The sequence below is a fragment of the Nicotiana attenuata genome, chromosome 5 (assembly GCF_001879085.1).
Source record: "Nicotiana attenuata strain UT chromosome 5, NIATTr2, whole genome shotgun sequence".
Taxonomy (NCBI): domain Eukaryota; kingdom Viridiplantae; phylum Streptophyta; class Magnoliopsida; order Solanales; family Solanaceae; genus Nicotiana; species Nicotiana attenuata.
Window position 1 is genome coordinate 20,283,121 of NC_031993.1, and position 72,089 is coordinate 20,355,209.

General features: G+C 41.1%; 1 protein-coding gene across 1 annotated transcript; it reads right to left on the reverse strand.

The window, feature by feature from the left end:
• Positions 33,528 to 39,869, reverse strand: LOC109225456 (probable methyltransferase PMT26). Its single transcript, XM_019390126.1, has 9 exons — positions 39,673 to 39,869; positions 37,570 to 38,609; positions 37,101 to 37,250; positions 35,757 to 36,027; positions 35,413 to 35,523; positions 35,157 to 35,331; positions 34,782 to 35,054; positions 34,160 to 34,354; positions 33,528 to 34,052 (listed from the first exon to the last, which is right to left on the reverse strand). Exons 2-9 carry the CDS (start codon positions 38,560 to 38,562, stop codon positions 33,824 to 33,826), a joined length of 2,397 nt encoding a protein of 798 aa, XP_019245671.1. The 5' UTR covers positions 38,563 to 38,609; positions 39,673 to 39,869; the 3' UTR covers positions 33,528 to 33,823.

Genomic DNA, 72,089 nt, shown 5'->3' on the forward strand with positions numbered 1-72,089 from the left:
GAGCGCTTTAGGTAAAAACTCAAAGATAGTAATCGGGTAGCAGGAGATGATAGTATGTGCCCACTGAATAATATGAGTAACACCCTGGTCTCGGTGAAGTTACAAAGTATTATTTATGTTGCACGGGGTGATCCTATAGGCTAAAAAACTTAGGACCCCCCATCCCTATTAAATATTTCCCTCGCTTTCTTTAGACTAATTCACATAAGTTAAGTTCGGCCGGGACCCACCGTTGTGGACCTCGAGGGGTGCCTAACACCTTACCCTCAAGGTAATTTGAGCCCTTACCCGATCTCTGGTGATGCAAACTGGTATAATCCGAGTTATTTGCTATAGGTTCCCTAACGCACCTTAATCCGTTAGGTGGCGACTCTCTTAACCAATTCTTTTTCCCTTGTCTCAAAAGGAGTTGTCAAATATCGAAACCCGCTTTCGTGAGAAAAAGGGGCGCGACAACATGGCGACTCCACTGGGGATATCCTTAGGCTCTTACCATAGCGAACTTGTTTTGTGAATTAGCCTTTTTCAATAAGCGCGTCTTTATTATTCTACTAATACTTGCACATCCCTTTCCATTTTACCTTATATGAACTTACTTGCCATCCTTCGTTCAATTTGGTCGCAAGATGCATTTCCTCTGCTATTATCTCAGTCATGCTCACTGAATTCTTTTTTTTTATCATGCCTTGGAAACTAACGCTTTTCTTGTTTTTCTTTCTTTCCTATCCTTACAATTATTAAATACCGCATCTTATCGTTTTCATCATGCAAATACTTGACAACGTGTTATTTTCCTTTTGCATAAATACATGCTCAACATCATATTCCACTTGTGCGTAATTAATACCATAGCAACACTTGATGAGTGTCTGCGCTCTTCCTATATTACCCTTTTGAATTTGGAAAGGCTTATTTGCGGTAAAACTAGTCGATTAGCGGTGCAGTCGACGGTTCCTTGCCTTTCCCTCTCAAGTTGTCCGCTTGAGGGTACCAGTCTAGACTTCTATAGAAACCTTACTCTGATGATAATTGTACATGCATCATGATCAAACCTAGCATGGGTTATATGTGTCCGCATAATAACCTTCTAAGAAAAAACCCTGTCCAAAGCCCACCAGGATTTCCATAATCCCGACGGGCGCAATCACGATGTGTGCATTACTTGGAGAAACAAATGCCAATATGCTAATCGTTAATGTGTAAGTAGTCGAATCCGGAGGGGGAAAGGGTCTAACTTTGTTTATTTTTGCAGAAAATGCCTGGAGAAGGTCCCTTTGGGACCAAGTAGATTAGGATTATTTGCTTTTCTAGAGTCGTTTTGGAATTCAAATTTAGTAAGGTAAATTCCATTAGTGACTCACTTATTTATTGTCGTTTTTAGGTTCGTCTTATTTACTACATTAATGAAATGAGGCAGTTATCGGCATTAAATTTCTCCAAATCTACGTGTCGCTAGGCCTACCTCGGGCACAACGAGGCTCCTAAATTAGGACGCGAATTTATGTTTCCGCAATACGTGTCTAAACACTGCAAATACCTTTTCAAAATCCTTACCGACTTGTTTACCTTTTGTTTTTTTTCTTTATTTTGATTATTCCCATCCCCTAAGGTTGGTTCACACATACTGGCATCATCCGCATATCACACCAGATCCATAGGTCCTCCACCTCTTCCTCCTCCAAGTGATCCGAAAAGAAAGGGGAAAGCTAAGATGGATGATAAGAGTGCTGTCAGGAAAGACAACGCTACACATGCAGAGAATGTTGAGACTTCAGACGGTCGGAGTACTCCGACGCAAATGATTTGGTCCTCCGACTAGAGCAGAAAATACTAGAATTGCAAGGGGAACTTGAGCAGATTCACAACTTGGCAAACCTCTCTCTCACCCTAAACGTCCCAGATATTAACCAGCAAAATGCCCAGAACCTAGTACCTCTTCAAAACACACCAAACCAACGCCGACAAAATCCTCCTGCACCCCATCAGTACGCAACACCTCCCCAAAATCCTAATCCTCCACCAGTACCAACTCCTCTTCAACACCAACATCTTCCGACTTAGTACCCACAACCACTACTTACCATACTCCTCAAAATACTCCACAACCTATTCCCGATCCGCAAAATTCAACCAATGATCACCCCTACACTCAAACTTTCAGCATCCACCAAGACGATCCCATATACGTAGAAACCTTACCCCACTCCACTCAACCAACCTCATACACACCAGAATCCGCCGAGAAGGACCTGCTCATCAAGAATATGGCAGAGGAGCTCAAGAAGCTCACAAGTCGAGTCCAGGGTGTTGAAGGAGGCAAAGGAAATGAAGTTTTGAACTATGAGGATCTATTCATTCAGTCAAACGTAGAACTGCCGGAGGGTTACAAACCTCCTAAGTTCGAGATGTTTGACGGAACAGGTGACCCGAAGGTACATTTGAGGACATACTGTGACAAACTCGTGGGAGTTGGGAAGGATGAAAGGATTCACATGAAGTTGTTCATGAGGAGTCTTACTGGAGACGCCCTATCTTGGTACATCAGTCAAAATCCCAAGAAGTGGGTTAATTGGGTAAGCATGGCATCAGACTTCATGGACCGATTTAGGTTCAATATAGAAAATGCACCGGACGTCTTCTACATACAGAACCTCAAGAAGAAACCAACGGAAACTTTCCGCGAGTATGCTACTCGATGTAGGTCAGAAGCTGCAAAGGTTAGGCCAACATTTGAAGAAGAGCAAATGAACAAATTCTTCGTCAGGGCCCAGGATCCAAATACTATGAGAGAAAATGGTCATCGAGAATCACAAATTCTCCGATATCATCAAACTCGGGGAAAGGATTGAAGAATGGATCAAGAGCGGAATGGTAACCAATTTTGAGGCGTTGTAGGCTACGAACAAAGCATTACAATCAGGGGCATATCAAAAAAGAAAGAAATAGGGGCAGTGATGGTAGCCCAAGGTCCAAAATCTCCACTCACATACCAAACGCCTTCACCCGCATACCAACCTTTACCTCCCAGATATCCCTAACCTGCTACTTCCTACCATACATATAACACCCAGCTAGCCTACTATCATTCACCTCCAGCTCGCTAAAACTACCAAAAACATAGACCCAATTTCGATCGTAGATCACCCAGGCAATACACCCCTATTGCTGAACCCATCGACCAACTATATGAAAGACTGAAGGCTGCCGGATATGTTACCCCTATTCCCGCTATTGCGATGGATAACTCCTCCCAGTGGGTCAACCCAAACAAAACATGTGCACACCATTCCGGCATGAAGGGATATACCATTGATGAATGCCGCACTCTGAAAGACAAGATTCAAACACTTATTGATACCAAGGTCATACAAGCAAAGGAAGCCACACCCAATGTTCACAACAACCCTCTCCCGGACCATAGGGGTGAAGGAGTAAATATGATAGAGACTGACGAAGAATGGGATCCTGAAGGGTCAATTGGGCTTATTCGGGAAGGTGACAATCCTAAGAAACCCGCAGTCACACTCACTCCTATTGTGGTACAGATACAGCCACCAGTCAAGGTTGAGGTATCCGCATCAACTCCATTCGAAATCAAAGTGACAGCACCTGCAGCTGCACCTTCTCCTTTTGAAGTAGAAGTAACCGCACCCTTCACCGTGACGGTAGCATCCACACCGCCCTTTAAATCCAATGTCGTACATTGGGATTATGTTGCCGAAGCCAGAAGAAAAGGGAAAGCAAAAATGGAAGAGTCTGGTGTCGCATAAGGGATGACTAGAACTTGAAGAATTTATAAACCTGAGAATTTGGGAGAAACCAGTAAGGAAGCCGCTGCCAAACAACCCATCATTGAAACCGGTCCAGATGATCTCTGGAGAAAGGTACAGGCAAGGGAGTATTCTGTGGTTGACCATCTAAACAAAACTCCCGCCCAGATATCCATCCTGCCACTGCTGCAAAATTCTGAGGCGCGTAGGAATGCTTTGATGAAGGTGCTGAATGAAGTGTACCTGCCCAACAACATCATCAGTGGGGAGATGGACAACATGTTGGGGCAAGTGCTGGAGAGCCACAAGATCACCTTTCACGAAGATGAGTTGCCACCGGAGGGATTGAGCCACAACAGGGCATTGCACATCATAGTGCAATGCGAGGATAAGTTCATTGCCAGGGTTTTGATAGACGGAGGGTCCAACCTCAACATCTGTCCATTGACAACTCTAACAAGGTTGGGCAAGGGTTTGCACGAAATACGAGCAGGGAATATGAATGTGAAGGCGCTCGATGGGTCACAATGAGCCAGAATTGGAGAAACCAATTTATGCTTGCAGACGGGTCCCACCTGGTTCGATGTTGAATTTCAGGTGCTGGACATATCCGCCTCCTACAATCTGTTGTTGGGACGACCTTGGATACATGCCGCCGGGGCCGTGGCATCTACTTTGCACCAGGTTGTGAAATTTGAGTGGAATCATCAGGAAGTAATCATTCACGGAGATGGAAGCGATCCTATTTATACCAACCAAACTGTTCCGGTCGTGGAGAATAGAAAGAAGTTGGGCGGAGAGACTTATCACCGCATCGAGCGTGTCAATGCTGTTGAGAAAGATAAATGGTCGAGCAGCAAAATAGAAAGCATACTAGCATGGTCGGGGTATGAACCCGGTAAAGGGCTCGGGAAGAACCTACAAGGCATTACCAAACCGATACAGCCAAAGCATCACGGTACAACTTTTGGGCTTGGATATCAGTATACCTGGCAAGAATATGATGATTGGTTGCCACCATGGCGTGGTCCCTATTACCCTCTTGAGCAACCAGTATCGCATCTGAGTCTGACCTTTCATCAGGCCGATACAATATGGGAATCCAAGGAAGAGGAAGCTTTGGCTGGGCTAAGGAACCTGTTCTTAGAAGACGAAGATATGGACTGCAATGTGATAGTTGAGGAGGAGGAGGAAGAAGGCCTTATCATTCAGACAGTGGAAAGGGGAGCAGTTCTCATAAATTGGACCGCCACACCGTCCAGGGCCATACGAGTCCCGGGGTAGCATGGATACTAGTGTTATTTGAAAAACAATTCTTTTGAGCATTTTTGTTTTAAAAACATCTTTCTTTTAGTATTTTATTTTGAGAAACATTGTTGGAAGTCATTTAAACGCTACTTTGTTTAAAGTTTCAGCATTTATCAATAATTTGACGTTTTATTATCATTATCTTTCATATTTTTCCTCTACAGCATTATTATTTCTTGCCTCGATGAACCAACGATTGTGACATGTAATGAGACAACGCAACACAAGGATAGTGATTCGGAAGAGATAGAAGAAGAAGATATGATACCTGAGGAAATCGTCAGAGAGGTTGAGAACTTTGAGAACAAACCTAAGTCCAACCTAGACGAGCCTAAGGTAGTCAACTTGGGAGATTCTAAAACTATCAAAGAAACTCGCATAAGCATCCACTTGTCACCGTCAAAAAAGGAAGAATACACTCGCTTCCTGAGAGAATATGAGGACATTTTCGCATGGTCGTATGACGACATGACCGGTTTGAGCACATCCATAGTGGCTCATAAGTTGCCTACCAATCCAATGTGTCTGCCAGTAAAGCAAAAACTCAGAAAGTTCAAGCCATATATGAGCCTAAATATCAAGGAAGAAGTCACTAAGAAAATCAAAGCCAAAGTCCTCAGGGTAGTTGAGTACCCAACCTGGTTAGCCAACATTGCGCCGGATCCAAAGAAAGATGGAAAAGTCAGGGTGTGTGTCGACTATCTGGATTTAAACAGAGCAAGTCCCAAGGACGATTTCCCGCTGCCAAATATACACATACTGATTGACAACAGCGCCAAGAATGAGCTCCAGTCCTTTGTGGATTGCTTCGCGGGTTATCATCAAATCTGGATGGACGAAGAAGACGCAGAAAAGACAGCCTTCATTACACCATGGGGGGTATATTGCTACAAAATGATGCCATTCGGTCTGAAGAATGCTGGGGCCACCTACATGAGGGCCATGACAACCATCTTCCATGATATGATACACAAGGAGATAGAAGTATATATGGATGACGTCATCATCAAATCCAAGAAGGCCACATATCTCGTAGCAGATTTGAAAAAGTTCTTTGACCGACTGCGGAAGTAAAATCTAAAGCTGAACCCCGCAAAATGTGCATTTGGGGTTCCTGCCAGAAAATTGTTGGGATTCATCATCAGCCGCCGGGGAATCGAGTTGGACCCGTCAAAGGTCAAAGCTATACAGGAATTACCACCACCAAACGAACTCAATGCAACAAGTGCACCTTGGCCTTTTGCTGCCTGGGGAATGAATGTCATTGGTCCAATCGAACCCACTGCTTCGAACGGACACCGATTCATTTTAGTGGCCATCAATTACTTCATCAAATGGGTTGAAGTTGCATCCTACAAAGTTGTAACCAAGAAAGTCGTTGCAGATTTTGTCAGGGATCGTATTGTTTGTCGATTCGGGGTACCAGAGTCCATCATCACCGATAATGCTGCCAATCTCAACAGTGATCTGATGAAAGATATGTGTGAAACCTTCAAAATCAAGCACAGGAATTCCACAGCATACAGGCCTCAAATGAATGGAGCCGTGGAGGCCGCCACCAAAAACATCAAGAAGATACTAAGAAAGATGGTAGAGAACCACAAGCAATGGCATGAGAAGTTACCATTTGCCTTGTTGGGATATCGCACCACAGTCCGCACATCAACCGGGGCAACTCCTTATTTGCTGGTCTACGGTACTGAAGCTGTCATCCTGCCGAGGTAGAAATTCCTTCTTTGAGAATTATATAGGAAGCAGAACTCAGTGATGCAGAATGGATAAGGAGTCGCTATGAACAATTGGCTCTTATCGACGGAAAAAGAATGAATGCAGTGTGTCATGTTCAGCTTTATCAGAATAGAATGTCCAGAGCTTTCAACAAAAGGGTCAAACCTAGACAGTTCACACTGGGGCAGCTGGTGTTGAAACGGATCTTTCCACATCAAGATGAAGCCAAGGGGAAATTCTTACCCAACTGGCAAGGTCCCACATGGTTTACAGGTTACTAACAGGAAGAGCACTCATACTCGTAGAAATGGACGAAGAAATCTGGCCAAAGCCTATCAACTCAGACGCAGTCAAAAGATACTATGTGTAAATCTATGATATAATTGAACTACGCTTGACCTGATTCTCGTTTAAGAGGGGATACGTAGGCAGCCCTGTGGGTTCGGTCACAACTCAATAAAATTTTCATTTTCCCCATAATCAGAAACTGGGGCAGAATTTTGAGGAGGACCCTCAAAATTCCGAAGCAAGTGCAGCCAATGACACTGCATGTAGAGCAGCCAGAAGATCATTTAGATAACTGGGGCAGAATTTTGAGGAGGACCCTCAAAATTCTATTTGTGACGACCCAAAGAGTCATCACCTATTTCCTTATCCATTCCGTGCTTTCGAGGCCTTAAAACCTTATTTTTTACTTGCCTCGATTTACGTGCGCAGTCCGGGCGCGTAGCCGGAAAGCTTTTATGTTGAAATATGTGAATTCCGTGAAAAATTTGAAGAATTTTGATATTAATATGATTATAGTTGACTTTGGTCAACATTTTCGGTAAACGGACTCGGACCCGAGATTGGACGGTCCCGGAAGGTCCGTAGAAAAATAAGGGACTCGGGCATGTGCCCGGAATCGAATTCCGAGGTCTAGAGCCCGAGATATGAATTTTTCCGTGAAATTATTTTTCTGAAATTATTAAGGAAAATGGAAATGAAAAATTGATTAAAAGACTATGGTATCGGGCTCGTATTTTGGTTCCGACGCCCGGTACAAGTCTTAAATATGTGTTAAGCGCTTTCTGTAAAGTTTGGTCGAAATCGGACATCGTTTGACGTGTTTCGGACTATGAGTTCAAAGCTTGAAAGGTTATGAAGTTTAGAAGAAGAATCATGTGTTTTGAGGCTTGATTCAATCATTTTGATGTTATTTTGGCGATTTGATCGCACGAGCAAGTCCGTAGGATGTTTTTGAGGTTGTATGCGTGTTTTGTTTGGAGCCCCGATGGCTCGGGTGAGTTTTGGATAGGTGTCGAGTTGCATTTTTGAACTTTGAAAAAAAAACTTGCAGATCAGGTCTGCTATTCTCGCATTTGCGAAAGTATCCTCGCAAATGCGATATCGCAAATGCGACCACTTGATCGCAAATGCGAAAAAAGGGAGACTTTGCTTGGGTCGCAAATTGTTCGCATATGCGAGGGCCGCCCAGTCGCAAATGTGACGTCTTCCTTCGCAAATGCGGTAGCCCCATTTTCCCTCTGTGCTCGCAAATGCGGGAGAAAGGCTCGCAAATGCGAGGTAGGGGTCATCGCAAATGCGATCGAATGTTCGCAAAAGCGAAACCTGGCCACCAGACATGGGTTCGCAAATGCGAACTAAGAATGTCGCAATTCCCAGCCCTGTTTTGTTCGAAATTGCGAACCATGGTTCGCAATTCCCATATCCGAGGCCCAGCAAATTTTATACTTCGTCGAATTTTCATCACTTTTCACCATTCTTTCAAAACCCAAACACCATAGGCGATTTTTCAAGAGCAAACTTCATCCCAAATCATTTGTAAGTTGATTTTTACTTAATTCTTTCAACTTTCAACATCATTAAACATGTTTTCCACTTGAAATCAAGGATTTTCATGGGTGAAATTGGGGTTTTTGGGTGGAACCTAGGTTTTCCATAAATTGGGGAGTTGGACCTCGATTTAAGGTCCGATTTCAAAACAAATTATATATTTGAACTTGTGGGGGAATGGGTAACCGGATTTTGGTTCGAACCTCGAGTTTTGACCACGTGGGCCCGGGGGCGATTTTTGAATTTTTGGGAAAAACTTGGGAAACTCATTTTTTATGCATCCAAATTGATTCATATAATGTTTATTAAAGTAATTGAGCAATTTGTGATTAGATTCGAGCGAATTGGAGGTGGAACCGCGAGGTAAAGCAATAGTTGAGGATTAAGTGGATTTCAAGGCTTTGAGGTAAGTGTTTGGTTTAACTCTAGCTTGAGGGAATAGGAGTTGAGTCTTGTTGCTAATTGCTATGTGATCAAGTACGATGTATAAGCATGGTGACGAGTATCTATACATTGGTGTCTAGCATGACCGTGAGTCCTTATAATGTGATCATCATGAACTGATTGTGGAATTCATGTTTATTGGAGTATTTCTATATGTTGTGAATAACATGTGAATGGTGATATGATAATTAGATTCCTGGGAGCATTGGCTCGAACTGTGATACGAATATTGAAAGTATATGAAATGACTTGATTCATTGAGGAGCGTCGGCTCCAGTTGTAGAACGAATTGCGAAAGTATAAGTGATAATTGAACCTCTGGAGCATCTGCTCGAGTTGTAAAAAGAATTTTGAAGTAAAAGTGAGAAAGAGGAGAGATTATTATGTTGCCCTCTTGGCGGGCTATTTGTTGGGTTGTGATTCCTCTGCATTGTATTCTTAACGGATACTAGGGTCGCTTAGGTTAATGTTTTCCTTGTGTCGTATGATGACTATAGTTATAGATGGGGTGGTTGGGTGTGGTAGTCGGTTAGATATAGCTGAGGTGGTCAAGTGTGGTAATAGGTTGGTTATAGCTGTGGTGGTTAGATGTTGGAACTAATGTGGTGGTTAGAGATGATGTTTTGTTCCCTCACTGGAATGTCGTTATATTGTTGTTCGTGACGGAATATGAGATAAGAATTTCTTGGAGCTTGGGCTCCAGTGATATCGTGGAGTAAGAAAAGAAAGAAAGGGAAAGAGTTACTGGTTATTCCCGTGCCGGACGTTTTGTTGATTCTGTTGTTGGTTTTTTTTCCTCTCCCTTGCCGGGATACTGAGATTATTAAGTTGTTTGTCATGTGTATTCCCTTGTCGGGATTTTCATTATAGTTTATTTACTCTCTTGCCCCATATTTGTGACTGTGGTTTGGATGAGGAAATATGATCTTGGTGGAGCGGGTTGCACGCCGCAACAATAATATGTGAGGGTCGGGTTGCGCGCCGCAACAATGATATTGAGGATCGGGTTGCACGCCGCAACAATAATATGTGAGGGTCGAGTTGCACGCCACAACAATGATATTGAGGATCGGGTTGCACGCCGCAACAATAATATGTGAGGGTCGGGTTGCACGCCGCAACAATGATATTGAGGATCGGGTTGCACGCCGCAACAATAAAATGTGAGGGTCGGGTTGCATGCCGAAACAGTGGTATTTGTGGAGCGGGTTGCACGTCGCAACAATGGTAATTATGGAGCGGGTTGCACGCCGCAACAGTTATTTGATGCCCTGTGTTTATATTGAGTATTGATTCCTTGTTATGGTGGATCTAAGTTGCTTAAGTTTATTACTCTGGGTTACTGTTAATATTGTATCTCCCCATAGCATGTCTCCCCTCCCATGTTGTTAATTACTTGGTATTCGATTCCCGCTGTATAGTTATAACTGCACAGGTTTATGTGATGTCGAGTCTATCCTCGTCACTACTTCGCCGGGGTTAGGCTAGACACTTACCAGCACATGGGGTCGGGTGTGCTGATGCTACACTTTTGTGCATTTTTGCACAGGTCCAGGTTTTGAGGAGCAGCAGCAGCAGTAGTTCGGGAGCAGACTTTCCTATTCACGAGACTGAGGTAGCCTTGCAGGCGTCCGCAGGCCCGGCGTCTCTTCTTTATGTTTTCCTTTTGATTGTTGCCTCATTGTTTTCGAGACAGACAGCTGTTATATTTCTTTCAGACCTTTGTATTTAGTTTATTCTTAGTGGTTCGTGAGTAATGTGACACCAAATCTTGGGTAGAGGCTATTGTTGACTATTCCGCGTTTTGATTCAGACTTATAAATTAGACTTCCGCTATTATTATTATTAAATTGCATGTTCTACATTGATGCTATAAACTGTTAAAAATAATTGCTTAGTGATGGGAAGCTAAATAAGTTGGCTTGCCTAGCTACCACGAGTAGGCGCCATCACGACTCCGATGGTGGAAAAATCCGGGTCGTGACACTATTGCAAGGGGGTTGCAATGTCTCTAATAACGTCACAGTCACCGGTTCATCTAATTGATTTCGTAATTTGCATATTACTATGTTTTTGAAAACCATACACGCATACTTTTGAAAAGAAACTTTATTTTTAGCCAAGTGCTACCCATGGTGACTTGAACAGGACCCTCAGGCAGAGTGGAGCAAAGCAAGCAGACAAAGTCACGAACCAACCTCCCCCGCAAAACTCACAAATTTTTTTTGGCTGCAGGAATAGGTCATCACCATAAGCACCATCACAACAACAGAATCACCATACATAAACATATTTCCAGCTAAGAATACTTCGCTCTTACTCTTACATTTGCATGAGACTAAGCACTGTCTCAATTCTTGCATGAGGCTAAGCCCTGCCTCTCTATTTGCATAAGGCTAAGCACTGCCTTCTCCTTGCATGAGACTAAGCATTGTCTCAATTCTTGCATGAGGCTAAGCCCTGCCTCTCTATTTGCATAAGGCTAAGCACTGCCTTCTCCCTGCATATGACTAAGCACTGTCTCGATCCTTGCATAAGGCTAAACCCAACCTCCCTATTTGCATAAGCCCAAGCATTGCCTTCCCGTTGCATGAGAATAAGCATAGTCTCAATTTTTGCATGAGTCTAAGCCCTGCCTCTCTATTTGCATAAGGCTAAGCACTGCCTTCTCCCTGAACGAGACTAAGCACTGTCTTGATCCTTGCATGAGACTAAGCCCTGCCTCCCAATCTGCATAAGGCTAAGCACTGCCTTCTCCTTGCATGAGACTAAGCACTGTCTCGATCCTTGCATGAGGCTAAGCCCTGCCTCCCTATCTTCATAAGGCTAGGCATCGCCTTCTCCTTACATGGGACTAAGCACTGTCCCCAAACCTTGCATGAGACTAAGCACTGTCTCCTTTGCATAAATATTGCTCTATTATAAGCCTTACATTATTTTCCTCTCTCGGGGCTAAGCTCTGCCCCAAACTCTACGCGAGACTAAGCTCTATCTTGTTATTATCTCTGGCATCATGTCTCTGCATCTCATAGGCCGATATATAGCCAACTTGTCCAAAGGCTTCATAGTCCGAAGGCATCATCCTCATAGCCGGAAGACACCATGCCATGGCCTGAGGACCTCCCGATCTTGCACATCATTATTCAAAGGCATCATGGTTCGGAGGCACCATCTTCATGTCCCGAGAACGTCATTTCATGGCCTTCGAATCCCTTACCGCATAATTCATGGCCCGGGACATCATGGTCTAAGGATGTCATCCTCACCGTCCAAAGACAAACTTCATGGTCCAAAGGGAATTTGCATCATGTTTAAGTTTACGCAATAATCCATATATACTTGCATGCAATCGTATTCTGAGTTTGCAAGTAATCCAATAAGCAACCGGTCTCCTAACGGGAGCAACCTTCGCTCCGGTTTCCATTCAACGTTCATATCCCTCAAATTATTTCAAACGTATCCGATCATCGTCCGTTACCCATTCTCATCCGACATCTATTCAAGTATCCACAACCATTTTCAAATCCCGATCCATCCTGTCCAGAATATTTTGTTCGTTCTGACAATAACTCCATCGGCTTATTCCACCGCTGGATCCAGAACTACACACAGCCTGATTCCTAAAAGACCAGGGATATGTAGGCAGCTCAGAAGCCAGAGTGCGGCCTATATCTTTCAAATTACCCCGTTCGGTCAAAATTGGTCATCATTTATTTAGCTGACAACTCTTTCATCCTTCCCGGGTAAAGAGGGGCAGCTGTTGATGCCCAATTTTTTCCTCATATATTTTAAATATACATATATGCTTTAAAAAGAGTGCATATGCATCATCATTTGATTCATAAACACATACAAGTATCTTTCCAAATTTTTCCATAATATTAAAGATTTTAAATCAATTTATTCTCGTTTTTTATTAAATAAACAATCATTAATTGCATCACAAATAATTTTATGATGATTTTATCATCTAACTTCATCATTTATATCCATATTAAGTTTTAAATATTTTGGTGCATTTATAATAATTACACTTGCATTTTTAAGGCTAAAATTGCACAATTTATAATAATAGCCCATATACACTTGTAACTACTTTTTTTTTATGCAAAACAACTTTTTATATTTTTATAGTGTTGAATAATTGTTGCTAACCATTTTTATGCACAAATAACATTTTTCCAATTTTATTTATCATTTTTACAAATTATATTTATTAACTAAAAATGGGTATTTAATTAATAACCCTAAATTCCTCCTATTTTCGGACCTAGGCTACCCAAACCACCCCAAATTACCCAGCCCAACACCTAAAATGCCTAACCCAATAACCCCAACCCAAAACCAATGACCCAGTTACTCCAATCCGGTCGCGACCCATTTAACCAACCTGCCCTGCTCACTTATTAAACCATGGCCGTTGATATCCTAAGATCAACACCCCCTATTAACCTACCCTTTTAATACTAACCCCCAAACCCTAATTCCCCCCATTCCCTCTCACCCGCCGTCGCCAAATTCTCTCAACTCCCTCCCTTCTAAAGAACCCTAACCCTAGCCATCACACCCCAAATCCCCTCTCCTAATCCCTCTTCTAATGGGATTTCCTTCATATTTGCTTATTATATCTGTATATTTCCGCTACTAATTGATTCTCTATGGTATCACTTAGTACTTGCCTAAACATGGCAAGTACTACTACTCCGATTCTGTCCATTTCTTGAATCTGGACGATATTCCGTCTACACGCGTTTATTCTACACCGTGTGAGTTCGATTGTGTCTATATTTTGATGATTATGACTTACCCTAAAACTAGGGTTCACAGATTTTCTTCAAAACGAACCAAAATTGGTTCGAGTCCTCGATTTTGGGTATTTTCTTGTCAATATTCTTCCTATTATGTGTGATTTTGATTTTCCTTGTTTAGATTCTGCTGATTTCTTTTCACTTGCCTTAAGAGTTAGAATTTTCAGATCTTATTTGCTTAATCGTTTCGACTCACTGATTATGGTGTTATTTGTGTCTCTATTTATCTTTGTGTGTGAATATTCTGTCAATATTTTGTTTTCATAAAATTAGGGTTTGCTTATTTCCTTTTCCCTAAATCCGGTTTTATTTGATTCTGCATGATGATACTTCCTTATTTGTGTTTGATTTACACTTTTCCTTATTTATTTGCTCGATCTTTGTCACTATATAAACCCCTCCCTTTTCCCCTTTAGGACAGACCTAGAATCACTGTAATCTCAAAAAAAAAAACTTGAGAGTTGGCTATGTGCTCTCTTTGCTATCTCGTTCTATCTCTGGTTTTGGCCGGCTGAAAGCCAAGGCCAAATATTCTGGATTCTCGACCATTGTGGTGTTATTCTTGCTTTCTTGTCTAACTGGTGAGTTACTGTACCTTTGTCATTTTATTCTTATGCATCTGTGACCTGTGTCTATGATTCAATGTGTTTAAAGTTTATTTTTTGAGCATGATTCTGTCAATTCCATGCTTGTTCGAGTCCCTTTAGTTCTCTAATTAACACTGTTAGTTCTGAGACTGTTTGTTTGAATAATATGAATCCTCTTAAATGTTTAGCATAATGCCTTCTAATTTGTTTCCTGTATGCAGTCTTGTTAATTTTGCACTTGTCTTGAACTTTTAGTAATCTCTTAGGGTAACACTAGAATATCTATAAGTTCACCTATTCTAAGTTTGTCTTGATATGTTTGATCAGTTTTGAGTCCTTTTCTGTCACTTATGTGCCCTGATAATGTGTTCTCTAGCATGTCTTTAATCCATACTCTTTCAAGTAATTGATTAACTCTAGGGTACTTATCAGATTTATGTTTTCCTGCCATGTTTGAATACTATTTATGAGTAAGCACAACTTGTCCTTAATACCAGCATGTACACTTAGCCTAATTAGACCTTTCAGGCTTTAACTTATTAAGTAACTATGCATGAAGAACTTTGCAAATCTTGCCAACTTATTTTTTTAGATCTTTCAATGTAATTCTGCCTGTGTGTTCAAGTCTTGCTACCCTGTGTTCTGAACTCTGTTATGTTGTCTTTCTAAAATCAAGTAGGTCTTTTAAATCTGCCCCTTAGCCATTGCCTCCTTTTATGTGCTGCTTATGCTGTCCGGAATCCCCATTCTTAGGTCCTTTAGGTTCTGTCCTTGACCTCCCCAATGTGAGCACTGCTCAGGGTCCAGGTGAGACCTATGTGAACTCTGACACACTAGGGTTTGGTTCCTAATCTCCTGAACTGTTTCTGAGCATTTGTTCTCTAGTGTGAGCGTTGCCCTGGATTCTCGAAGCCCTTGGGAACTCTAACACACTAGAGATTTGGGTTCTGTGTGCTATGGGTGAATCATTCACCACTGGTTATTGTGTATCTATGAAAATAACCCTTGGAGATGTTATAGGTTGAAGGCCTGGATTTTCCAGGTGTATTTGGGCCTGTTGTAGTGTAACACCCCGGAAAATTTTGAAGTGCTATTAAGAAAATTGATGTGCGCTAATTATATTATTTTTTCTGCGAACGAGGACTATTAATATGATGGATATCAATTGGATATGATAATAAGTGTACGGGGCATATTATATGTGATTTGGGGTCTAAAGAGAGGCCTAAGTCCAAGCCAAGTTGAAAAGTTTCATTTTTGACGAAAGTTTCGAATGAGCAGCACAAGACCAAACTTTGGACAAGAATATCTGAACAAATATAAAGATTTGTGTGATGAACAACCTATCAAATGAAAGATTTTCGAATCTAGTTTCTACCGCTTCAAACCGTTCTTCATTCGGACACTCCTACAAGAAGTTATGACCAAATTACCAAAAGCAGCACAGAATTTTACACTACCGCGGCGCCCCATGCGTTGCCCCATGCGGCGTGGCAGTACAAAAACGGGTTTTTAAGACCTGAACCCCATTTCATTTAACTCATTTGGGGTTTGTTATTTTGGGGTTTTCTGGAGCTTTTAGAGAGAGGGAAGAGCAATTCTAGAGAGAGGAAGAAGCTCAAGTGCCTTGTTCATCAAAAAATGTTGTCCAATCCTTGAAATCCAACAAGAAATCCCTCAAGTTCTTCATCAAAGAGGTAAGGTTCTATACCCTAATCTTCAATTTCGTTTTTTGGGTGATTGTTGAGTAAAAATTCATGTGAAAACTAGAAATAAGTCACTTGCGGTCATTGTTAGTCAATAATATGGGATTATCATCAAATATCCTGACTAGATTACTTGTTTTTGGGGTGAAATCCGAAGGTTTGGGGCCTAGGGATTTGAAATTTGATTTGGGGATTTGAGGGACCATTTGAGGTCGGATTTGAGAACTTTTGGTATGTATGAACTCGTGAGGAGATAAGGAATCTATTAATGAGAAAATTTCTGAGTTTCGAGAAGTGGGCCCGGGACTCGGGTTTTGTCAATTTCGGGATCTTTAATATTTTTCGATTGTTTTCGATTGGGTATTGTTCCTTTGGCATGTTGTAATGTATTCGCTCTGATTTTGGATAGATTCAACGCGCCTGGAGGCCGGTTTGAGGGGCAAAGGCGTCGCGAGCTAGAGAATTCGCCGGTTCGAGGCGAGTAATGATTGTAAATGACATCCTGAGGGTTTGAAACCTCGGATTTGCACATCGTAGTGCTATATTGAGGTGACTTGCACGCCGGATAGCGAGCGTGGGGTAGAGCACCGTTGGGGATTGTGACTTGGTCCGTCCCGATTGATGAAATTACTGCGTATTTGACTGAAATTACTTGCTATCATCATAATTTGGGCTGATTGCCATATTTGGGCTTCGTGCCAACTATTTGAACCCTTCGGGGATTGTTGTTGATAATTCCTCACTGATTTAATTATATATTAGAACTCAGTCATGTATTTTCCACTGTTTTAAAACTCAACCAAGTTTATTATGCCTTAAACACTCGAAATGATAATTCCAAAAATATTTTGGGCTGAGCATCATGTTTTACTATTGCCCGAGTGGCTTATGTGACCTTGTTGACTGAGTAAGGCCGAGGGCCTGTATTTGTGAGGATACTTTGGATCGGGCTGCACGCTGCAGCAGTAATATACTGATACTGATATGAGGCCGAGTGCCTAGATTTGATGCCACGAGATGGCTTGATATTTCACTTGGGCCGTAAGGGGCCCCTCCCGGAGTGTGCACACCCCAGTGAGCGCCGTCGACGATAAATGGATCGGGCTGCATGCCGCAGCGATATGTGGAGCGGGCTGCACGCCGCAGCGGTACTAGTACTGTTTGATGTGTTTACCTTATTTCTTTTTTCTGCCATTATATATTGTTTGTGCTTCTTCTTGCAATATTTACCTGTTGTTCTGGTATTATCTGATAACCGAGTGTGGTGCCCGAGAGAAGGACTTCTGTGCTTATCTGCACTATTTGTTTTTGGCATTCATTTGCGTTACCGCTGAAAAGATCATTTTCAAAAGAGGTTTTAAACTGAGCTAAGATATTCTAAAGGTTTTACAGCTTCACTGCTTTTCTCAAAGGGTTTTTTCACTGCCCCTATATAGCATGATGTTTTGCTTTACGTGATTTCTTACTGCTCAGTTGTTATTTACCCTTATTACTCACTGAGTTGAAGTACTCACTTTACTCCCTGCACTTCGCGGGCAGATGCAGGTATTGATCACCCTGTAGCGGGTTTTGGCTGATCAGAGGCAGAGCTATAGGAGTAGCGAGGTGACTGCTTGCTTTCGCAGCACCATTTTTTTTCTCTCTTTTGGTTCATTATTCCGGCTTGTATATTTTAGGTCTTGTAGTTGTATGTATACTCTGATAGATGCTCGTGACTTGTGACACCCCGATTAGGGCTGTGGTGGGTTGTATTTCCGCTAATTAATATTATTAAGTCATATTTAATCTTTTTATTCATGTTTAACTATTTTTAAAAAGACGAGTTGGATTAGTTGGCTGGCCTCGTCTTCACGAGAGGCGCCATCACGACCAGTGCGGGGTTTGGGTCGTGACAAGTTGGTATCAGAGCCTAGGTTACATAGGTCTCACGAGTCATGAGCAGGTTTAGTAGAGTCTCGCGGATCGGTACGGAGACGTCTGTATTTATCCTCGAGAGGCTGCGGAACCTTAGGAAAACTTTTACCTTCTTGAATTCTTATCGTGCGTCCTTGATTCAGCTTGAAAAGTAACTCTTTAAATTCCTTCCACGCGTTCGTATGTGCGCATGAGCGCTCAGTATCAGATGTGCCTCGATGGCTTGTGATTCCCCGATCAAGGGGCGAGATGTGATCTCTGTGAGTTTGATGTTGGGCCAGTCTGGAGGACTTGAGGCCGGATCTTTGCCTATGGCTTAAGCACTGAGGTGTTGATCGTGTGAGTAAGTGTTTTGAACTTATGTGTTCGGCAGTGTCCCTATTAGTGGAAGTGACGGTTGAATAGCCATGTGATGAGTATGTTAGTACTGCGGGATGTATTTATGTAACATGGAAGTGACGAGGAAGGCCAACGGGATGATAGATGAACTATTAAGCGTATGATTTCCATTATGATTGGATGTGTAGCCCTGAGTTATGGGCGTGTGAGGAATCTTTTCGTGTCTCCTAGTTGGGGGTGAAGCAAATGTCATGTTGCGGTATGAGTTCAGACCTAGGAAGACTAAGTGGCTGTGTAATGTGTATGACGGTGGAAGGTGTACGGAAATGTTATAGTGAGGCGAAGCAGGTGGGTTATCTCTTGCGGAGTGTTCTTAAGTGGTATGATCCTTATGTGTATGTTAGAAGATCTCATGTGTAATTGAAGGGTACGTGTTGAAATTTTAAATTTCGGGTCGCTTAAGAGAGTGGACGCAACTGATGCGGGGATGAATGCGAGATTTGCAGAAGATTACAGCACTGGATGACCTGTGTTTTCACAAACTTATAAATGATTTGAGTTTAATCTCACTATGGTATTGTGGCATCAATAGAGTAAAAGTGTTATGAGTTGTTGAGTGTGTCTTGATCTATGGCTTCGAGCCAAGTGGGGAAGTCTGCTGTGAGCAGTTGATTGCACGGTTAGGTTCTATGTTGGTTCCAGTTTGGGCATGCGAGTGAATTAGTTATGGCTAGAGTGAAGGAAAATTTTGACAAAGGTTTTATTATGCTTCATAGGGTATGAGAATCATGAGATGTCTAGAGTGTTGTTGGTAAAGAATGCTCGACGCATAGAGCAGAAAGTTGCTTGGGTGTATTGGGATGAGGATTTCATTTTGCGGTATAGGAGTGCCAATGAGACACGGGTGGTTTTGTTCGTTAGGTCAGGTAAGTTGCAGTTTGAATAAAGAGTGAATGACTTTCGAGAATGGTTATAATGTGTTCAAGATTCTACAGGGAACAATCGGGTATCTTAAGGTTGTGTAGGTGGTTAGAAACTGTCATTTTTATTGGAAGGGGTCAAGACTTGTGGTACTTCTATGTGAATTATGGGATTCTATGTATCAGTAAAGGAAGGTAAAGGTAACAGACTTAGATTCGCAGGAAGTTCTTCAGAGTAAAGTATTCTGGAATGTGGTGTTTATGGGAATACTTGAGAGGGTATTCAGCGGCTTATGGGCCTTAGACAGCGTGGAGTTATGTTTGGGTCTCGTGAGGTAAACCTGGATTGAGAGATTGTGGTACTACAGCAAGAGGGAGCATCAAGTTGAAAAAGAATCAGAAGGAAATTTAGATAGATGGAGTAGCTTGATAGTAGACAGAATCGGCATGGTAAGGATATGATCAATTCTTTGTATGTGTTCGAGGTAATGGGTTCTTACAGGTATTTCGCAGCAATGCTCATAGGTTTTGATGGCTTGCTTAGCTTGGCCTAGTTGGAAGGATTTAGTCCTGGCAGTTTAATTCGTGCAAACGAAATTGGGAGAGTTCTTGTTGATTTCTACCGTGGTTGGAGAGGTGCATTTTCTATGAATATGAGAGGCATGGGATGTGTAATGATTTTTCTTCTAGATGGGATCAATGGAAGTTCTTGACTAGTTGGGTGCATAGATGTCTGTGGATCGGAAGGGAGATAAATTTTTCATGTTATCCTCAGATGGTTTGGTATATGAGTTATGTGGTATATCATATAATTGCACCTGAGGTTGCAGGTATGGGTTATTACAGCTGGTTCGGACTTATTCTGAATATAGATGTGAGGTTCTGATCTCGTGTATGATAGTGAAATATGGTTCTATGAATTATGGGCTAGACTGGATTGTGTGATTTTGGTTAAAATGTGTTATCGGACCTATATGAGTTAGGGTGACGTGGGATCACCCCTGGGTATATGCATGGTAAGGTTATTCAGCGATTGGTTGGCTTTTAGAACAACTCTGGGTAAGTTCGAGGACGAACGTGTGTTTAAGTGGGGGAGGATGTAACGACCCAGCCGGTCGTTTTGAGCTTTTGCACTTTGATCGCCAGTTCTCGGGCATGACTTGCTCTGTGTTATGTATCATGACAAATGTAGATCGTTGGTTTTGGTTTTCAGGAAAATTTGGAATGAATTCGAAAGAACAGTTTCAGTTGAAAGCTTTGAATTTGAAAGGCTTGACCAAGAGTTGACTTATTTGTATATGAGCTCGGATCGGAGTTTTTATGATTTGGTTAGCTTCTTTAGGTGAATTGTGACTTAGGAGCGTGATCGGAATAGGTTTTGGAAGTCCGGTGTAGAATTAGGCCTGAATTGGCAAAGTTAGTATTTTGGCGATTTCCGGTTGATAGGTGAGATTTTGATCCGAGGGTCGGAATGGAATTCCGAAAGTTGTTGTGGCTTCGTTATGTGATTTGGGATGTGTGTGTAAAATTTTAAGTCATTCGGAGGTGATTTGGTTGGGTGTTTGATCAAATGCGTGTTTCGAAAATTTTAGAAGAACTTAGGTTTGAATTCGATGTGAATTGATGGTTTTGATGTTGTTTGAGGTGTTTTGATGATTGGAACAAGTTTAATTGATGTTATGTGTTTGGGAGCGGACTCTACTTCTCATTTGAGGACGAATGATCCTAAGTGGAATGTAACGCCCCGGAAAATTTTTGAAGTGCTATTAAAAAAAATTGATGTGCGCTAATTATATTATTTTGTCTGCGAACGAGGACTATTAATATGATGGATATCGATTGGATATGATAATAAGTTTACGGGGCATATTATAAGTGATTTGGGGTCTAAGGAGAGGCCTAAGTCCAAGCCAAGTTGAAAAGTTTCATTTTAGACGAAAGTTTCGAATGAGCAGCACAAGACCAAACTTTGGACAAGAATATCTGAATAAATATAAGGATTTATGTGATGAACAACCTATCAAATGAAAGATTTTCGAATCTAGTTTCTACCTCTTCAAACCGTTCGTCATTCGGACACTCCTACAAGAAGTTATGACCAAATTACCAAAAGTAGCACAGAATTTTACACTACCGCGGCGCCCCATGCGGCGTGGCAGTACAAAGACGGGTTTTTAAGACCCGAACCCCATTTCATTTAACTCGTTTGGGATTTGTTATTTTAGGGTTTTCTAGAGCTTTTAGAGAGAGGGAAGAGCAATTCTAGAGAGAGGAAGAAGCTCAAGTGCCTTGTTCATCAAAAAATGTTGTCCAATCCTTGAAATCCAACAAGAAATCCCTCAAGTTCTTCATCAAAGAGGTAAGGTTCTATACCCTAATCTTCAATTTCGTTTTTGGGTGATTGTTGAGTAAGAATTCATGTGAAAACTAGAGATAAGTCACTTGCGGTCATTGTTAGTCAATAATATGGGATTATCATCAAATATCCTGACTAGATTACTTGTTTTTGGGGTGAAATCCGAAGGTTTGAGGCCTAGGGATTTGAAATTTGATTTGGGGATTTGAGGGACCATTTGAGGTCGTATTTGAGAACTTTTGGTATGTATGAACTCGTGAGGAGATAAGGAATCTATTAATGTGGAAATTTTTAGTTTCGAAAAGTGGGCCCGGGGCTCGGGTTTTGGTAATTTCGGGGTTTGTGCCCGTAATAGATTATTTTCGCTTGGGCTTTGTTCCCTTAGATTTGAGGGGCAAGGCATCGCGATCTAGAGATTTCGCCGGTTCGAGGTGAGTAATGATTGTAAATGACATTCTGAGGGTTTGAAACCCCGGATTTGCACATCGTAGTGCTATATTGAGGTGACTTGCACGCCGGGTAGCGAGCGTGGGGTAGAGCACCGTTGGGGATTGTGACTTGGTCCGTCCCGGTAGATCAATATACTGCGTATTTGACACAAATTCACTTATTACCATTTTAATTGAGTTGATTGCTATATTTGGGCTTCGTGCCAATTGATTGAATCCTTCAGGGATTGTTATTAATGGTTTCTTACCATTTCTACATATCATTGAACTCAGTCCTAGAATTTAATACTGTTTTGCAAACTCAGCCAATTTTCTCAAACTAGAAACTTAATTAATATTTTTAAATGAAGTTTGGGCTAAATGTTTCTATATTAATGTGCCCGAGAGGCTTATGTGATTTTGGACTGAGTAGGGGATCGGGCTGGGCGCCGCAGCGGTATGTTATTGATATTGATATGAGGGTGAGGCCTAGTTGATGCCACGATATGGCTTATTATTGCGCTTGGGCCGTAAGGGGCCCCTCCCGGAGTCTGCACACCCCTAGTTAGCGCCATCGACGATAAATGGATCGGGCTGCACGCCGCAGCGATATGTGGAGCGGGCTGCATGCCGCAGCGGTACTAGTACTATTTGATGTGTTTACCTTATTTCATTTGTCTGCCATTATATGTTGTTGTGCTTTTTCTTGCAATATTTACCTGTTGTTCTGGTATTATCTGATAACCGAGTGTGGTGCCCGAGAGACGGACTTCTGTGTTTATCTGCACTATTTGTTTTTGGCATCCATTTGCGTTATCGCTGAAAAGATCGTTTTCAAAAGAGGTTTTAAACTGAGCTAAGATATTTCTAAAGGTTTTACAGCTTCACTGCTTTTCTCAAAGGGTTTTTCACCGCCCCTATATAGCATGATGGTTTGCTTTACGTGATTTCTTACTGCTCAGTTGTTATTTACCCTTATTACTCACTGAGTTGGAGTACTCACTTTACTCCCTGCACCTCGCGTGCAGATGCAGGTATTGATCACCCGGTAGCGGGTTTTGGTTGATCGGAGGTAGAGCTATAGGAGTAGCGAGGTGACTGCCTGCGTTCGCAGCACCATTTTTTCTCTCTTTTGGTTCATTATTCCGGCTTGTATATTTTAGGTCTTGTAGTTGTATGTATACTCTGATAGATGCTCGTGACTTGTGACACCCCGGTTTGGGCTGTGTTTGGGTTTTATTCTGCACTTATTAAAGAGACCTTTTGATAGACTGTGGTTATTTAAAATATATTAAAGTTGCTTATTAATGTTAACTATTCTAAAATGATAAGTTGGGTTAGTTGGCTGGCCTCGTCTTCACGAGAGGCGCCATCACGACCAGTGCGGGATTTGGGTCGTGACATTATCAATCCTTTTATCTAGCTATTTATCAATTGTGGCTCCAAGAAAAATAAAACTCCCGATCTTCTGCTGAGACAATCAATTCCAACCCATGTGACTTTGCAATTCCCAAAAAAACAATATTGCATTTACAAGTATAGCTACAGAGCTAACTTGCAAATCTGCATCCAATTTATCATAATTGAAACAAATGAAACAACGGCTTAGGATTCAAATGATATTAACTTTCTAGGATTTCAACATACCAAGGGAAAATCATAGAAAAGACATACCAATAACTTATTCCGATGTTTGTTTTAAAGAACTAAAGGTTTACTAAATCCCAAGCATCACAAATTTACAGCAGCAAACAAACTGGAACCAACAGTAATTCAAAACACCAGAATTAATCATATTATTGCTTGTAAGTTCATGTCATTAACTCAAATCATGCTCATACTACTACTTACTATTAAAGACTTCGCAACAACATTCCTATCAGATCAGATCCCTGAAAGCAATCAACTCACGCTCGAATTCAGCTTTTTAAAGAAAACTTGCAGATGCTAAGATACCGATCAAGCTTACTTCATTCACGAATTAAACTTATACTAGCTTATTTCAACTGGAAATCAAATAACATATCTTAACTAGATCTACAGCAGCCCAATCAGTAATCACAGCCTGAAATAGAACTCATGTACCATGATATGAAGCAAGCAGTAGATAGATTTGATAGCAAATAAGAAAAACCACACATATTTGATGCACAAAGTCTAATGAGAGGTATAGCTGGAGCAAATCATATCTTTGAGTCTATATTTAATGAAATCCAAAAAGAAGATAGATTACGTACCTATCAGCAAGGACAAATAGAAGGAAAGATGACCAAATAAAGGCCTAACTTGAGACCAAATAGAGCTTGATTGAGCAAGAACAGCTAAAGAGTAGTCAACAGCCCATTATGTTGAGATTCAGAAACTTCCAAGCCCAGAAAATGCACTAGGAAACAGTAAAATTGGAGCAGCCTTTGAAAAATTTTTATTAGCTTTTCCGTTTTTGTTTCTGCTTTTTTTCTTAGTGAGAGTGCAGATGATCCTCCTAATGAAGGAATATCACTCCCTTTTTATAGAATGTGAGGTGTGTGCCCTTGTGAGGAATAAAAGAGAGTCAGAGAATCTGCCAGCCTCCTTGAATTTAGCGAATTAGCATCTTTTAAAAACAGAAAAAATGGACAGTTGTCCAGTTTTTCAGCATCTTTTGTTAACAACTTCTGGACAGTTGTCCCTTCTAGAAGCTTCTCCCATTTTCCAGATATTTTCTTTTCTAAAAAAACACTTCTAAGACCCTCCTAGAATCCCTTAATTCAATTAACTCCTACAAGTTCCCAATAATTTACAAACTAGGACAAACAAAAACAGGGCAAAAATCAGAACAAAGCAAAGATCAAAAGAAGCAAAACATTGTGCATTTAAACCTAGTGGACGAAGTATTTTAACATTTAAAATCTAAACTAACCCTAACCCTGAATAAATTAAGCATGAATCAGATTTGAAATGAGGCGGAAACAAAGATCGTTAAAGAACCTATCACAATAAACGACTTTCACAAAAGGGAAAACTGCTAAACCTCATTAAATAGATCATTCAGATGATGACCTAACGAATTCAACTAAGCATAACCAAAATACACTGTAATTAACCTAAAACTAAACCATGGCATGTAATGCAACCCATCAAAACTAACAACCATCCTATCAGTAAACCATACAACTAAGCAAAACAAAATAATTATGAAAGAACGGAAGGGAAGATTACCCACTGACTACGAAGCTGCCTCAAAAGAAAAGATGTCCGGCTAACAGCCGGCATCGTTACATGAGCATTAGCCCACACCCGAGGCGTAGCCACTAGTATACGTGACGATGTCTACCATAAGCCAGCACAAGGAAACAGCGAGACCAACTTCTATGGTGGTGGCAGGATTTTGATGGTTTGAAAAGAGCCAAACCAGCGTAAATCGACTTTTCTTGTCAAGCGAAGTAGATTCACGCAAGTTCGAGCCAAATTGACCAAAGGTATTAAAAAAATAAGCAAGGAAACAGAGTATGATTTCTGCGAACTTTTGATCTGAAAATCGGAACAATCTACGAAGATTTGAGAGATGATGTTAGGGGGCTTGGAAAGGGGAGGGGACGGGGATTGTTTGGTGAAGAGTTGGGCTAATTTGGAGGTATTTAGGGTGGCGGTTTAGGGCGGCGGTTTAGGGCGGCACCGTCGGAAGGCGATTTCCGGCGGCTAGGGTTCTTTAGGGATGGGAAAGATGAGAGACTGAGGGAGTTTTGGGGCTTAGGGGGGCGTCTCGTTCGGACAGTTTTAAAGGAGGGGAAAGGTTAGTTTAGGGCCGTCCGATCTGATGGAATCAACGGGCGAGATCGAACGCTACTGAACGACGTCGTTTGGGTGATTAGAGGCGAGCCTGACCGATTCTGGGTTAATTGGGCCTGGCGGATGGGGTAATTTTTGGGCTCAGAAATTGTTTGGCCCAAATTTAGGACCCAACAGAATTTTCCTCTTCTTTCTCTCTTTTTTTTTCTTTTTTCTTGATTTAAAACCCATAGAATTAATTAAAATCCTAAACTAAGTCCTAAATAAAACCTAATATGTAGAATTAAAATAATTTTCTATTTCTAACATTAAAATAATTAATTAACTAAAAACTAATGAAAGAAAAATTACTAATTTGCAATTAAAACTAAAGTGCAAGAACGAACCAATATATATATTTTTTGATTTTTCGTTTATTGATGCAATTAACTCATGCAATTAAGTCCTAAATGCAATTAAAATCTAGAAATGCTATGCAATGAAAAATGTGGAACATTTTTTGGTATTTTCTCACGATTTTAGAATGTTAAACATGCTGCTAAATGCAAACAACCAGAAATTCCTAAAATTCTATAATAATTAAGATAATTAGAAAAATCCTATTTTATGAACTTTGTAGGAATATTTTAGTCGGGCAAAAATCACGTGCTCACAATAATCCGCTGCAGAAGCTCGATACTCAACCATACTAAGACTCGAAATCCTTAGGCACCACACTTTAACCTTTGAATCCACTAGGAACGTTACTGAGAGTCGCCCACTCTGACTTGGTCCCAAATATAGTCAACTCCAAGGCTCTGCTAGCACATGAACACTCTCTCAAGGAAGCACCCGGCTGTATCACCTTCCTTGTGAATCGCCTCTACACGAAGCATAAATCCTTAGTCTTTCCAAAGCCTGAACACGAATCGTTAAGGCCAATTAATGCACACATCTCTCAAATCCTTTGCTCAAATCACCACTGATGTTCTTTTTCCTTAGTTGTAATAACCTATCAATATGTCGATAACCAGAAAACTCACAAGCAGATAATCATACAAACCAATTGTAGGCGGTGGGGCTCTCCCACTTAGCTTGAAGCTACCCTTGCATAACCTGGAACCCACCAAGACTCTTCTTTCATCGTTGACATGATCTTGCACAATCAACCCGCCAAATTCCTCGAAATTCCTTCTGTTAACATTTCGTGAACACTCTGAATCACTAGTCACATTTACATATTTGACCTCTTACCGGGTAGCCAGTAAAATCCTCTGTAGAAGCTTTGTCAACACCGCACGACCACTAACCTGCTCACAGGAAATAACCCACCTGTGAAAATTACATGCCGACATCTTCCAACGACGCTGCACTGGGTATAATTACTACAAAATCAGTAACTCATCCTGAGCCTGTGCTTATTCACCAGCTTTACAAGTCCGGTCACTCCTCATGGACATCAACTAAAGGTGCGACAATACATTCCAATCCAAAGTCTTCCTATCGAGCAACTCCTTTCTGTCGTATCCACTCTCCCCCGTATAATAGCCATATTCAAAATTAAGTCCGTAGACCTAGTCACTGTCCACCATGAAATCCCAAATCACTCTAAAATTTCCTCAATGCGTGCAGCTATCCTACCACATAACCCATATGCTACTCAGCCACTTTCTCACTTTGCTCAAACCCTCTCATTTAAGCAACTACTCGACTCCCGTTTCTCACACTTAGTCTTCTAGACATTTAACCACCACAAGACACCTCCCACATGTCCTTTCTCATCCTTCGCTGCCCAGTTGTTGCCTTAAATTAAAATCTATCTCTGTAGAACTTGAACCAAAAGATCGCTACTAACTTTAAACCTTTCCGAAGATCATCTTTTTCGAGCCATCAACACCAGGAACACCGATTCGATCCTAAACCACCACACACCGCGATCCTGCTATCCGTTTCTCCGGTGCTATTTCACACTACCCTGCCTCAAGGGAGATTTGACGAAGACCATAACACCGACAAACTTAACACATTCAATCAAGGGCGACGACACCACACCACAGATGAACATTCCACCACGCTTGAAAATGCCAGGTCTTGTTACTCCGTCAACCCAAACCTGAACATTCATAGTCCGATTGCCTTTCCTCCGCCGAAAATAAAATACTAAATCTCTGAATCATGCACTGAGTAAACCTCTTTCCAAGTCATTCACTGCTTCGACGCACATACAAGCATCCAACCACAACACCAACACTGTGTGATAGCAACGCACAAATCATCATAACAATTAGTGCCAAGTCTTAAACCTTAGGTAGTGTTGATACTGAGCTGAAACGACAGAACGGCTTTTCGCAAGACGGCGACAATAGCCCAATCAGATATGCAAGGAAAAACACCCTGCACCACATTTGTAGTACTATTACAATTCCTCAATTCCTGATTTATAACAAGCGCTTCACGTCGCATAAGACTGAATAGGAAAGAAACAAAGGCATAAGCCTCAAAGGAATCAAATCGCACGATGAGGAATCAATAAGGGAAGTTCTCCTAACAGCCCTGTAGCCTCTCGAAAATAAGTACAGACATCTCCATACCGGTCCGCAAGACTCTACTAGACTTGCTCATGGCTCGTGAGACCTATGTGAACCTAGTGCTCTGATACCATGTTGTCACGATCCAAAATCCATTAAAGGTCGTGATGGCGCCGGACACCGCTGTCAGGCAAGCCGACAATAAATAATTACTTTGGCTCTCATTTTAATATTTCTGAAATTATAGTTTTCCTCCAATTAAACTAGTAATAGATGAACTTTACAGAATAAATAATAATGTTTTCCAATTTTAATACTGAATATCTCATAATCATCCAAGAACCCGGTGTTACAAGTGCATGAGCATTTATTAAGAAATAAAATAAAATACAGCAACTGTCCGGAATACAAATTTGGACAGGAAAGAAAATTTAAATACTCTAAAGGAGACTCTGCTGGCTGCGGGTCGTAATATGAAATGCTGCCCACCTAAGTTCCTATGTCAACCATGCCGCTACGCCCACTAGGCCACCAGCAATACATGTGCCTGTATAACAAAATGTACAGCAAGTGTAGTATGAGTACGAAAACAACGCGTACCCAGTAAGTATCCAGTCTAATCTCGAAGAAGTAGTGATGAGAGGTCGACTCCGACACTTACTATGGCCAACAATACATACCGATAATATGATTAATCATGGATTTTATAAGACGGTTGTAAACTCAATAACATGAAGCAAGTAAACGATTCTTTTGTTAATAGGAGATTTCCAAATTTATTTTCATCTTTTAACAATCTATATCTCCGGCCAATGAGGCCACAGCAATTATCAATAATTCCAAAATAATCAATAAAGTCATGTGCAAATCATGCCGAGGTCGTGCCGCCCGATCCAACATAATATTCAAATTGTGCACTGTAGAGGGTCGAACGGCGCGAATCATAGATGCATCTATTTAATCTGCCAAGGCGTTCGACCTGCTCCACAAAAGGAAAACACAATCAAACAGTCAATCAAGAATTCATCAAGGAGAAATTATTCAAGGAAATGGCAATCCTCTTTTAACGGTTAAGAAAATGAAGTTTAACCTTTTAGAAATTCATTTACCAAGTTCGATATGATTTAAGCAATTTAAATTGACAATAAGGTTACAAACATCGCAAGTATAGCATGCTTTTGGGTCCTAGACTACCCGGGCTTAAGCATAATAGTAGCTACACATGGGCTCTCGTCACCTAGTGCGTACGTAGCCCCCACAAATAGAAGCACATATTGAGTTATTTTACCTATGGGGTTAATTCCCTCTTACAAGGTTAGAAAGGAGACTTACCTCGCTCCGAAGTCACTCAAGCAACTCAAATCAATGCCCAACGCTCACTAGTCAATAAATGAGCAAATCCACAAATATATACTCAAATACTCATTATAATCCTATTTACAACAATTTCCAACTCCATTCGGAAAGTCGATAAAAATCCCCCTCAGGACCACGTGCCCGGATTCCGAAAATTTTTAAAAATAAACTTTACCCATAACCTCACGCACTCAAATATATAATTTATTTCCAACTCCATGCTCAAATTCGTGATCAAAATTCAAAAATATCAATTTCTAGATTTTTCTTCAAAATCCCAAATTTCTACCAATTTTCATGCTTGAATCCATAATAAAACTATGTCTTTAACTCGCAAGAGATGGGATTAACTTACCTTGACAGAGATGATGAAAAAACCCCACTTGAAGCCCTCCAAAAATCGCCCAACCAAGAGAGAATGGGAAAAATTGGCCAAATCCCCGTTTTTAAAGAAACCTGACTGCCCAGCGCCACTTCCGCACCTGCGGAACAATAATCGCACCTACAGCTTCATAGGTGCGAGACCCCCTCCCACTTCTGCGCCTTCTTCCGCTTCTTCACTCAACCTCTTCACTTCTGCGCTTGCGCAGATGCGGCCAACACTCCGCACCTGCGGTCCTTCCCCTAACTGCCCAGCTCCACTTCTGCGACTCCTAGGCCGCTTCTACGGCTCCGCACCTGCGGCCAAAACCTCGCAGGTGTGGTTACACCAGATATCAGCTGCCTCAATTCTTCTTCAAATTCCAAATTCGATCCGTTAATCACCCAAAATCCATCCAAGTCCCCCGGGACCCCATCCAATTATACCAACATGTTCCAAAATATAACGCGGACCTGCTCGAGACCTTATATCACATCAAACAACGTCGAAATCATGAATCGCACCCCAATTCAAGCTTTATGAACTTTAGAACTTCGAACTTCTTCGTTCGATGCCGAAACCTATCAAATCATGTCCGATTGACCTCAAATTTTGCACACAAGTCACATTTAACATTACAGACCTACTGCAACTTCCGGAATCGAAATCCGACCTCGATATCAATAAGTCCACTTCCGGTCAAACTCCTCAAAAACCTTCAAATTTCTATCTTTCGCCAAATGACCCCGAAATGACCTACGGACCTCCAAATCCACATCCGGGCGTGCTCCCAATACCAGAATCACCATACGGAGCTATTCTCTGGGTCGGAATCCCAAACGAACATCGATAACATTGCAATGCACTTCAACCCAAATTTATAAAATTCTTCTAAAATGCTAACTTCCACAATAGGCGCCGAAACGCTCCCGGGTCATCCAAAACCTGATCCGGACATACGTCCAAGTCCAAAATCATCATACAAACCTGTTGGAACCTTCAAATCCCGATTCCTATGTCGTTTACTCAAAATCCAACCTTAGTCAATTCTTCCAACTTAAGGCTTCCGAAATGAGAATTTTCTTTCCAAATCTACTCTGAACTTCCGAAATTCTGATTCCGACCACGCGTACAAGTCATAATACCCGAAGTGAAGCTGCTCATGGCCTAAAACCGCCGAACGACGCGCTAGAGTTCAAAACAACCGGTCGGGTCGTTACATTTTGCTATAATTGATGCACTAAGAATGATATGTTTATCAGATATTTTCTAATGTAAGAAGTCAGGAATAATATTTTTTTTCGGATCCCATTTATGGATTTATATTGAGTATATTATTATTGTTGTCGGAGAAAGCCAGAAACAATCACGAAAAGTGACATGAAGAGAAATGAGTCACATTCACTTAAGGAAGAAACTAATCATTCACTTTACATAGAAAAGAGAATTTATACTCCTTATGTAGTATGAACGAGGACAGGTTTTGTTAACTAATTGCTTTCGTTGATCCCCTACTACTTTATTATAATATCGAATTTCATACTTTGTTACTAGTTTTATAGTGTAATTTGTGATCTCATTTGTATTGCTAAAGCTTGCATGCCTAGATGTTCCTTCCGTACAATTTTTCTTCCCTACTTTTCTCTTTAATCTCGTTGTATATTTGTTGGCTCCTTGTGTCTGTTTGCTTTATTTATTGGCGAACATGAATACTATCAAGAATCAAGAGAAAAATCAGCAAAAATTTAGGGTTCATTTGGTTTGTGATATTGAAATAATAATCCCGCATAAGATAATATACGATGTGTAGTTGACCGCATAAGAAAAATTAATCGTGCATAAGTACGAACTAATGAGTATTTGGTTGTCGATATTAAATAATACCCAGTATTAAATTATGCGTAAATTTATATATTATTTTGTGCGTGATAGAAGATGAAACAAATAATACATGTATTAGAATTGTGATGATTAACTATTTAAAAAATAAAAAAGATGCCCTTTTAAAGTATGTAATCAATGTATAGCAATTTCTTCATTACTAATCATCGCATAACAAACTCCTTAGAGTTTCTACAGAGAGAAAGTAGAGAGGAGATGGAAAGAATTTCTAATCTTTCTTTTTGGCATACTGAAGAGTACTTTGGGGATCATAAGAAAATATAAGGGAAAACAAAATAAAATACGACCAAACCAAGGGTTTGTAAGCTGAAAAGTTTGGTAAATTTTACAAATGGTCATATAACTATGACTCTTTTTTATAAAAGTTATATATCTTTGTTTTCTCACACAAATTAAAATCATAATATTATCACTAACTCATACAATTTTCTTATTCCGGGTTCTTTTATTTTATTTTCAATGTAATAAATAATTACCTAATTAAATAGTGAAAATATTTATTTTAACCACTCTAAAAAAATAGGCGATAAAATATATCTATATATTTTTTGGTTAGCGAATGCAATTAGGCTGACTGATCAATTTTATATTTTTCCCCTAAAAATAGGATTGACCCGGCAAAACCTGTCCCAACCATTTATATAAATTAAAATAATACTATAAGTGAATTCTTCCCTCACAAAAAACTTAGTTTGAAATGCATGAGATTCTGACACTAAAAAAAAGGTATAATTAGAGAGCACTTAAAAGAAAATTCAACCTATTTGTATGAATATCTTGAAAAGAAAAATAAAAGATAGAGATATCGTATTTTGAAGGATTCACTTTTAGTATTATTTTAATTTATATATATGGTTATTGGTCGGGGGGTCAGGTTGAGTTGGATCATTAATTTTTGTGTGAGAAAACATAGTTATATAACTTTAGTAAAAAAAAGTTATAATTATATGATCATTGTGAAGTTTACCCCTGGAAAGTCATATAAGGGTCCTAACTTAAAAACTTTTGGCCCTGTTACTTATAAGCTTATAAGCTTTTTTTGTGTTTAGCAACTAACAACATAAGCCAAAAAGTACTTTTTATTACTTTTAGCCCGCATCAGAAACTATTTAAATTTGATAGCAGAAAAAATGTATAAAATTTGTACAATTTTTGTATATAACTACATATTGTATATATATATATAAAAAAATATACAATTTTATATATTTTATTTGTATTATTTTACAGTGTCATTTTTCCAAAGTTAGTTTATTGGGTCAGCTTTTAAACTTAAGCAAACACCCTCGAATTCCTCTGTTGAAAGTAGAAGTTAAACTCTTCAAGACATGATAGCCATGTGTTATAAACAAAAATTATCCGTAAATTTTTGCAAAACCATCATCACTATCTAAGAGTTGTGATTACTATAAAATATGCTTACTCCAATATTTATTCTCCATTCCCACAAGAGAAAGGAAGTTCAAGAAGTGATAAAGTTGCAAAGAGATTGAGAGAGAACTCGGGGCTCTGAAAACGAATTTCATTCTGGTGTTTTTGAGTTTTTACCATCGTGCTAAACCAATGGCATTTACACTTCCAAGAATATTCACCTCCTCCACAACTACTGACATAATATTACAAAACTTACTTTCCACAAATATATAATGATAGCACTAATTTTGCTATGGAATGGTACACGATAGCCCGACAAGAATACAGTAACAAGAATTTAATCGAAAAACTATCTAGTCACCGTGGCATGAAAGCCTCTACAATGGAATACAACCAGCATCCGCGCACACGCTAAGCAAGGGCATAAGTAAGTGTCTCAACCTCCTTTGGTCGCCACATTGTTTTCTGGACGCACAACAATCCTTCCTTGTCCTTTGAATAGGTCATACGGATTTCATAATGCATAGACTTGAACATGCTTTCTAATTCGGTTACAGCTTCCACTTTGTCACGGACAATGAGCTTCCCTTCTGGTCTCAAAATACGGTCAACTTCTGCAACTATTGCCGGTAAACCACACCTACAAGTTTTGAAAGTCGAAGCACAATCAGATAACATAACATAGGAGAAATAGGGAATCAATAGTGTTGCTTTAAGTCGAAGCAATTTTAAAGGTTGGATACTTACTTTGTTTTCATCTTGGAGAAGAGATGGTCAGCATGAAGAAGATCGTAAGATCTGGGATAAGTGCTGAAGGATTCACACCAGTCGTGGTAAATTCCAAATAGACCTCTCTCATAAATAATCGGTAGTGTATCTGGAGCATCTACTGAGACAATGTTCATAACCCACACATTCAAGTCTCTTAAAGCAGCTGCAAATCTGAAAGGTGACAAAAACTTTAACATCACATGCCATTGAAGAGAATGAAAAGATGTTTTAGAAAGTCGCAACAAATATAATCTTTTCTGAGAGAAGACAGAACTTGTTAAGAAATCTGAGAAAAGAATTGCTGCTTTTGCAATGAAAACGATGTTTATTTCAATAACAGGTGAGAATATTTGTACGACCAAACCTCATTACAGAAGTTTGTGTTTATTACTCATTTCTTCATAAACTAAAAACATTTGGTGTTTGACTGAAAAAAGAATTTTGGAAAAACAATGCCACCTAGTTCTGTAAAGTCCATTTAGCTCATAGAACCATGGCCAGCAACAAGCTTCAAACAAAACTCTTCTGCCAGAATAGGCAGAGCAACAGATAGAAGATCTATAGGTAGGAAGAAAATAACATAACACTCGGTACTTACCCTCCGTAGATAGCACGCATGTCCATTACATTCCGCACAGTTGACCAGTTTATTCCCATTCCATTAAGATATGAATTCTTCACCACATGTTTCCAGTGTTCATAATCTGCAGTAAAATCTTCTGGAGCAGGTTTCCCATATACTCCAACCTGGGAACTCAATAACCAGTAAGGTGATTTTGATAACCTGGCTGGCCATGATTCTGGCCATTGAGATCCACGTTCTGATGTGGCTACTGGAGCTTTATGCAAGCAAGCCTGTAAAGGCACGTTCCTGAAGAAAGCATGCATTCATTAGATCTTGTTTAAGGACATAGTTGACAATACTAATTGACAATAATACTAAAAAAGAAGTTGCTATCTCTGAGAACATTACCAGGCTGCATTTGGATCATCAGATCCTTGACAAAGCGGGGGAGCATCCTCTGATCTTTGTTCATAGCACTCATTGTCCATAGGCTTGCGATATACAGCGACCCCTACTCCATTAACTCTATCCTTCGTTTTTGAAATAAGTTCCCAGCACATTGCCTTTGTCAACTGCTTCATGGCTGTCAAAATGAGCACCATTCAGCAAGAGCAGTTAACCAAGTTGTCAAAGAGCAAAAATTGAACAAGTTAAAGCAAAGTACCTTCCCAAATCTCAACATCTTCAGGAAGCTTTTGGTAAACAGGAGTAGCAGACCACACAAAAAGTCCACCAGGTCGAAGTAAACGGTTGAGCTCCAGGAGAAGCTTCCCCCCTACAATTTGTTAGATGGAAATGGTTTAATCCAAATCAAGTTTCACAATTTCATCATAGCTGTAAGAAGAAATAATCAAGACAACATGATTGGTGATGAAGAAATATTTTCAGTTCACAAACCAAGAACTCTTATGTTCTTCTCTACTGAATAGAAGAATTTTGCACTTTACACTTCATTAATTGGAGCAGTGAAAAAAATATCAGGAGTAGGCAAAATGCAAAATAAAATACCTTCAATATGCCAGGGCACTCTGCAACGTGCACAATGAACAACGTCAAAGACTCGACTAGGAAACGGAAGCCTCTTTGTACCCATGACAGCGGATATTGCAGGAATACCCCTCTCAAGAGCAAACTGAACCTGAGCTTCATGTTCATCTTTCGGAGCGAGAGACATGGTTAAAACATCTCGATCAAAAAGATAACCCCCAAAGCTGGCAACCCCACATCCAACATCTAATACAACCCGAGTTCGTTTGCCCCAGGCAATATCTGGAATAGACTGCAACAATAACATAAAGTTTTGTGTGAGAAAAATAATAGAAGAGATATATAGATTACTCGACCATTTGATGGATGCAAGACACACTTTTTTACAAGTATCAAATACACATGATATTTGACAATGTGGGACAATATCCAACTTATGAACTTAACATTCTAATATTCATATTTGACGTGGGATAATATCCAACTTAAGAAATTACCAGTCTAATATTCTAACTCTCGCACTCTAATACTAACACTAAACATTCTAACAGCTAAAGAATCAAACGCCATGCAAGAATATTAGAGAACTTTATAATTTTGCTGACACACCAAGAGTGTTACACATTGAGGTTAACAAGGGTGAAGAAAAATCACTAAAAGCCTCTTTAAGGTTTTATGTTTAAAAAAATGAAGAGAGTACTTAGAATAATAAGTGAAATGTTCTATTTCCATTCACATACTTGGAATACAAGCAACATGTTCCTTTTTCATTCACACCGTGTGATCTCTCTCATTACTGTTTAGAAGCACTTTAAACTGTTTGAGAACCTCAAAATGGATGATGTATGGTTGGTCTAAAACAACCCCAAGGGAAGATATAAAGATCACCATTATGTCCTAATTAGGTGATCTACTCGACAACTACAAGTAGTTATCAGATGCAAACAGTATTTGACACTAGTTTTACTCCAAGACATTCGCCAATATAATTATGTAGGAACCCAGCTCAGAGGAGCAACACAAGACATCATAAGATCATTGTGAAGAATTTGCTTCCCTGAATTCTAGTATCAAACTTTAAAGATCTGATCCCTCTCTTTTACTTTTTCTTCTTTCTTTTTCCTTTTTGGGAATCAAGTAGTCAATTCTATTATATCAGACACCACATGTTAGTTTAGGGAAATAGAAAGAGGCAACATAATATATAAAAAATTGACATCGAACAATCTACTAAAGAGAAGCAGCGCGTGTACAGACCAGAAGACAACTGCAAGAACTGACAGATATATTTACATGTTCTGTGATGATTTGAGAAAAGAAAAAATAGAAGCAAATGCAGACCAAAGAATAAGTATAAGTGCCAACCTGCTGTATGAAATCAATATAGTGCAGAGCACCATGCTTAAACTGGGTTCCCCCACCAGGAAAGGTAAGGTATTCACCACTAACTTTTACCCAATTTTGATGTCCTTTGACTTCAGCAAGCTTTGTATGGGGAACATTGTGGTACCATATCTGCAGGAAGAAATACTTTAAGCTTCAAGAACAAGTAAAATAAGAGCCCGTTTGGAATTTGGATTGGCTTATTTTAAGTGCTTTTAAGCCAAAATAGCTTTTAAGTCATTTTATAGTGTTTGGATAAAGTAAAAAAAAAAGTGCTTTTACGCACTTGTTTTTAAGCTAAAATGACAAAAACAAGCCAAAAGCCAAAAGCTAAAATTCCTAACTTATGGCTTAAAAGCTGTTTTGGCTTAAAAGTCACTTAAAATAAGCCCATCCAAACGGGCTCTAAATACAATCAAATTCAAACGGCATTGTAGAAATAATGTATCACCTTTTCCCTACTTGTGGGCCACTCAACTGAACGTTGATATCCTTCAGGAAGTGGAACAAGACAAGTAGGAGGATTATCCGGACAGTGTCTCTCTCGATGTTCATAATGTTTTGTACTTCTGAGGTTCCTAATTGCTTCTAAATTATCGAGGCAAGGGATATAATCTGGCCCAGCAGTGGAATTGCAGACTTTCCAAGTGTAACTGCTTTCTTTATCTGATTCCAGAGACTTCTGTGTTTCCTTTTCATTCTTTGACTCTGATGCCTGAGTTGAAAATGCTCCATTTTGAGTTGTAGTTTCATTCAAAAGGTCTGACTGAGCGCCTGAAGGAAATACCTCATTGGACAACTGGTCCTTCTTCTGACCATCAGCCTTCTCATCGGAACCTTGGTCTACCTCCTGATCCTTTTTCTCATTCAGTTCACCTGGATTTTCTACTGATTTTTTCTCATCAGAACCCTCTTCGGTCTCCTCTCCAACAGACTTAGTTTCATTTTTCTCCCCAGCTTCAGAATCCTTATCCTCTATCTTTTTGTCATCTGAATTGTCTGTCCCACTCTCAGATTGAGTTTCCGACTTAGAGTCTCCAGTGTCCTCATTCTGTTCTGTAGATTTTTCTTCCTGCTTGACCTCTGTTGTTGATTCTGTCTGTTGTGAATTAGAATTATTTTCTTCTTGACTAACTGAGGCATCCCCTTTTGTTGCATCCTCAGGTAAATCACCTGGGTTATCCTCAAATTGTTTTGATTTTCCCTCATCAGTTGGATTACTCTCATCACCATTAGAACTCTCTTTACTTTCGGTAACTTGTGTTGTCGCATCACTAGTTTTCCCCTGTGAGGACACATCTGAATTTTGGACTGGAACAACAGATGATGATGTCATCATCCATACCCCAACTAAACATAGAGCTACAAATACCACTATAGTCACAGTCGAGCAATAACTCGAGGACTTCCTACCATCAACTCTAGAGTACTTTCCTAATGCCATTGTTTTTGCCGATCAATTCTATCAGTCCTTCAAATTCCTCTATTCACCTGTGATGCAAAATAAAATTAATAAGAATAAAATCTTTGAATCACTCTCGTGAAATTCTGGCAACTTATCACCTAAAGAAAACCAATTGTCATACCAACCTATGACACCACTTAAAACACTAGAGATTGGATATTGCTACTAAAATCATAAATCAAATCTATGACCTTATATTGTATTAAATAATTACTATACAAGACATACACATCAAACTCTAAACCGTCATTAATTATCTCTTGTTTTCATTCAGAGTATTAGAAGGATTGACATCATTAATAGAACTTAAAGGAAACAATAATGCAACAAAAGAATTACTCCGTCTATCCCAATTTGGATGATGCACTTTCGTTTTTAGTATGTCCCAAAAAGAATAGCAATATCTTTCCATGTTTATAAACAATTTAACTTTATTGACAAGATTTATAACCACACAAATACGTATAGCTCGTTTTAGACCACAAATTTCAAAAGTCTTTCTTCTCTCTTAAACTTCAGTCCAGTCAAACAACATCACATAAAATGGGACGGAGACAGAGTACTTGTTTAATTCTTGATGTGAAGGAAAAGTTGAGGGATCTAAGATGCAACTGCTGTTATGACAAACTACTACCTATATCCAAACAAAGGGAAACCTATGGCCAAAACAAGACACAACATAAAAGAGTATATACATAATTATGAAGGAACAACTCATACTAAAAATAGTAAAGTGATGGAGTAATAAAGACCCATGAAGATGCAAAGCAACAGTCTTTAACAGTAAAAGTGATTCAAATCATTCAGATCTTCATCAAATATCAAAAAGGACAAACCAAATTCTAGAACCCATTTCAAGAAACCCAGCAGAACTACAAATAGAAACTACTCCATCTCAAAGAATTGCAGAACTAACCGACAAAGATATAAAAAGAGTCAGATCTGCCAAAGATACATTAAATGACCAGTTGATATCTCAAAATAAGAAGAAACTGAAAATGTACATACATAAATAGAGATCAATACAGCAAAAATAATCAAGTATTGGATCTAAGTATACCACCCAAAAAAACTGAAGTACCCAATTACCTTTTAGTAGCTCTAAAAACAGATCTGAGATAGAGGAAGCTGTTAGGAGTGAATCATTATTTTGGGGTTCTGGGTATGTGAAGTGAGGGATAATGGGCATGAATAAATAGGAGTGAAGAAGAAGAAGACGACGAGAGGAGTAGTGGTATAGCAGTAAAGGGAGATTCTTGGATGTTCCCCCGACTTAATATTTTATTACTATTTTATTATTTTAATGCTGTGATGATAAATTTTTCGTGGACTTTTTATGGGTTTGCTTAAGAAAATTAAAGTTAAAAAGGAGGGTTTTACATTCAAATATCAATAGTGAAAAAGGAGATGACTTTACTTAGGAGAGGGAGGTAGCCACATGAACAAGAAAGCCGTGACAATCTGCGCGGCACACAAGAAGACAAGATCCGTAGCTGGCGCTGATTGAGGTGCATCTAGTCGGTAAGGGATATATCAGAGTACGGTTATTAGAACCCATCTAAGAATTTCGTGAAAACTAGCTACTTTTCGGACACTTAATTAAAAAATAGTCGGTATTTGTAACGGAAAGTTCCACCATAATATACTGGAGATTGGAGCAACTTCCAACATATTATGCTGGAAATTCAGTATGTTTCCGGATTTCGAACAGTATTTTCGTTCAGATTTATCTTTACATGAAAAGTAACAAAATTTCGATTACTTTGAAATTGTGGCTATTTTTCAATTACCACTTATAAACAACGCGCTTGGATAGCTTGTAAGTTGGTCATAAAATTTGAGAAAGGAGCAAAGGCGAGATAGAATTTGAAACTTATGATTTCAAGATTTTAGTTCTTTTGCGTAATAAATTAATATTTATATCTATGTAATTAAAACAAATATAAAGTAAAAACATAAGTTATTAGGCTCGATTGAAACCCTTGATATTAACACCGGCTCCGCCCCAGGAAAGGAGATATATGAGTGAGAACACACGTTGTTGTAAGGCAAAATAGGATTCTAATCATACTGCTGAACAATATGTAAAATGACATGTTATTTTACATATGAGTGAGAACACACGTTGTTGTAAGGCAAAATAGGATTCTAATCACAGTACTGAACAATATGTAAAATGACATGTTATTGAGCTGGCTAGTTTTTACCATGTTATTTAAAAGTTTAATAAATTTTTAAATCGTGTATAAATTATAAATGTTATGTTTGTTTGACCAAAAAGTGTTAACCTCTTTGTTAAATTAATTAATGATAAAATAGAGGATAAATCTTAGCCAAGGATAATTAACTCTAGATCTAAATGTTTTGAACAGGAGAATGAGATATAATCAGACTTGTAGCTCAATTTAAGATCATTAAAAGACATCAAGTATAAACAATAAGCTTACATCTTTGGCATATCGTTCCATAATGTAAGAGCAAAGAGGAAAAAGAAGGAATGCCATTGATAACTATGAGATCTATCTTTATTGATTTGGCAATGATGATTACAGAGATTTGTATTTGCTATCTAAGCTTTTTCTTGGTCTTTTGTTCTTCTCCTTTCTCCAGGAGAAGAAGCCCCCCTTTTCTTGTCTTCTTACCTCCTGTATATATTATCAGTATTCCCTTTTGTCCATCGGTCCTTAACCAGAATGCCTTCATCCCCTGACTGCCCTTCACGTCGCCTTCCTCAAATATCACGATATTTACTTCACCATACAGGCTTTTTGGTGGCTCGATCTCGGCAGTGGTCGAGGTCTTCGTTGTCATTACACCATGTGGGTATGACCACGGCTTAGTTGACCTCTTACTATTCCTGTTAGCGCTAATCCGCGTGCGGTCAGATTTTGACCCATACAATTAGTCCCTCCGCCTGTTGGGGTCGCCTCTTGGCGAGCTCGATGGGCGGACCCTGTTGATTTAAAAGCTAGGAGAAATCTGAATGCTTTATGCGAGGGGCGAGAACCTCATGGCAAGGTAGCAACGTGACGCTTCGAGGACCGTGTCGGACCGTTATGTCAGTTCTAAATTGGATCGTCACGTCAGTTCAGGGTGTCATCAATATTCTCCATGTGTCAGTATGGCGCACGTTTTCTAGGTACCGTGTCGTTTCCCGTGCCCTTTCCGTTTTCTAACTGGCGGCTCTTGGTTTTCCCGCTCAGGACATTTATATCCCTACAAATAAGGGGGGAGCTCCTCATTTGAATGTTACGTGTTTCAATTGTTTAAGAGAGCATTTCACAAGTCTTCTCCTCTTTCCTTAATCTCTCATATCTCTGCTTCCGCTAGGATTTGCGGTGACCATTGCCTTTTTCATTTATCATATTCGCTTCTTTCGTTCAACGAAAACAAATGGCTAGTACTTCTTCCCACTCTGATAAAGCTATAGGTGCTCCGGTGCCGGAGAATGACGCACTCCTACTCGAAGAGGGAGTGGAAGTGGTGGAAGATGAGGGGTTTCCAACGGTGGATGAGGTGGTTCCCCGCCCAGGGAAGGCGAGGACCAATTTTAACAGCCCTGCCGGAGATGAACCGAAGCTCGTTCCTTACACGATGGATGCTACGACGATCATGGCGTTCAAAGCCAAATGGGGGATCCCCAATCATATTGAAATAGTATCGGCGGATAAGGATATAGTGCATTTACATCGCTCGGGCTACTGCGCGTTTTACGTATATCCTTTTATCGTCGGGTACACGCTTCCCCTTCCTTCCTTAGTGGTTGATTTCTGCCTTTTTTACGAGGTATGCCCGGCTCAACTCTCTCCGTATGCATATAAGATTTTCCTCATGTTTATCAAGTACACCGAGTTGGCCGGCCGAGGAATTTCTCTGGGGCACATGCTCCACCTCTTCGCCCCCCCCCCCCTATTTTCTTCGAGGTACGATGATTCATATGCGTCATTGAGGAACCAAGAGCTTGGTGGTGAAGATGGATGACAAGACCAACCGCCGCTTCTGGGGAAACTACTTTTATGTCCGAACAAAGCATGTCGTATCAAACCCGGCGGGGTTTCCTGAGACGTGGAATTTCGCTCGTAAGTTCTCCTTCCCGTCTACTTTGTTCAATTTTTCTTAAGATGGTCGTCGGTCGTCTCCATTTAACGACTTCGCTGAGGATTTGCTTTTGTTTTTGCAGCCGAGAGACTACCTCATCCACTAGTTGCCGATATTCGCGAGTGGGTGAGCGCAATTCTTCCTCACACAGTGGGGATTCGTGAGTGGGCGTCTTTCCATGAGAAGTTTCGGCGCAAGTCGCTTACTGGTGAGTTTTGTTCTCTTCTTCACAGTTTTTTGCTTTACTTTGTCGTTATTTAATCAAATCCCTTCTTACTGACAGGTCGAAGAGGAGTGAGAAGGACGAGGGCTCATTCGTTCGCGTACTGTCAATCGGTGCCATCTGCCCGGCCCGCACCAAGAGCTTCTGCAGGCGAGGGCGTAGAAAGTTCGACCGCTTATCGGACCGCACCCGCGGCCAAAGCCGTACGCTTGGAGGTTACTCCTCAACCGGAGACTCCAGTTCCCGCAGTCCGTTCAACGGGTGAATCTTCCCATGTCGGTAGTGGAGAGGCCCTATCGAAGAGGCGAAGGGTAGTGTTGGAAGGGGCTTCTTTAGCCGAAACACCCTCGAGGGGCGACCCCGAGACGGTGGTGGTGCCAGTCTGGACGCGGAGCCGATGTTTGTTGTGATCGTTCAAGAGGCTATTGCAACAGAGAGACGGAGTTCTGAGGTTGTTGTTGTTGTTCGAGCAGGCCATCGTCATCTCGGCTGAGCCGCACCCCTTCTTCGGCCAATAATAAGTGGAAAGGTGTCATGGTTGAGGATTATGAATCCGAATCCGACATCGATCCTGAAGACAAGAGGATGTTCGAGGAGGGTTTTACCCGAAATGTGGTAAGGGCGGAAGGCCCTTCCCATATACTCAAAATTCCGTCGGATCTCAACCTATTGCAAGACACGGTGGATTTGGTGCAACAGTTTGATCTCTTATGCTCGGCCGCTGAAAGCAAATCCCTTAAGGAGGTCAGCGATTCTGGGCTATCACGCGGTGTGGCCGCGATGGCGTTAAGGGTGAGTGCCCCTTTGGTCTTTTTTAATTTGTTTACCTTTGTCATTACACTGACTCATTCTCTCCTCTTTTCCTTTTCTTTTTATAGACTTACATGCTGGAGATCGAGAGTGCTCGTAGGGCCGAGATGCGGGCCGAGATTTTTCTAAAAATGGTCGGGAAGTATTGGCGGTATCGCAATAGGTACCGTGAGATGCACGAGCAGCTCAAAGCGGACGCTAGCACCCAGTCCATTAGGGAGGAGTTGGAGAAAAGAGATGAGGAGCTGATGCGGTCCATCCGCAGATGTAGTGAGCTTGAGGGACTGCTCCATGAAGGACGAAGAGCTCGAGGTAGGCAAAGGGGTTGCCGCGGAGTGCGAGGGCTTCAAGCGAAGGTTCTATCGTTACGAGCTGAACTTGAGCAAAACGCTACTAGGGTTGATGCCCTGAGTGTAGAATGGTCAGAGAAGGTGGCCGAGCTATAATGGAAAGTGGCCGAAATGGAGAGAGCTGAGGGTGCTCGACTGTTGGATTTAGCGAGGGCGGCGGTGCTAGAAGACACTATCCTCGTCCTCAAGTCCGAGAAGGAATCTGATAGGGCAACGACCACGCTGAGGGAGGCACGGCTCGAGGAGAGAATTGGTGAACTTGATCGGGATGCTTCGATCTTGGGAGATCGAGTCGCGACTTTTGAGGCCGAGAAGGCGCAATTGTTGGCTCAGACTGAATCTGCCTCTACCGCTGTCCCCCGCCACTTGTATGTATGGGTCTATGTCGAGGTACAACGAGATATATACAAGGGTTTCTGGGAGACGGGTAGTGTTCCTGAGGCCGCCTTTGAAGATGCTTGGGCGAAGGCACGCGAGGCTCGTATTTCCTGCCATTACGACCCTACAACACCCGAGGCTGGTGAGGGCGTTAAGGTTGAGGCGGGACTTTCCAATGATGAGGATGCTGGAGAGAACGGCGGTGGAGATGACGCCGAGTGAAACTTTGTCGCAGCTTTGTACTTAATTTTTTTTTGTGTTTGTTGTTTATTTTTACATTTTTCTTGAGGGCCCGTTACAGCCTTTTGTAAGGCGTGGCTGTTGCGCGCATATATTTGAATAAAATAGTTGCTTTTCCTTTATTTGTGTATCTTTTGACTTTCTTTCTCCTCATCTCCCGTTTCTTTTGTTTCTTTTTTCTTTCTGGGAGAGAAGATTTTCGGATTTCTCCGTGATGAGTCCCTAACCTTTTAATTGGGAATTCGAATGAGGGCGGACCTTGTTTGCTTGATCCGAGTGAAGTCGGATCCCGTTATGTGAGTTCGAATAAAGTCACTCGGCTGTGCAAGTTCGGGCGAGGTTGACTTCTGATTTGCCAATTTGGGCGGAATCAACTTTGAGTTGTATATTCGAACGAGGTCGAATTTAAATTTTCCAACTTGTGCGAAGTCAGTTTTGACTTATATATTCGAACGAGGTCGAATTTAGACTTGCCAACTTGGGCGAAGTCATTTTTGACTTATATATTCGAACGAGGTCAAATTTGGACTTGCAAACTAGGGCGAGGTTAATTTTTCATGGCGGGTTTAGCGATGGCGGGGGGCGAGCTCGCGTGAGACTAAACTATGACTCGTTGTGCGTTCGGCGAGGTCAAGCTTTGATTTGTTGATTCAGGTGGGGAATTTTTACTTCCATTCGGAGGTGGCCGATGGCCGTAAGGGTGTTAATTCGAGCAAGGTCGAAATTGTAACCCGTCGCGAATTCGAGCGAGGTCGAATTTTTCTTTTGTTTGGCGATGGCCGATGACCGTAAGGGTGTTAATTTGAGCGAGGTCAAAACTGTAACCCGTCGTGAATTCGAGCGAGGTCGAATTTTTCTTTCATTTGGCGATGGCCGATGGCCGTAAGGGTGCTAATTCGAGCGAGGTCGAATTTTTCTTTTATTTGGCGATGGCCGATGGTCGTAAGGGTGTTAATTCGAGCGAGGTCGAAACTGTAACCCGTTGTGAATTCGAGCGAGATCGAATTTTTCTTTCATTTGGCGATGGCCGACAGCCGTAAGGGTATTAATTCGAGCAAGGTCGAAATTGTAACCCGTTGTGAATTTGAGTGAGGTCGAATTTTTCTTTCATTTGGCGATGGCCGACGGTCGTAAGGGTGTTAATTCGAGCGAGGTCAAAATTGTAACCCATTGTGAATTCGAGCGAGGTTGAATTTTTCTTTTATTTGGCGATGGCCGATGGCCGTAAGGGTGTTAATTCGAGCGAGGTTGAAACTGTAACCCGTTGCATTACTTTTGTTGGAGAACATTACTCGCCGCCGTATTGTTTATGTGTGCGTCGAGACGAGTCCCGGTTCGTTTAACTTTGCTTTCATTGGAGAGTGTTGTGCGTCAGGATGAGTCCGGTTCGTTTAACCTTGCTTTCATTGGGGAGTATTGCGCATTTCACGGGCCCATCGCCCAGTCCCTGGTTTTAGAGATTGTTTCTTAATAACGCCGACCTGCTCTGAGTCGTTTCTATTATTTGTGGTATGGTTGCTTAGAGGGGTTTACTTGGTCATTACTTGCGAGATGGTATGGTACGAAACATTTTCCTGGTGTGTTTGGTGGCGTTCGCTCCTTGTTCGCGTACCTGTGAGGATGCTCGTGTTCCTGTTCCAAACCAAAAAGAGAGCATGATAAGTTAAAACCAAACGAAATTGCCGGTTACCTTGGCCTGGTAAGTTGGTAAAAAGGGAAAAACGTTGTAAGGTCGCTCGCTTCGCCCCGTACTCGAATGGCGGTTTTAGATTTGGTAGACGTGTTTGGCTTCGTCGTTAATCTCGTCTAAGCTTCTCACGGGTTGGGTTTACCTTGTCCGTTGGGATATCGAGACCAGGCCCCAATCCGATCCTGTCCGACATGCGCAAATAATAAGGGAAACATGTCATATTTTGTTCATAAATCACATAGTGCGTGTGGGTACGAAAATAAGGTAGGATAAGCCCGTTATTGCAAAGAATAACACAGTAGGCTATCGTCCCTTCCTAAGAGGTGGGAGTACAGGCCGATATATAAGGTGAATACGTCAAATAGCGTTGCGGTCATGTCGAGTGCGCAGTGACCGCGACCCTACTGTGAACATGCATATGACGTGTCAAACCCATCGCTACAGATGAGGCATGGGTTTTGTATAGACATCGGACATAATTTCAATTTCAAGTAGAGACTTGACCTAGATTAGTTCGGTTATCTCAAAGGCTTATCTATCACTTTTTCGAGTTGGTGTTTACACCGAGATGGTGAGGCTATAACATCCTGGAAGTGATACTTGGATGGTTTTAGATCTAAAGGAAACTAAAAATTTATCTAAGAAATCCCAACAGACGGCGCCAAATTATTTGACCAAAAAGTGCTAAGGCTTTTGTTAAACTAATTAATGAAGAAATAAAGGATGAATCTTAGTTAAATATAATAAATTATAGATCAAATATTGTTGGAAGTTGATAAGATGAACAACGTTGGAGAGCAGTAAATATCCGATTTATACTCAATGATTACCAATAAATATTTAACATGAACATGCAATAAATGTAGATAATGGCAATAAATGTAATAAGAAAGAATCTACCACCCAATTATTATATGATTTGGATGGTTCTTTCTCCTGACAGCAACGTGGAAAGATGAGAAGTGAAGATGGATAAGGAATTTTTGAATAGAAAAATTATTAAACAAGACAACTTTTGTATATTCCTTATAGTCAGCCTTTTACAATGTGTTCTTCTAGTTCAAACTCCCGATGTCCTTCCTTTTTACGGAGGAGATTCGTTTCTTCACTTGATTCTCGTGACACTCTCTCCCTCATCAGTGCCAAGAAAAGCTTTGTTATTTGCATCGATGCAAAACTCCCCACAATGGACATGTAATTTAGGCTAAATTATTTGCTAACGGTCTAAATGAGTCAAAATAGTACGGTATAGCCAGTTTTCGGACTGGTCATTCAAAAATAGCTAGCGTTTACCAAGTCAATGAAAAATAGCCACTATTTTGCTGCAATAGAGACCGGTCCAGCATAATATGCTGGAACTCCAGTATATTATGCTGGAGTTCTAGTGTACTTATGCTGGAACTCCATCATATCATGCTGGCGTTCCAGCATACTTATCCTGGAACTTCAGTATAATATGTTGGAGTTCAAGTATACTTATGCTGGAACTCTAGCATAATATACTGGGGTATTTTCCAGGTTTTGAACAGTGTTTTCGCTCAGATTTATCTTTACATGAAAAGTGACTAAATTTCGATTACTTTTAAAACTGGGCTATTTTTGAACGACCAGTTGTAAATCTGGCTATTTTTGAATTTCTCCCTCTAAATGACCCCGAGGCATGTCCAGGCCCATACATAAAGTGGTGAAGCGTAGTATATGAAAAATCATCTACTTATTAAATACTAAGGTTGTATAACATCTTTGCAAATTTACAAGTCCAAAGGACTTCTATACAAACTTCAGACCACGAGATTTCAAATTAATTTGTATACATTGAAAGTTCAGCCTCGTGGTCTTAAGTTGTTAATACCATTGTTTGTATTTTTATCACAACCAATTTTACTATTTTTCAACTTACCGTGGAGGATTTTTGTTAGCATTGGTGTTACTCAAAAGCTTAATGCACAATATGTGGTAAATTTCATATATTAATTTAACATCAATGTTATATAGAGGTCTGAAGTTAACTTTGAAAATTTGTATGTTCAAATCTGTAATTTGAAATTTTAGTAATGTTGAAGTTGTTAAGCTTATGAAAAATACATGAAAATTTATTGAGTGAATTTTATACAAACTTCACATCACGAGGTCTAATGTTAACTTATTGAAATAGAAAGCTCAGACTTATTATAATCAACACAAAAATATCATCTCAAATTGATTTTCGAATTAACTTTAATACAGAAAAAATACTCACAATCCTATTGCAAATCAAGTTCTGTAGAAGTTAAGACAACTTTTGATGAAAATAATAGCGATAAAATTTTCAACAAATAGAGAAGAAAACTCTCATACACCAGTGTTTATCTCGAAATATGAGTAACAATTAAATTTGTTTGTGGTTTTAAAGATACGTGATTTAATTCAATACTAATTAATAACCAAGAAATGAAACGTATAAATTAAATAAGTAAGTTGAATCAAACCAGTGCTTAAGCAAGTCTTGACCTCGAGCTATGATGGCCTCGAGGTTGGTCAACAAGAATAGTAAAGTAAATGCAATAAAGTTAAGAGACAATTTTGATGAGTAATGAGCAAGAAAGTAAGAGAGTATATTCTTTTGCCAATGATTGATGATCGTTACAAATGATTGGGGTCCCCTTTATATAGTAGGGGAACCTTAAATAAGGTACATTTTTATTTTCAGCAAGGAATTTTATTGGGATAGCTGTCTAACCGCCTAGTACAAATCCGTACTAACTCGTACAATCTGTTCCGGAATTTACGCCGAGATCTTAGGGCCACCGCGGGAATCTCGCTCTTTCTGTTATAAAACCATAACGGTATTATCTCGAGGTTGATCATACTCGGCCCCGCTATTCATCGAGCAATTTGATCTTTGAGCTTCACATTCTGCCTTCGGGCTCGAGCTCAGTCCATATTGAACTTGGTCCCGACATGACACCTCGAGTGATAATAGGCGAAATCTAGGTGATTTAGCTATTGTTTATGCTTCCGCTTGATTATATTCCAACGTAATAATATGGTTAATTGATTAAAAATAGGCTCTAATTGTGATTTGTATACATTGCAGGAAGAGGAGCTTATATGATGCTTTCAAGAGGCTATTGGAATGATTTATGAGCAAGAACGACCCCTCGGAGCTGAGTGCGCGCAAGAACGAGACAAAAAATGGAAGAAAGCATGGCCCAGATGCGCGAGCAGACGCGCGAGTTAGCGCAGTAGTTCGTGCACGTAAAGGGCTGAGGCAGAATGACGCGCGAAGTTACGCGCGAAGTGACGCGCGAGCTTGCGCGAGGCTGGTCCGGAAAAGAATATTTAGGGGTAAAATTGGAAATCAGGAGAGAAACCCACTTAACCTATATAAAGTCAAGCTCGCCCAAGGTTAAATAATCAAGGTTTTCATAGGGTAAAGCTTACTTTTGAGAGTACTTTGGCAAGAGAAACAAGTGTGAGAGATCACCAAAAACATCATTATTCTTATTCTCTTTTATTTTTCTTGCAATCTTCGATTATGAATCTTCTAGTAGTTTATTCTTCCATTGTTATGAGTAGCTAAATATCTTAATCTAAGGTTTTGATGGAACCCGTTGGGGATGACTTGGTTGTTTTATTAATATAGTTAGATTTGGTTGTTAATCTCTATTTGTTCATCTATGTTTTGATTGTGGTTAGTTGAAAGGGCCCTCAATTATCCGTTCCTATTTATTATGTATCTACCTGAGAGAGAGTGCATATTTAGGTGATTGTATGAACAACATCACTCCCGGAGTATAGACGAGAGTCATAACCGAGGGATTAGAGGTTGGATTAGAGATAACGATACCTCGGGTGCAATCTAAGTGAACTTTATTGTGAATCTAGCTAGCGTAGCTTGAGAGAGTGCGTCTAGTAAATTATCATAATTGCTTGAGAAAGATTTATGATAGCTGGAGCATTCATGATTGATAGAGACAACTAAATCATAGTTATAAGACATATACAACCAAAGAAATTACCAACGGGGGAAACCATTGCCTTAGACATTATTCCAATTGTTTACACATCAAGTTTAGTTAATTTTCAACTGTTAATTACTATCAGTCTTTAGTTGTTAGAAAAATCGACCATTGTGAATCAAAAAGTTTGGGGAAACAGATTGTGTGAATTTAGTAAATCGGACAATAGTAATTGATAGGTTAATTCTTTGCGGTTCGACTCTGGGCATAAATACTCAGATTATATTTGCAACGCCCGCGTAGTCTTTTGCGAGACTCAGTTGAGCGTGATCATCGAGCCTACAAAATCGGGGGCACATGATTTTGACCGTATACAGATAGTCCCTGCGTTTCTTAGAATGAAATGATAAGAAATGACTTGACCCTCGATTTTCCTGAGTCCTTGACGATGACGTCATTCCCATGACGTAGGCGCTCGAAGTGACCGAAACAACCCGTTGGTTCGCTTCCCCAAAATATTAAATGCTTCACCGGTGGTGGTCGGCCATTAGCGCCGTTGAATCGTCGCCGCTTTCCTATAAATACAAGGTTTAATTTCGGAAACAACTTTACTTCAGTCTTCAAACCACTTCCAAACTTCTTTTATATTTCCCTCTCTTTATCTCCTCCCTTTCATTACCTGTTACTCCCGTTCTTTTTAGTGTCAAAAAATACCAAACTCTGTCTATCTCCACTTCTTCTAACTCGAATCAATGGCGAAAACTTCCAAAACAGTTCCCCTAAAGGAGAAAGCTTCTTCCTCCTCTTCCCGGCCGGCCAAACTTGTGGCGCCGACCCTTCACGAGATTATTCCCGTCCCCTGCGTTATAAAGAAGGACTTTAACGTTGAAATCCCCCTGCAACCCCTGGCCGATGCGAGCATGTATCTCGGTATATTAGCTCGATAATGAAGAAACACCTCAAGGCTGTGAAGAAAGACTGTGGCTGGGGGGACGAGGTCGTGGTACAGATCTCCGACCCTGAGTAGAGCATTACCACTCATGTGGAGGAATTCCTAAGTGTTTACACTTACCCTTTCACACTAGGTCCCCTCGATCCAATTGTGATCGACTTCTGCAAAAGCTATCAAGTCACCCTCGGCAGATCCACCCTTCTTTCTGGCATATAGTGATTATGCTTCGCTACTTTTTTAGCAAGGACGAGGGACTAGAGTTCACCCTCAATCACCTCATCCAATTGTATCGGCCCCAGCTTTTCCGAGGGTTGATCAAGCTTCAACGCCGATCGAGCAAAGCCATCTTTGCTAGCAATGACGAGGATAAGGACTGAGGTTGGATGAGCCGGTTCGTCCGAGTGAGGACCTAGGACGTCGTCCCCAAGGTAAAAATGTCGTTTCCAGAGAAATGGAACCCGATCGTAAATAAAGTCCTTTTCTTAATATCCTCTTATATTCCTGTTTTCGCATTGTGTGATGACTTTACCTTTTTTGCAGCGGTTTCTTGGATGCCCCATGCGATCCTCGACCTCGAAGGCTGGGTCCGAAAATTAGCTGCGACCTCCGCGTATGACGAGAGCAAATGGCGCGACTTGTCGAAGGGAATAGGAGGCCAAACACCACGGTTAGTTCTTTTCCAAATCTTTGATGCTTTTCCTTTTATCGGAGAAGCCTTCTTACTTATGCCTAATTTTCATTCATGCTGGCATTGGATATGTCTCTGAAATAAGACCAACCCCGCCCGGGGAATAGACCGAGTACCCGATTCCAAAATCGGGGAAAGATAACAAGAGAAAAAGGGCTTCGAAACCTGAAGACCCCCAAGAGAAGAGGGACCCTACTCTGAGGCAAAAGAGGAAACTCATTCACGTGGATATAGACTCAATCCCTCAACTGAATGATGAAGAAGAAGACGAGAGCGAAGAATCGGCGCTGGTGACTCGAGTCAGGAAGCCGGTTGAAGCCGTCGAGCCCTCTGAACTGGAGACCCTGCCTCGTGGTGAGGAGTTTCCAAAGAAAGACGCAGACAAGGCCCCCTAATCACCTGAGGTCGAGATTGTTCCTCTGCATTCGACAAATACACTGAAGGGGACAAGTACCGAGGCCCCCGGGGCTGAACAGAGCGCTCCGAGCGACTTGCCCGGGGCCATGACAATAGGTCATTCTCCTCCTCTACCATCTTATTCCGAGGAGGCAATAAAGGAAGCTCAAGCTCTGCAAACGCCTAATCCGAGCGGAGTCCGCGGTGAAGAAGATCCTTTCCAGGACTGCTTTACTGGGGTCAATGACGTCGCCGACCTCAACGATGCATCTACCCTCTTTGAAGAGGCTCACCGTCTTTTCTCTCGGGTAAGCATTAGTTCCTATCGTTGTAATTTTATCTCTTTCCCTTTCCTTGACTGATATTTCTTTTTCTGCGTAGGCCATTACCAAGTTTAGGGCCGAGCTGAGCCAATGTGAGGGCGAGTTCAAGAAATCCTCGGATGAAGGGAAGGCCCTGAGGCTCCTTTGCAGCCGAAATGAGGAGGAGCTCAAGGACCTTCGGGCTGACGTGACCCAAACTCGTCAAAATGAGGCCGAGTTAGACAAGCATGTAACCATCATTTTGCAAGAGTATGGTCTACTGACCCAACTATGGAGGCTAACACTTCAGTGTTTCAGCTGCAGCAAAAATCGGAGATGATCGGGCAACTTCGAAGCGAGGTCGATCAAGTTAAGGCCAACTGCAACCAGTGGAAGGAAAATATGGATAGGCTTGCTGCTGAGAAAGAGGTTGATTAAGCCAAACTGGCCTTGGCTGAGACCCAGCTACGGGGTGCTAAAGTGAAAAACCTGGCCCAGGCTAAGAAGATCGATGAGCTCGAGGCCAAACTTGCCGCAACCGTGGCCGAGGTTGCCGAAGCCAAGGCTGAGGTTGAGAAGATGAAGGCCACGACTGATAAGATAGTTGTTGTGTACTAAAGGACGCTGAAGCTGATGCCAAGTTTCTCGTCTCCTCCGACGATGATGATGATACCGAAGGCAGCGAAAGCGAGTCCGATAATGAAGTTGGGCCCGAAGAGGAAGTTGCTCCCGAGGGAGAGACTAGCCCTGGGCATAAATAGGATTTTCCTTTCTCTTTCTGTTTTTTACTTTTTGTAAGACCTTTTATCGGTCTCTTGTGTATATATCTTTTCCGAGTATATAAAAGAAGGATTTCTTTGAATGTTTTCTCGATGCTTCCTGCCTTATAAGATTCTTGTAATGACTTTATTCTTTGAACTATGTGTTTGAGATTTTATCTCAGATGTTTTCTTCAAAGTTGTCGTGGTCGAGTTCGAATAAGGTTCAAACTTTTGGGCGTAGACCCTTACGGGCTCGTGCCGGATAATGGTGAGTCCTTGAGCTATAGTAAAGCTTTTATTTATTTAGTCTTGGGATAATCGAACCCTTGGGTTCGGACCGGGTGAGAACAAGGTCTCGGGCCCTAAGTGTATCGGCCCTTAGGCTCTTTTAGATCGGGCCATTAAGGCCTTTAAGAGATGGCTATTATTTTCCCTTTTCGGCTTAGAAGACTTAGTAAAAATTTATTTATGCCTTGGCACGCATTTTTTACCCATTGTTTTTTTTAGGGTTCCGTGTCGATCGGAACCCTTTATTTTTAGTGCCTTAGCACAAGTTCGTATTTGAATATTTCGATACCTCTTAAGGTTTTACGAGGGTTGATTTTATCGAAGCCCTTTGATTATTTTGCCGAGGGTAGCCTTTATTTAACCGGTTTTCTGAGAATTCGAAGGCCTATTTTTATGGCAGAATTTGGACGTCTCCGAGCCGCGTTATTTCGGCCGTAGCCTTTAATATGGCCGTAGCCTTCGGGTGTGTCTCTTGGACTTGTTTCTCGGTAACATTTCGAACTTACCCGAAATGTTAGTCCCCGAGTATGATGGCCTTGGCCTTTGTGTCGAGGGATCCCTCTTTGAGGTCTTATAAATTTGAGTTTAGATAACTCGAGTGTGTTGACTGTCGATGACAGTCCCCGAGTATTCGAGGTGTGTTTGCGTTTTGGCCCTTGAGCTGTTTTTCACAGAATCACAAGTATGGAGTTCGTATAGTAGCAAATTTCTTTAAGACACAAAGTGTTTGATATAAAAAGAATGCTTCTTTGAGTAATTCATACATGCGTACATGTTTTGCCATCGGGGATCGACTATTCTATATGGACACGGTTCATCTGACCGTTTGGCCCATTACAAAGTTTTCCTATCGAGGCCCTTTTTGGCGTGGAGTATTTTCCTCGAAAATATAACCTCTGAGGGTGATGCCCCCCAGTATTCGAGGTTGATTGAAAAGAATCCTTGGATACTGTTGGATTCTCCTTAGCTAGCATATAGTTGTTGCCTCGTTAAAAATCTTGCTGGAAAAACCCATTTGGGATAAAACCCGATCTAAGGGAAAAAGAGTGCAATACGTGCTTTAAAACCCAAGGTCTTCGTGTATAAGGGTTCCCTCGACGTCTTCGATCAAACATCTGCAGCGAGTTAGTCTTAAATGCAAATGGAAAAAGGAGAAAGTCATACCTTAGCAATAATATCGTTTGAGTAGTGATACATTCAATTTTTTTGGCAATTGTTTGCCTTCCATCGTGCCAAGTTTGTAAGATCCTTTACCGATAACTCCTATGACTCGGTACGGTCCTTCCCATTTGGGCCTAGTTTCCCTTCATTCGGGTCTCGAGTATTGAGGGTGACTTTCCGTAAAACTAAGTCCCCGATTCCGAAGTGTCGAAGGTTGGTCCTTCTATTATAATATCTCTCGATTCTTTGCTTCTGCGCGGCCACCCGAATAAGTGCATCTTCTCGTTTTTCATCTAATAGCTCGAGACTAGTATTCATAGCCATGTGATCTGATTCCTCCGATGCATGTCAAAATCTGGCGCTGGGTTCCCCGACCTCGAATAGAATCAAGGCCTCAGAGCCGTATACTAAAGAGAACGGGGTTGCCCCCGTGCTGGACTTCGACGTCGTTCGATATGCCCAAAGGACCTCAGGTAGAACTTCTCTCCATTTTCCCTTTGCGTCGTTCAGCCTTTTCTTTAAGTTTTGAATGATAGTTTTGTTTGTTGATTCGGCCTGTCCGTTCCCGCTCGGGTGGTATGGTGTTGACGAGATCCTCTTTATTTTGTGTGCTTCGAGGAAACCCGTTACCTTGTTGCAGACGAATTGCTTCCCTTTGTCACATACGATTTCGGCAGGTATCCCGAATCGACACACGATGTGGTCCCAGATGAAGTCAATAACTTCTTTTTCTCTGACCTTCTCAAAAGCTTGTGCTTACACCCATTTAGAAAAGTAGTCAGTCATAAAGAAAATGAATTTAGCTTTACTTGGGGCCATTGGTAGAGGGCAGATGATGTCCATTCCCCATTTCATGAAAGGCCATGGGGACAGGACTGAGTGAAGTTGCTCCCCTGGCTGATGAATCATTGGTGCAAACCTTTGACATTCATCACACTTTCTAACAAACTCCTTAGTGTCTTTTTCCATGCTATCCCAGTAATACCCTGCTCTAATAATTTTGTGAATCAAAGACTCGACGCCGGAATGATTCCCACAAGTGCCTTCGTGGATTTCTCGCAGAACATAATCGGTGTCCCCCGACCCTAAACATACCGCCAGTGGTCCATCAAAGGTCCTCCTGTATAATGTTCCATCCTCGCACAATGTGAACCTAGCGGCCTTGGTTCGTAGAGCCCTCGATTCTTTATGATCTGATGGGAGCTTTCCATTTTTCAAATATTCGATATACTTATTCCTCCAATCCGAAGTTAAACTTGTAGAATTTATCTCGGCGTGACCCTCTTTAACCAAAGATCTCGACAATTGGACGACAGCCCCCGGGATAATATCATCTTCTTCAACTGATGACCATAAGTTAGTAAGTGTGTTGGCCTCACTGTTTTGTTCTTGAGGCACATGATCCAAAGTCCACTCCTTGAAGTGGTGCAAGGTTACCTGTAGCTTGTCCAAATATCTTTGCATCCTATCCTCTCGAACTTCGAAGCTTTTGTTTACTTGGTTCACCACCAACAGAGAATCACACTTGGCTTCAACGACCTCTGCCCCCAAGCTTTTAGCTAGCTGGAGACCTGCAATCATGGCTTCATACTCGACCTCATTATTAGTCAACCTCGAAGTTTTAATAGATTGTCTAATAGTGTTACCTGTAGGTGGCTTCAAAACAACGCCAAGCCCGGATCCTTTCACATTCGAGGCACTGTTCGTGAAGAGGGTCCATACCCACGATGATGTACCAGATTATAGCAGAAGTTCTTTCTCTACTTCGGGTACATCATCTCCGACCCTCGTACTCGGAAGATAGCTCGCATGGCCCGGGAATGCACTCGTCGATACGGGGTGGCACCGTCGTTCTACCCCCGGCCGGACGTGATGATGAGGAGGCTTTTTCTTTCTGAGGAACGGTGTTAGATGTTTTGGCCATTACTATTCAGAAATTCAAAAGAAGAGAAGAAGTTGATGTTGTAGCAAGAACAAGTTGAAGAAAGGATGAACTCAGGAAAGATGAAGAAGCTAGTGAGGTTTTGAGAAAGATTTGAGAAGTAAAGATTGTAAAAGTTGTAAAATTGACCTATTTATATTGGCCGCTTTGACGGTTTAGGGAAGCCAATGGCCGACCACTAGCCGCCTTCAATTAATGGCATTGGGAACTATGCAGACGTGACCTTTCAATCACTTAAGTCGCTGACGTCACGAGATTGACATCATGATCGAGGCATCGGAGGATCGAGGATCAAATTGTTTCTTATCATCTTACTCTAAGAAACGCGGGGAATATCTGTATACATTCGAAATCAGGTATGCCCGATTTTACGGGCTCGAAGAGTCGCTTCAAGCCGAGTTTAAGATGGGTCGAGTTCAAGCCCGATGGACAAAGTTCGAGCCCGATGACAGAGTATAGAGCTCGAAGACTGAAGTATGCGATGAGAACCGAAGCCGAGTGTGACCAACCCCGAGACGATGCCGTTATGGGTTTGTAACAGAAGAAGCCAGATTCCCGCAACATCTCCAAGATTCCGGCGTAAATTCCGGAACAGATTTGTACTAGGCGATTAGACAGCTGTTCTAATAAGATTCCTTACTGAAAATAGAAATGTACCTTATTTAGAGTTTCCCTACTATATAAAGGGGACCTCAATCATTTGTAACCATCATCAATCATTGGCAAAAGAGTATACTCTCTTACTTTCTTGCTCATTTCTGATCAGAATTGTCTCTTAACTTTATTGCCTTTCTTGTTGACCAACCTCAAGGCCATCATAGCTCGAGGTCAAGACTTGTTTAAGCACTGGTTTGATTCAACTTACTTCTTTAATTTATACATTTGATTTCTTGGTTATTAATTAGTATTGAATTCAATCACGTATCTTTAAAACCACAAACAAGTTTAACTGTTACTCGTATTTTGAGGTAAACAATGGATAATGAATTTGTCTTTCTATACTTCTTCACTTGAATATCAGGTTTTTGTTTGTAGTAGAGTCTAACACATGACATGAGACTAACCACATACATCACGACGTTGCCTTATTAGTACTAGACCAAAGCACTGAGGCAACTATAACTTGCATTCCTTTGCCATTTATTTGCATCTTTTGAGATATTTTCTTTATTCATGATGACTTTCTTAACGTGTTTTTTCGCACGTAGGCAGTAGGAAGAATACATCTTGTCTCTTTACTACAACTAATATTACTAATATGACTGTAGTTATTGTTGATGTTACATTGATAACTATATCAATGTAAGGGTTGTTATAGGGGTTGTTAGACATGGTAATTCTTAAAGTACTTTCTGCACTTGTTTAATAGTTTCTTCCATGTCTCCCACCATTTTGGTGAGACAATAGTAGGATGAGTTGAATTTTTATAGCACATAGGATAAATCACATGCAAAGCATAAAGTTAGGAGTAGATGGCTCGATGGTCACTCAACTTCGCGTAATTAGCCGCTAAAGTCATCTATCTCTGTTTTGTCTTTCAAAAGTCACTCTAGTTTACATATCTCACTTAAATGCTCATTCTTGTCGGATTTTATAATTTTTCGGTGAGATTTAATAATAAGATAAATATTAATTTAAAGAAAAGATATTTAAAATACAAATTTAAAACCTGAACTATTTTAAAGCTCAACCCACCTATTTAGCCAATACCTGATCTATCTCACATATACGAATTGAAATATATAGCGTCTTTGCTCTATATTACAGAGGTTTTTGCATTTTTGAATAATAATTTATATCACTGGATTTAGTTCCCATCTCAAGAATTGCATTACTTCAAATTTAGAAGCTAAATGAACTGATACAGCTGTATTTTCCTTCATTATCATGATTCATGTCCTCTATATTCTTTCACTCTAGCTGTGGTAACAGTATTAAGTTTGTTATTGCTATCCTCTTTGCCTCTTTTTGAGTCTTTACTGAAAAAAGGTAACTGGACAAATTTATTAACAAAAAAAATAAAAAGAAGACAACATGAAAAATATAAAATGTTAATAAACTTAGAGAATGATCAATAAGCACATGATTTCCTGCTAAAGATACATATATGCATGGGTTAATTCATTAACCTCTTGTACAATGGAGTCAATTTGGACAATAGGAAAAACCTTCACTCAGATTAAAGTTAGATAACTAATACTCACTCTGTTCCAATTTATGTGAACCTATTTCCTTTTTGGTCCGTTCCAAAAAGAATGACCCCTTTCTAAAATTGGTAACAATTTTGCTTAAACTTACAATTCTACCCTTAATGAGAAGCTTTTATAACCACACAAATACTCTGGACCTTATTTTGACTTGTTTAGGACCACAAATTCTAAAAGTCTTCATTTTTTCTTAAACTTCGTGCCCAATCAAACATGTTCACATAAATTGGAACGGAGGGAGTAGCCTGTTTCGTCAAGCTTCTAAAATCTACTTATTTTGAAAAGTACTTCTTTTGAAAGTGTTTTTCAAAGAAGTACTTTTTTGTGAAAGCCTGTTTCGTCAAGCTTCTAAAGGGGAAACGCTTCTATCAGGAGTTTCTCTATTTTTATATTGTTTACCCTAAAATCGGATAACAATTGAATTTATACGTAGTTTTAAGGATACATGATATAACCTGGTACAAATTAAGAAGAATAGATTAATATTGAAATTGACGATAAAAGAATAAATGCGAACCACACGGGTTGAATAACCTTGGCCCTCGAGTTCAGTCACCCTTGAACCAAAAGATGTTTCAACTTACTTATGAACAGAGTGACAAGATAATGAAAGCTAGAAAATGCCAGTATATTGCTTTGTATTGCTTGAATATCATGTGTTTTACAAATGATCAGACCCCCTTTATATAGTAGGGGAGTCCTACTCTTGATACAGTTCTATATGAGGTAAGAAATCTCATGATTAGCCAATTAATCGGCCTCTTCTGGATACGTGCCGTGATTTTCGCCGTGATTCTCGCCCGATTGCGGATATTTCGGCTTTCCGTTATTCGACTCGGTAAGCTTCCATCGATCTTGCTCGATCTCTATCTTGCTCGGCCTCAATCTTGGCCGATCTCCAACTTGATCGATCTCTAAGTCACGAGGTCAACGATCTAACTTTGCACCATGGTTCGATATAACATGAGGTCGAGCCTTGGCCTATCATGCTCCAGTATCGATTGGTCACACAAAAGGGCAAGCCTAATTTTGACCGTATACAAATATCCCAAATCCGAAACCTTTGATCAAGGATAAAAGAATCCCATCCATTTTACTGAACCCGTGATGGTGTCTATGTTCATAATTGACATAACTTATATTTCTCCTTTAGTAGAAGAATACTTTCTTCGGTCGAGAATGCTCGTCGGGCCAGCAAGGCCCCGTTCTCGTGTATAGACGAGGATCGGGACCGAGGTTGGATGGGACGATTTGTCCGAATAAGGACTTCGGACCTGATCCCTGCTGAAGATATGTCGTTTCTTGAGAAATGGAACATGAATCGTGAGTAGTACTACGCCTTGAATGTTCAATCTTGCTTTTTATCTCTTATTTTCTTCCTCATCGATGCTTTTTGGTGTTGCAGCTGTGGCCTACGTGCCGGACGTAGTTCCTGAACTCAAACAATGGGTCGAGGGCCTGATGTCACAGAGACCATACCCCGAGCGTGCTTGGATGGAGTTATCAAAGTGTCGATGTGAGGCCCGTAACCATGGTAAGTTTTCTCCTCCTATTCAATACTGTTTGATTTTCCCCTGGTACTGTTGTATTCTTATTGGCTCTATATTTTTTCGTAGGTCTCCCCAAAGACGTTTCCATGAGGCCTCCATCTGGTGATGAGGATGTGCCTCTCAAGTCCCCTGCTCCGAAGCAGGGTGAAGAAAAGAAGAGGAAAAAGGCCCCGAGTTCCCCGAACTCGGAGAAGATGAAATCGACAAAGTTCGTGCAAGCCCATGAGAAGTATCGACGTTCTATCCTCGGACTCAGTCAATCGACTAAGGGATGAGTCCAAAGAGAAGGATAAATCCATGCTGGTGGCCCGAGTGCGGGCTGGTGTCACGGTACAAGAAATTCTCGAACCGGCAGGTGCTGAAGTTGAACCATCCCGACACGAGGAGGTCGGTAAGAGAGCTCCAGCTAAAGCTTCTGAGTCAGAAGGAGTTGAGGTCATTCTGCCCCAATCTAGGGGGGGTCGAGAGAGAGACCGGGGGCGATGCTTTTCGAGTAGCGAAAAATGCCCTGAGAGACGAGCTTGGAGCGATCGACATCAGCGTGTCCCCTCAAATTTTGGACGCCATGATTCGTGAGGTCGGTATATTAAAAAGTCGTTCTTACGAGGGGCCTCAGAGGGCAACTGATATCCACTGCTTCTTGAACAGGTTCGGTTTCGCAGCTTCGGAAGATGTCACCTGGCGTAGTGACCTGCCAGTGCCAAGGAAGGTACCATCGTGGGGTGCCACTAGGTCTTCATCGAGCCCGAGACTAGTGGATCGATTCCCGGCCCCAAGTGTTAACCCCGACCGCAGGCGTTCGATAACTTTTTCTGTCCCGGAGAATGACCGGGTTTTTTCTGCCCCCTTGGGGGTTGCAAGCTACCTTAGTGCTTGGTGACCGAGGAAGACCAGGCCGTGATGAATGCGGTGGGAGTGCCTTGTCTGTTCAATAAGGCCAACACGCTCTGAATCGGGTAATTTTGAGGGTTACTCCATTATTTACTTTAACTTGAAATTGTAAATAATCCTAACATCTTTTTTCGTGTTTGTCGGCTTTGGTATTGCATCATGAGGCTTTCCTCCGATACCGGGAGGAATTAACTCACCACGAGGCCGAGGTTCAGGACCTCACTAAGAAAAATGACACCTATAAGCTTCTCAGTGAGAAGCTTCAGGCTGATTTAGTAACGGCCCGGGATGAGCATGCCGAGATGGCCGAGCAGGTATTTCGAGTGCTTCATGATAGCGAAGATGAATTGAAGATAGTGACTAACGATCCTATTCTGCAGGTCCGGCAAAGGCTTGAACAGATCGGGGAGCTTCAGGCACAGGTAGATGCAATTCAAGCTGAGGCTGGGGAGTTCAACAAAAATATGGACATCTAAGCCTCGAAAAAGGGAGCCGCCCAAGCACAACTGGAGTCGGCCGAGATCCAGCTCTGAGCTGTAAGAGAGAAGGCCTCTGTGCAGGTCAAGAAAATCGAGGAGCTCCAATCCCAATTGGACTTGGCTGTTTCTGATAAGTCAAACTTGGCCAATGAACTTGAGGTGGCCAAATCTGATGTGGTCGTGGCCAATAGTAAAGCCGATGCTAAAGTGGCTCAATTTAAGGTCGACGTTGCGGCCACATAGGCGCAGTCCAAAAGCATAGTGGATCATTCAAGGTGGCAAGCTCTAAGGGGATCCCTCAAGGGAGTTCATGCTCAGGACTTCAATATACTACCGAACTCGAGAAAGCCAAAGCAGAAGAAGCCAGGGCTCGGAAGCTGGCCTTTCCCGAGGAAGATTTAGAGAGTTAAGTGAGTCTAAAGAAGGGGAAGATCCCGAGGGCGAAGATGTTGCCTTCGATGAAGACCAGGCCACTTAGGCTTTTATATTTTTTGCTTTCTTTTACATCTTTTTAGGCCGTTTCGGCCATTGTAAATTTTTGAATTAAGCCATTTTGGCCTTTGTAAAAAACTTTTGGGTAAATATATACAAGGCTTTCTCTTCCCTTTTGGCTTTCGAATTTTTTCCTTTGCTTTATTACTTGTATTCACATAGGTCGGAATGCCTTAGAATAAAATAGCTTAGGTTGTGTAAGCTCGAACAACCCTTCCTTTATACTATTTTTATTTTTGAGTCATCTTGGAGGTTCGGTGTTACCGTGAACCTTCTCCCAAAGTAAGTAACTTAGACTATAGTTTGCCGAGGGTAGACTTTAAAACCGGTTATGAAAATTTCGAAGGCCTATTTTTTGTTACGGTTCTCGAGCATCTCTGAGTCGTGTTAATGCGGCCGTAGCCTTTTAATTCGAGCACAGCCCAGCGATCTTGTTTTCCCGAGTTACCTAGGCTTGCCTAAGATAACAGTCCACGAGTGGGTATGGCCATGGCCTTTAAGATTTGGGGGTTGCCTAAGAGGTCTTATACCCCCCGATAATTAATAGTTCGATCTGTTCGAGTTTGTTTTTCGGACGACAGTCCCCGAGTGTTGGAGTGATCATCCAAACTCTGGTTACAATCGGTCCTTGAGCTTGTTTCCTTAAGAGATCAAAAGTACGAAATTGTCAAGTGGAAATTTTTCTAATACGTAAGATAGCTGAAAGGAAAGTACTTCTCTTTATTCTTGTGAAAAATAGTTATACATGTGTACATGTTTTATGTCAGGGCTCGAGCAAACAGTTCGTTTGACCGTTTGGCCCTTACAACAAATCTTACCTATCGAGACCCTTCTATTACGAAGTAATTTCCTCGCAAAAAATTTAACATCCGAGGGTAATGCCTCCTAGTATTCGAGGTTGATGGTAGAGGAACCTCGGATACTGTTAGTGCTGTCTTCGACACCGATTCATGATCGTCCTTTAATTTTAATTTAGCATGATCTATCGTTGCCTCGTTAAAAACCTTGCCGAAAAAACCCAGTTGGGACAAAAACGGTTCAAGGGAAAAATAATGCAATGCATGCTCTCAGACCTAAAGACTTCGTGTCGCTCCTTGTCGATCACCTGCAAGTGTTAGTCCAAAAAATAAAAAGAAATGAAATGGGGTAGTAGCCTTAGCAGTAATATCATTTGGGGTTGTACCTTAGCAGTAATATCATTTAAGGTGAGTTACGTTCCAATTGTTCGGTAGTTGTTCTCGGTTTGTCATTCCGAGCTTATAGGGTCATTTCCTTGTGACCTCGGGAATCTGGTACGGTCTTTCCCAGTTTGGACCAAATTTTCCTTCGTTCGGATTCCGAGTGCTTAGTGACCTTCCTTAGTACTAAGTCCCCGACATTAAAGTATCGAAGGTTCGCCCCTCGATTGTAATACCTCTCGATCCGTTGCTTTTGGGTGGCCAACCGAACAAGGGCAGCTTCACGCCTTTCATCCAATACCTCCAGGCTCGTATTCATGGTCTCGCCATTTGATTCCTTTGTTGCATATCAGAATCTGATACTCGGTTCCCTGACTTCGACCGGTATTAGAGCTTCGGCGCCATAAACCAATGAGAACGGGGTAGCCCCGGTACTGGACTTCGAAAGTGTGCGATATGCCCAAAGAACTTCGGGCAGGATCTCTTTCCATTTTCCCTTGGCGTGAGTCAACCTTTTCTTGAGGTTTTGGATTATGGTTTTGTTGGTCGATTCGGCTTGTTCGTTCCCACTAGGGTGATATGGTGTCGATAAGATCCTTTTGATCTTATGGTCTTCAAGAAATTCGGTCACTTTACTGTCGATAAACTGTTTTCCGTTGTCACATACAATTTCGGATGGTATCCCGAATCGACATATGATGTGGTCCCAAATGAAGTCGATGACTTCCTTCTCCCTGACCTTCTCGTATGCATGTGCTTCAACCCACTTAGAAAAATAGTTAGTCATAAATAAGACAAATTGAGCCTAACCTAATGGAAGAGGGCCGACGATGTCTATCCCCCATTTCATGAATGGTCATGGCGATAAAACCGAATGCAACAACTCCCCAGCTTGGTGAATCATCGGAGCGTACCTTTGGCACTTGTCACATTTACGTACGAACTCTTTCGCATCCTTTTCCATGTCGATCTAGTAATAACCGGCTCTGATCACCTTTTGAACCAATGATTCGGGGCCTGAATGATTACCGCAAGTGCCCTCGTGAACTTCTCTCAGAATGTATTTGGTATCTCCTGGTCCTAAACATATTGCTAGTGGGCCATCGTACATTCTCCTAAACAAGGTTCTATCTTCGGACAAGCTGAATCGGGCTGCCTTTGTGCGTAGGTCCCTCGATTCCTTGGGGTCTGAAGGAAGTTACCCGGTCTTCAAATGCTCTATGTATTTATTTCTCCAATCACAAGTTAAACTTGTGGAGTTTATTTCAGCGTGACCTTCCTCTACTATCGACCTTATGAGTTGTACGACCGCCCCTGAGTTGAGCTCGTCATCTTTGACTGACGAGCCTAAGTTTGCAAGGGCATCGACTTCACTATTTTGATCTCGGGCCACGTGCTGCAAAGTCCATTCTTTGAAACGATGTAACGTTACCTGTAACTTGTCCAAGTACCTTTGAGTTCGTTCTTCTCTAACCTCGAACGTTCCGTTTACTTGGTTTACTACAAGGAGGAAGTCACATTTAGCTTCGATCACCTCCGCCCCTAAACCTTTAGCTAGTTCGAGACCTGCAATCATGGCCTCATATTCGTCCTCGGTGTTAAGTCAATTTTACAGTTCTAATAGATTGTCTAACTATATTGCTTGTGGGCGGCTTCAGTACGATGCCAAGTCCGGATCCTTTTACGTTTGAGGCACCGTTTGTAAAGAGGGTCCAGATTCCCGAAGACATTTCTGAGTTTACCAACAACTCTCTTTCGACTTCAAGTATTAGGGCCGGCGTAAAGTCGACCACGAAATCTTCCAAAATTTGAGATTTAATGGTTGTTCAGGGTTGATATTTGATACCGTACTAGCTGATTTCTACGGCCCATTTGGCCAATCGTCCCGAGAGTTCTGGTTTATGCATTATATTTCGTAAAGGGTAGGTTGTCACAACACATATAGGGTGGCACTGAAAATATGGTTTCAGTTTTCTAGAGGCACTTAGCAAGGAAAGTGCCAATTTTTCTAGGTGAGGGTATCTAGTTTCGGCCTCACCTTAGGTCCTACTGACATAATAAATTGGAAATTGCGTACCTTGTTCTTCTCGGACTAGGACTCCACTTACAGTTATTTCTGATACCGCTAGATACAAGTATAGTCGTTCGTCTGCCCTCGACGTGTGAAGCAATAGCGGGCTCGATAAATATTGCTTAAGTTCTTCTAAAGCCCGTTGGCGTTCGGGGGTCCATGTGAAGTTGTTTTTCTTCTTCAGCAACGAAAAAATTGATGACTTTCATCGGAAGACCTCGAGATGAATCGCCCCAATGATACAATGTGCCCGGTTAGCCTTTGTACGGCCTTGACATTATCCACTACCATGATATCTTGGATAGATTTGATCTTGTCGGGGTTGATCTCGATTCCTCGATTGGACACCATGAACCCGAGGAATTTACCCGATCCAACTCCGAACGCGCACTTTTCTGGGTTCAGCTTCATGTTGCACTTCTTCAATATACTGAAGGTTTCCTACAAATGCTTTAAATGGTCATGTGCTCGCAGGTACTTAACTAACATGTCATCAATGTAAACTTCCATGGATTTCCCTATTTGTTCTTCGAACATTCGATTTACTAGTCGTTGGTAGGTGGCACCATCATTTTTAATCCAAATTGCATTACGTTATAGCAGTATGTGCCATATTAAGAGATGAAAGAGGTCTTTTTTTATCATCCGGGTTCATTCGTATTTGGTTGTACCCAGAGTAGGCATCGAGAAAACTGAGGATCTCATGGCCGGCCGTGACATCGATCATGCGATCGATATTAGGCAAAGGGAAGGAGTCTTTGGGGCATGCCTTATTTAAATCTTTATAATCTACACACATTCTTAGTTTTTATCCCTTTCTTAGGAACTACTACTACGTTTGCTAACCACTCCGGGTGTTTGATCTCCCGGATGGACCCTATTTTAAGGGGTTTAGTTACCTCCTCCTTGATGAAGGCGTGTATGATCTCGGACTGGGGTCTCTTTTTTTGCTTTACCGGATGGAATCGGGTCCAAGATCAGTTTATGAGTAGTGATCTATGGTGGGATCTCTGTCATATCAAGATGGGACCAAGCAAAACAATCCATATTAGTTGTAAGAAATTGAATGAGTTTTTTCTTGAGCTCGGGAGTTAACCCCGAGCCTAGGTATACCTTCCGATAGGGCAGATGTTCGATCAGTACGACCTGCTCCAGCTCTTCGACCGTTGATTTGGTAGCATCGGAATCATCGAGGGCGATAAAGGATCGAGGAACCCCGTAATCGTCATCTTTATCAATCCCTTGCTTGTCTGATTGGTCGAGGCTGGCATCGATGATTGCTATTTGGCTTCCTGTTTCTCTTTCGAACCTGAGCCCTTTGTCGATGAGAGTGTTGATATTGGAATTACTTCATCAATGACAAACATCTCCTTTGCGGCGGGTTGTTCCCCATAAATCATCTTTATCCCTTCTGGTGTTGGAAATTTTAATACCCGGTGAAGGGTCGAGGGCACGACTCTCATGTTGTGGATCCATGGTCTCCCGAACAGGGCGTTGTATCGCATGTCCCCCTCGATTACATAAAACTTGGTTTCTTGGGTGGTACCGGCTATGTTTACCAGCAACGTTATTTCTCACTTAGTAGTTTCACAAGCCATGTTGAACCCGTTCAACACTCGGGCCGCAGGTACGATCTGGTACTGTATGCCGAGTTATTCTACGACCCTCGATCGAATGATGTTGGCCGAGCTATCTGGATCAATTAGCACATGTTTAACTCGAGTTTTATTCATAAGTACAGAAATTACCAGTGCATTATTATGGGGTTGCATGATCCCTTCTGCATCCTCGTCGTTGAAAGATAAAGTCTCTTCTGGTATGTAATCTCGAGTCCGCTTTTCCCTTGTAATTGATACTTTAATGCGTTTTATCATCGGACCTTGAGGAATATCGACCCATCCGATGATCACATGGATGACGTGCTGGGGCTTGTCTTGTTCATTTTGTTTATTGGAATCTCTATTTCTGAAATAATTCTTAGCTCGGTCGCTCAGAAATTCTCGAAGATGCCCATTGTTGAATAACCGGGCTACTTCTTCTCTCAATTGTCGACAGTCCTCCGTTCTGTGGTCATGTGTGCCATAATATTTGCATATTTGGTTGGGATCCCTCTGTGTTGAATCAGTTTGCAAAGGTCGAGGTCACTTGGTATCTTTGACACGTCCAATGGCTGTTACGATGGCAGTTGCGTCCACATTAAAGTTGTACTCCGATAATCGTGATGCCTCTTTAGGACCGATAGATCTATCGAAGCCATTCTTGGTCATGAGTCCCCGTGAACCTTGACCTCGATCATTTCTTCTTTCATTTCATGCAGAGTTTCGCCCAGATCCGCAGCTCCTACGATCTTTATTGTACAGCTGATATCGATCTCTATTCGACCTTGGTTCTCGGTCAATATCCCTCTTGATTCTATCGAGGGGTCTGATAGGATAGACGCAGGAGCCCCAAGTTGATCGTCCTAGACCCTGATCTTTGATTGATACCGATTATGCACACCGGCCTAAGTGACAGCCTGGTATTCTATCAAATTTTGCTTCAACTGATGTGAAGGCACTGAACTTCGAACGTTGAGTCCTTGAGTGAAAGCTTGAACAGCCCAATCGTCTGCAACCGGTGCCAAGTCCATCCGTTCCATTTGGAATCGAGACACGAATTCTCTGAGCATCTCGTTATCCTTCTACCTTACCTTGAAAAGGTCCGACTTAATGGTTTCGACCTTGATGGCCCCGGCGTGTGCCTTTACGAAAGAATCAACAAGCATAGCAAATGAGTTAATAGAATTAGGCGGTGAATTATGGTACCATATCATAGCTCCCTTCACAGGGTCTCCCCGAATTTCTTTAGCAAACATATTCGATCTCGTCATCCTCTAGATCATTCCCTTAGATAGCACACGTATAAGAGGTGGCATGCTCGTTCGGATCGGTCGTTCCATTATACTTAGGAATCTCGGGCAATGTGGAACTTCATGGGGATTGGCTTCAGAGCCGCACTAGGGGGAAAGGTTTTTGTACGAACTTTTTGGAATCCAGTCCCTTCAATATTGGTGGTCCCCTCGGATTTGATCGACCCTGAATTTATAAGTTTCCACCTTCTTGTAGTTTTCCTCGATCTTCTTTTCCCCCGACTCGATTCGCTTTGTCAGTTCTTCGAGTATCTTCATGATAGCAAGATTGGTCTCCGATTCTTTCTCGCTCGATTTCCTTGAAACCGATTCGACCCTTGTACAACTTCCTGGGATGGCTCGAGTTCGACCCTGCTCGGTATGTGATTCTGGTTTCGGAGCTGGGCTATTGCTGCCTGTTGAGCCTGCAACATTTTCGAAGATCACTCGCAGGCTGATCCCGCCATCTTCACCGCCACATGCACTTTGAGCGGTTGATCGGGCATCGCCATGGACGATGGCTTCGGGATCGACGGCCAAATTTCCGTTGATGGCTACATATGAACTGACATCGATTATATCTACAACCGGAACTCCATCGAGGACAACGGGGGTACATCGTTCCCTGGTGCTATGTTATCATTTTCACCGTGGTGGCCGAAATCATTGTCATCGTGTAGAGGTGCTGACTGAGAGTTTGATATTTTTTTAGTCCTGTAATCAAAGATACTTCAAAAAACAAATGTAAAATAGTCTGTGTCACAAAAATTTTGTACCAGGTAACCACTATTATCCTTAAGCCCACGTTGAGCGCCAAACTGTCTACCCTAAAATCGGATAACAATTGAATTTATAGACGGTTTTAAGGATACGTGATATAACTTGGTACAAATTAAGAAGAATAAATTAATATTGAAATTGACGATAAAAGAATAAATGCAAACCACACGGGTTGAATAGCCTTGGCCCTCGAGTTCAATCACCCTTGAACCAAAAGATGTTTCAACTGACCTATGAACAGAGTGACAAGATAATGAAAGCTAGAAAATGACAGTATATTGCTTTGTATTGCGTGAATATCATGTGTTTTACAAATGATCAGACCCCCTTTATATATTAGGGGAGTCCTACTCTTGATACAGTTCTATATGAGGTAAGAAATCTCATGATTAGCTAATTAATCGGCCTCTTCTTGATACGTGCCGGGATTCCCGCCGTGATTCTCGCCTGATTGCGGATCTTTCGGCTTTTCATTATTCGGCTCGGTAAGCTTCCCTCGATCTTGCTCGATCTCTATCTTGCTTGGTCTCGATCTTGGCCGATCTCCAACTTGATCAGTCTCTAAGTCACGAGCTCGACGATCTAACTTTGCACCATGGTTCGATATAACACGAGGTCGAGCCTTGACCTATCATGTTCCAGTCTCGATTGGTCATACAAAAAGGCAAGTCCGATTTGGACCGTATACACATATCCCAAATCCGAAACCTTTGATCAAGGATTAAGGAATCCCATCCATTTTACTGAACCCGTGATGGTGTCTATGTTCATAATTGACATAACTTATACTTCTCCTTTAGTAGAAGAATACTTTTTTCGATCTAGAATCAGTTTTACTTTTTTTAAATAATTGGATTAAGTTTAGAGTAGTGATAAAAATGAATATTTTTGTCTTTTAGAAGTAAAATTTTCAGTTTTTGTTTGGAGTTTAAACAAATTTTCTAAAGTATTTGAGATAAAATAACATTTACATTTGGGGTATTATGAAATTTTCTGAGTTTCTTTAATGTGCAATAATAACATTTATTACTATTTAATGTGCATTGGACATTATTTCCCTGCTAGAAATTATATATCACTAGGGTATAGTAGACACTATTAGCTTATAATTATGTCAACATTTTTAAACTGACAAATATGTATTGCATTCTCTTCATTAATCATCCAATTCTTTTTCTTTCAAATGATTGCTGCATATTAACTCTCCTACCTATCTTTTTTACAATTATCATTCAAGTCTCTTAGAGAATGAAATCACAAGTCAGTCTAGAGAATGAAAGATGCATATATTGAAATTTATTAAAATAATAATGATGACACCATAATTTCAAGTAATTAGTCCGAGCCGATTATATGAATCTCTATTATTTATTTCGTTTATTTAACCCGTTCTTCATTCTAAAAATTGCCAAGATCAAGTGACATAACCTTTTCTGGAAAACATAGGCGGGACTTGTCAAGAAATGTTAATAATCTGTATTGCTGTAAATAAATAAAATAATAATCTTTCTGAAAATAGAAACAGAAAGTTAGTAGAAATAAATTCTGAAAACAGTATTTGAACTTTAAAATAAATTTTGAAAACGGTATATGAACAAATCGAGCCCACTAAATACACAGTGTGTCCTTAAAGAAATTATTCCCCTCAAATACCCGAGGTTCTGAAATATATCCTCCCATGATAGAACGATTTAACTCACCGGATTGTTGGTACCAAAAACGGCGATGAACAGCGAACCACTCGAAGGCTGTAAAACACACTAGATTTTTTGTGCAGAAGAAGAAGAAGATTATCAGAAAATTTTCGTAAGTAAATATTCTGGGATTTGAAGTAATATTTATAGCCAATTTGGTACTGTTTCTGAAAAGGTTTGCAACCTTTCAGAACAGTCATAGCTGTTGGAACAGGTTTGACACTTTCAGAACAGCCATAGCTGTTGGAAATATTCTGGGAAAATTAAAACGGATTTAAAATAATTCGGAAAAGAAAACGGACCGAGATGCGGGTCATGGGTTATTTCGGATTGAATTTTCGTTAATTAATTAAATATTTGAAAAGAATTTTGTCCAAAAAGATTAATCAATCAATCTTTGACCAAATCCGAATCCGAATCCGAAGCCGAGCCGAGCGAGCGACGACGACGACGGCGCGAGACTTGCCTTCTTCTTAACTCTTTAAGAGCTAAAAGATGAGCTTCTCTTTATATACACAAAGATTTTCTTTCCTTCTACCAATGAGGGACAAAGTGCATTAGTAAAATGAACTCATTCAAAATTTCACTTTCCTCCATTTCTCTTCCCACTATTTTCCATTCACACCTCTTTTGTTATTAATAAATAATAACAAAACCCAACAATCCCCCACATGAATGGGGAATGGCTATAAACTTAAAGGAATGCACGGACGTGTGTGTGTTTTACATGCAAGAATTAATTGCATCTGGATAAGTAGGTTTCCTTTGAACTTTTCGTAGTGAACTTATATCGAATATACTCGGTCAATCGGTAGATTTGATATCTTTGAAACGTCGAGTTTTGTTGTATACCTAGACAACATAAATCACACAATCAATCCTTAACCATCTATGGTTCTCACGGTTGTGTTCGTTTCAGCATGAACACCGCCTGGTTTCATGATTGCTTAGATAATGGGCCTTTACTTTCATTCCACTTGAAAAGGCTTACACTTACACTCACATAGGTGATTCCTAAACGTGTAATCCTAAAGACACACTATTTGGTCATATCCTG

What these genes read in the sequence shown, in the direction of transcription:
- LOC109225456 (XM_019390126.1), bottom strand. Translation starts at nt 38,562, where the DNA reads ATGGCATTAGGAAAGTACTCTAGAGTTGATGGTAGGAAGTCCTCGAGT. An exon ending in GGCCCACAAGTAGGGAAAAG is followed by an intron (nt 37,251 to 37,569) that starts GTGATACATTAT and finishes TTCTTCCTGCAG; the next exon opens with ATATGGTACCACAATGTTCC. An exon ending in TTCTCCAAGATGAAAACAAA is followed by an intron (nt 34,053 to 34,159) that starts GTAAGTATCCAA and finishes CAAAACTTGTAG; the next exon opens with GTGTGGTTTACCGGCAATAG.